This window comes from Elgaria multicarinata, chromosome 7, assembly GCF_023053635.1.
Source record: "Elgaria multicarinata webbii isolate HBS135686 ecotype San Diego chromosome 7, rElgMul1.1.pri, whole genome shotgun sequence".
Taxonomy (NCBI): Eukaryota; Metazoa; Chordata; class Lepidosauria; order Squamata; family Anguidae; genus Elgaria; species Elgaria multicarinata.
The window spans coordinates 84,637,021-84,690,000 of record NC_086177.1 but is presented as its reverse complement, the minus strand read 5'-3'; the positions used below and the strand labels follow the sequence as shown (position 1 = coordinate 84,690,000).

General features: G+C 42.6%; 1 protein-coding gene across 1 annotated transcript; it reads left to right on the top strand.

Moving 5' to 3' along the window:
* The first annotated feature begins 26,518 nt into the window (after positions 1-26,518).
* GEM (GTP binding protein overexpressed in skeletal muscle) lies at positions 26,519-40,897 on the top strand. The gene is made up of 5 exons (XM_063129888.1): positions 26,519-26,634; positions 28,823-29,168; positions 36,613-36,689; positions 37,889-38,093; positions 39,694-40,897. The coding sequence occupies exons 2-5, from the start codon at positions 28,838-28,840 to the stop codon at positions 39,969-39,971; spliced, it is 891 nt and encodes a 296-aa protein (XP_062985958.1). The 5' UTR covers positions 26,519-26,634; positions 28,823-28,837; the 3' UTR covers positions 39,972-40,897.
* Positions 40,898-52,980: the final 12,083 nt, after the last annotated feature.

Sequence of the window (52,980 nt, the reverse complement as noted above, 5' to 3'; positions counted from 1 at the left end):
ACCATGCTAGCTGCCTCTCCAAGGTCACCAAGGTGACCTCAGAGAGGGAGGAAATGGGGCAGTTCTATGGGCAAGGAGGGGACTGGGGAAGTGGGGAGATGAGCTACCCCCAGCCCTCTCAGCCTCCTTCCCTTCCTCTCTTTAGAACCCCAGGTAGATGGGCAAAAATGCCCCATCTGATTAAAAATCAGGGCAGCAGGAATGCAGAGATGAAACTCATGGCTTATGGCCATCCCTACAAGTTTGCGCCCTAAGATTATTTGGGAGGGGGGGTGCTTAAACCTCCTCAGGACTGCCAGTTTTATCTAGCCAAAGCATTTCCCACCTGCTTTCCCCTTAGCCAGGCTCTTTTCTGGTTTTGGAACTCATCTGGCAAAAACAACAACCAGCCAACCTTTTAAAATAACTGGGCAGGTGGAGATTTGCAGAGAAAATCCAGTGGGTGATAGAAGGCTTAAGTAGCCCCGCCCCATTGGTATTTCCCCCATGGGAGGGTCCATCCCCACACTTGTTTGACAGCTCAGCCTTGTAATGTCTAGGGGTGGATGGATCTGTCAATTTCGTTTTCTTTCAGTTTCTTATTTTACCTGTCTTGAGTTTGGTTGGTCCAGAATTTTGAGACTTTTTTCAATATTAAGGAGACATAAGATCATTTCTTGCTACAGCTTTATGTCCACCCCCACCCCCGCCTTGCCTGTTATCTAATAAAAGCTGTAAATCTTCCCTACTTGTGTGGCTTTGTCTCTGTATCCAAGAACCTCTTGCCCTTGGCAAGACAGCTGCGTACCTTAAAATGCATTTTTCTTGTTTCAAAATGCACACTTTTCCTGGTTTTTTTTTTTTTTAAAGGACACCCATGTTCAAGAACGAGGTGAATTTAACTCTGGGGTGAAAATGAAGAACTTCAACGAACTCGAACATCTCTTGTTCTCTCATTCCTTAATACATGTATTTTTGCAACCAATTTCGCCTAATATACATATTTTTGCATGCATGTTTTCTAATACGCACTTCTGACCTTTATTTTCACTAATAGCTTTTTTTGTGTTCGTGCACTTTTCCCCAGTACATGCTTTTTTGCACACATTTTTTAAATTGGAAAACTCCACTGCAAAATTTGAAAATCTGTGAATTGTGATGGGTAATTGTGTTTCAGTTTGCATAGTGATTTGAAAAAGCAAAATTAGGGAAGTTTGCATTAAAATGGGAACCAAACAAATTCCTCCCATCCCAAGTAATGTCTAGTTCCACCTAGAGGCTGAAACAATAATTTGTATGTTTGACTTGTAACCCATCTTTCTACCAAAAGTGCCACTCAGTATTGGCCACAACAGGCTTATTTATAGTTTGCCACAATGTTGAAGGCCTCAAGTGGTTGACATCAACAAGATGCGAAAAATACTCCAAGATTATTTTCCATCCTAGGACAATCTATGCTGTCACTTCGGGATTTGAAATTTGCAGCAAAGGTTGCTGAAGTCACCATGGAGATTTGGATGCAGGAAGATTCAACTTTTTTAAAAAACAAACAAACACGCATGTTCAGCAAACCTAAACCAAGTATATCCTACCCAGCAGACATATTTGCATCAAGAAGCCTTTATTTATTTATTTCATTTATATCCCACCTTTTTTCCTCCAAGGAACCCAAGGCGGCATACATAATCCTCTTCCTCTCCATTTTATCCTCACAACAACAACCCTGTGAGGTGGGTTGGGCTGAGAGTCTGTGACTGGCCCAAAGGCACCCAGTGGGTTTCCATGGCCGAGTGGGGACTAGAACCCGGATCTCCCGACTCCCAGTCCAACACCCTAGCCACTACACCACACTGGCCATGTCTGCATGACGCACGCCACCATTTCCCCATGAGTGTGATGTTGCCAAAGGTTATGATAAACATAGCTTTACAACGCAGAGCAACAATGACTACTGGGTCCCAATGCTTTTAATCACATGCTAGGCAGTGTTTATACCAACTTTAGAGAAAGCCTTCAGCAACACTTTCCACAGCTTTTGTGGCTTGGTTTAATAGACTTTTATCTTACTAATGTCCACAAACAATGCCTTTCCAGTTTATTTAACCTTAGCCATTTGATTCATTTATATAACCCAGGAAAAACAGCAAGCAGAATGAGTACCATAAATTATATAGAGCATTCTGTTGTTTGGCACAGCAACACCATATATGTACATTTCCTTTCCACATACTATATAAAACTAATGGGTTTAATTGGAAAGGATCACTTATACCACTGAACTAATAAAAATTCAAATGGGAATAGGAATGTGCTTGGTGTACATATATGTAAAATTAATTTAGATCAGTTTTAGCTACTTCTACATGAAAATGCAGAAAGTTAGGCTGTAATCCTATGTAGGCTTACTTGAGAGTAAGCACCAATGAACACAATGGGGCATAATTTTGAATAAACATGCATAGCTCTGTCAAATAGTCACTGGCATATTGTCGGTATTTATATTAAAAAGAGGTTGCTCTCAGTTGTTGACGAGGAGTTGGGTGTATCGGTTTCCAGATCCGGCTCTCAAAAGGCTGAAACAATTTTGTTTCCTCCCCTCCAGAGTGACCTGATGGTGGCAGCAGCAGCTTATGCTACGTTATTTGGTTTTATCAAGGCTGCACAACAAAACCCGTATGAAAACATTTCAATTTTCATCTGAGTTAAACATTTACATTCAGTGTTGCAGCACTTAGTTTGATATTCTGGGCTCTCTTTCACCTCTCTCTCTTTTGCTCCTTTTATTCTCTGTTATCTTTTAAGAACAGAAGAATTCCTTATTGGGTGTGACCAACGCCCATCTATTCCATCATTCGGTTTCCAAGAGGGGCTACCCAGCTGCCTGTGAAATTTCACAAGCAAAGTGTGATCATGATGGGTGTTCCCTGCGTTTGCCATGCACATCCTGCCGCATCAGGTATTCAGTGGTAGCTGATACCCCAGAACAGAGAGGGTTCGTTTAGTTCTCATGCCTAGTGATGGGGACACCCTCCACCTGTCTCGATTTAGAATTGGGCTTGACAAATCAGGCCGTTTCTCTCCAGTCAGAAAATAGCTGCTCTTTTCTTTTCTGAGCCCAATTCTGAATTCAGAAATTGTGATTCACCTGTTGATGAACATCAGAGTGCAATAACTCCCCCAATTACATCATCATCATCATCATCATCATCATCATCATCATCATCACCATCATCTAAATATATTTATTTGTTACCTGCCTCTCCCTCTGGATCGAGGCGGGGTACACCACAGATAAAATCACCATAAAATACATACAACTAATTCAAACATTTAAAACCGGTGAATCATTAAAAGCAGCACACCATTAAAAAAGGGAACTTCTCCAGTTCCCATGAACCTCTAGAAAAGGGGTGGGTAAAGTGTTGTCCAGAGGCCCCATGAGCCCCCCATTGCATTTTTTTTAAAAAAAAAACCCACCCAGGATGGCCCCTTTGACCCTATTTTTGACACTTTAAGTGTTCTGTAGCTACTATGGGGCACCCAAAGGGTCACAATTAGCTTGCAAGTAAGTTAGTGGGCCTATTCAGGCAACACGCTAAGCCATGGCTAGGCTGCTGTTTTGCACCAAATGGTTGGTGAGTGTGTTTCGTGGTTATGTAGCCACCATGGTTAGGAATGGTTCACTAAATCATGGATCTCGTGACATGCTAAGCCAAAGTGTTTAGCTCAAAATGCTTAACCACCATGGCTTAGCGTGTCAGCTGAACAGGGTCAATTTAATTTGTTTGGCACTCCAGATGCCATTCTTCATTTTTATTTTTTATGTTTTTGGCATGAAGAGGAGGTATGGCTCACCAGGGGGCAAAAATGTCCTCCCAAATTTGCCCACCCCTAGAATGTACCATGACACCCTCTTTCAGTTCCCCCAAAGAGACTAGTTGACAACAACAAGGTTTCTCTCTATTAAGGCCTCTGCTTTCCATTGTTTCGTTTCATTTCATTCATTCATGGCATTTATACCCCTGCCTTTCCATCAAAATGTTCAAGGCATCTCTAATTTATTTATTAACAGCATTGATAGGATGCTATACAACAACATCATCAGGGCAGTCTGGGACAGTCGGTTCTTTGCCGAAGTAGGTGCCGCTCACCATGGATGGAAACCAAATATTATGAGCCACTGGAGTTCAAATCCCAAGTTTAGACATTACCAACTTTGGTGGCCTCATTGTTCATCATTGAAAGTGTTTTCATGAAAGCTCATGAGACTTGCACCCGTGCGATCCATGAATCATTCCTCTTCTTTGCAAAGCAGAAATGACCAACAGATAGCCTGTCGTCTGGATGTGAATTCCAAAGCAAATTTCCCGCCCTGGGGCAGCCTTATCCAAACGTTTTTCAATGGAATCAGTTACCTAGGGAGGTTGTGGGCTCTCCCACACTAGAGGCCTTCAAGAGGCAGCTGGACAACCATCTGTCAGGGATGCTTTAGGGTGGATTCCTGCATTGAGCAGGGGGTTGGACTCGATGGCCTTGTAGGCCCCTTCCAACTCTGCTATTCTATGATTCTATGATATGATTCATAAGAAATAGAAATGTCATACTTCAATGCCACATGTCTTTTTCTTTGGGGATTATGCATGTTGGGTGTCAAGGTTCACGTTTGTATGTAATGCTATGCTTCAGCACATAGGCCCATACAATCTCCCATACTTTAAAGCAGGAGTGCTCAGGTTTCAGGCTTTTGGGATCTCCTTTGTTTTATACCTGAACTCTGAGATCTACCAACCAGAGGCAGAAACTAAACGGTGGCTCAGGAATGATAGAGTCAACTATCTGCTGCAAGAGTGCACAACCACTTTGCAGGTCTGCTGGAATGCTGGAGAGCACACATGTGCATGCATAGACATGCACGTGGACTTGCACTCATTCACACACATATACACTTGGGGTCGCTGGGGAATGGAGGCAGCAGGCTTTTCCCTGGCCTAGACACCCTGACCAGATCGCAGCTTTACCACCGTTGCTGGCAGATTGTATCAGCGCACCAAAATCAGACAAAAGACAGCTGCACTGGTTGTGTTCCCCACACGTTTTGGCATGAGTCATTATCATGAGAACTGGGGAATATACAATATTAAATACATGGCAAACAATATAGAAAATTCACACCAATACATTTAATATACAATTTCACATATTTCCCCCCAAATGCTATGAATTAGCTAATTAAAAGCTTATACCAAACTATCCTAAAAGTGCCATTTAAATTCTCTATACATTAATTCATGCTTTCTACACCCCTGATCTTCTGTAAACTGGCCTGCGAGTTACCAGAAATCAGTAATTCTAACACAACACTGTAAAACTGGCCAGCAGACCTGAACAAAGAACTGGTCAAAGCAACCAGTTAGTATTCCTATTTTACAGATGAGGAATACTGAGGCTGAGCGATGAAGCAATCACCACAAGACCACCCATGACAGAGACTTCCCCCCCCCCTTGCAATTTTCCTTGCTCTCATTAAAGTAGTGGAAGGCAGAAACACTTGGAGATCTACTGCAAATCACACCCAGAGATATACCAGTAGATTCCAATCTACCTTCTACCTGCTCTTTCTTTAAACCCCTTCTTTTCTATTCACTCATGCACCTTAAATTTCCTCGAAGGGACACATTTATACTGTTGTCTGTCTGTCTTTCTAATGTTACAGCAGTCAGAACATACTATTTTCCCCTAGTGTGTGTGTTTCTCCAGGTTACTCTCTTTTCTTATTTTATACCATATGAAACGTAATATATCTGTGTTATAACAATTTCCATGCAGGCTAGGAAAATTAAACCTTTGCACATTAACAGCTCAGTTTGTTTAGAAAACCTTGTCTAACTAATGGATGGAAAGAGAGATTGTGCATATTCAAATCTAAATTGTGTATATCTCTTGTTCCATTCACTTACCAGAAGTTATCACTGGCCAAACACAATCTTACTTGCTTCACAGCAGGGAGCGTCATTGTTATTTGCCAGTATAGAAACGTTTCAAGTATTGACCAAGAACGCAATCTTTCGGGAAGAACTAGAGAGTCTATACTTTGTTTACAAGAACACCACCGCCAGTGCTGGCTTCAAGTTTTTGAGTATTCTTGGGTAAGACTCCCTCAATGGGCTGACGCCCTCATTGAGCCTACGTTCTCACCATCATGGTCGCCTGCTGCTATAGCTCCTCCTGCTTTCTTGTCACAGCTATTGCTTGCTTACTTGACAGGCAGAAAGCCAGTCAACAAGTAGGCAGTGGACCTGCTGCTCCTCACCACCACGGTTGTCTGGGCCAGAGCAAAAGGTAGGTGAAGAAGCAGGATGCAATGGTGAAGGGGAGGAGCAGTTCCAGGAGGCTCTTGTCAGCCTTCCTCCATTGACGTCAGTTCTGTCCCCCCAACCACCATCATCAATAACCAGTGACTGATAACCCATGCCTTGCCATTGGCATGCTGTGGTCTTTCTTGTAGCCAGTAATGCCCAACCAGAGGTTGCTAAATGTTCCTGCTTAAACAAGAATGGTTACGCTATTGCATCTGGATGAATAATGTTCCCTTTCAAGACTTCCAAGCTTTTGAAAGCTTAATTATTACAATGGTTTTATTGGATGTTATCATGTCTAGCCTTGCTCCCCCTAGTTTGGAAGAAGGTGTTTCAGGTAATCAATCAGAATCAGACTCTGAAGTAGAGGAGTTGGTCCCAGACACAGGCCAGCCTGTACCAGTGGGCGGAGAAAGCTCTCACGAGCTCTTCACCAGCTGGTGGTGAGCTCTCTCCAGACCTTATCTCGTCAAGGGCATATAATAGTCAGTGGGAAGCCAACATTCTTCTGAAGGAGAGAGCACCGACAGGTTAGCTAATCCTAGAGTATGCGCAGGCTAAAATGGGCGGAGTGAAAGGAAGGCCCGGCTCACATCATGTCAGAAGCTGCCTCAGAACTAGTCTCTCTGAAGTTAACACATCTTGGGAAAAGGCTTTCCATTCTTCTTGAACAGACAGTTGTCTCACTTAGTTTGCATAGTTTTGCCTAGGGGAAAGTTCCTAGAGATTAGACTCTCTTCAGGAGGGAAGAGATGTTTATTGCTTAAATAAAGCATTGTGGATTACTTAGGAGGCCTCGTTATTGTCTCCCAAGAAAGCAGGAGGTTTTTTGAGAAACACGTCAGATGTTGTAATTCAAACATATACTGGTTTGACCCTCTGAACTGCTATCTAGAAAAATTGCCTCTGTGAGCTGGTGCTATCCCTGGTTTAGGAATGGTGCTCTCAGTACCACTATAACATGGCAATTCCAAACAGAAATCCTTTCCACGCTTGAGAAACGCAGTTGGGTCTGCCTTTGCAACTGCACTGAGACAATGCAGTAAGTATAAATATATCCCAATATATGGCAGCTTGTTGTAACCAGCCACTGTGGTGCTGTGGTTAGAGCAGCCTCCCCCAACCTTGTGCCCTTCAGATGTATTCAACTGCAACTCCCATTCTCAGCCAGCATTTCCAGTTTTAGATTTGCATATGAATAAGATCTGCTGAAATATGGAGAATGCCTTACTGGAAGAGGCAAGAGGTTTATCCAATGGTTCCCAACCCTGGGTCCCAGATATTGTTGGACTACAAATCCCATCATCCCTGATCTGAAAGTATTATGTATCATTATTTATTAGTAGAAGGGAATGCTAAAGGAATCTGCATCTGAAATACCGCATGGAATAAGAGTCAGGCATAACTGCAAATCTTGTGTTTGCAGTACATGGAACTTGCTGCAATACATGAGGATGCTCAAACTGCACAGATCTGGCAGGGTAGGATGCGGGGGACTGAGAGTTCCTACTGAATGAGGTTGGATATAATCTTCCCAGAACTGTGTAACTCGTTCAGGAGGAGCATTGAACACTTAATTTGAGGCTCATGTTTCAGCTTGTTTTTCCAGCCTCTGATGCCAACCGTCCAGTATTTATGGCTTGTGGGATTACTGAAATAAACATTCCTGCGAGATAGCAACCAATGAGACCCCATTCCGTAGGCTATAGTAAATCTGAAGATGGATTTCCGCAAACACTTCCAGAAAAGGAAGGTGGATTGCTGCTGTCAAAATACCGTTGACTCCTTCCGAGCGCCTGGCGTCTTTCTTTTGGTGCTAAAGTATTGGGGGGAAAGGTGGGCGTTCTGTATACTCAAAGATGCAGTGCAAGTGTATATGGACTTTGCAACTGTGATTACCAAAGAAGAAAGTGGACAACTTAAATTTTGATTGCCCATGCTGGCTGGGGATGCTGGGAGTTGTAGTTCAACTCTACCATTCTACAATTCTATGACATTCAGAGGACACCAGGTTGGGAAAGCTTGATCTAGTCCAACCCTTTGCTGTTGCAAGAAATCCACTGCTGTAGCATTGATGATAGGTGTTGATGATCCACCCTCTTAGAATCATAGAATAGCAGAGTTGGAAGGAGCCTACAAGGCCATCGAGTCCAACCCCCTGCTCAACCCCCTAAAGCATCCCTGACAGATGGTTGTCCAGCTGCATCTTGAAGGCCTCTAGTGTGGGAGAGCCCACAACCTCCCTAGGTAACTGATTCCATTGTTGTACTACTCTAACAGTCAGGAAGTTTTTCCTGATGTCCAGCTGGAATCTGGCTTCCTTTAACTTGAGCCCGTTATTCCGTGTCCTGCACTCTGGGAGGATCGAGAAGAGATCCTGGCCCTCCTCTGTGTGACAACCTTTGAAGTATTTGAAGAGTGCTATCATGTCTCCCTTCCATCTTCTCTTCTCCAGGCTAAACATGCCCAGTTCTTTCAGTCTCTCTTCATAGGGCTTTGTTTCCAGACTCCTGGTCATCCTGGTTGCCTTCCTCTGAACATGCTCCAGCTTGTCTGCGTCCTTCTTGAATTGTGGAGCCCAGAACTGGACGCAATACTCTAGATGAGGCCTAACCAGGGCTGAATAGAGAGGAACCAGTACCTCACGCGATTTGGAAGCCATACTTCTGTTAATGCAGCTCAAAATAGCATTTGCCTTTTTTGCAGCCATATTGCACTGTTGGCTCATATTCAGCTTGTGATCAACAACATTTCCAAGATCCTTCTAGTTTGTAGTATTGCTGAGCCAAGTATCCCCATCTTGTAACTGTGCATTTGGTTTCTATTTCCTAGATTTAGAACTTGGCATTTATCCCTATTAAATTTCATTCTGTTGTTTTCAGCCCAGCACTCCAGCCTATCAAGATCACTTTGAAGTTTGTTTCTGTCTTCCAGGGTATTAGCTATTCTACCCAATTTTGTGTCATCTGCAAATTTGATAAGCATTCCCTGCACCTCCTCGTCCAAATCATTAATAAAAACGTTGAAGAGCACTGGGCCCAGGACTGATCCCTGCGGTACCCCACTCATTGCCTCTCCCCAGTTTGAGAAGGTTCCATTGATAAGTACTCTTTGAGTCCGATTCTGTAGCCAACTGTGAATCCACCTAATAGTTGTTCCATCTAGCCCACTTTTAGCTAGTTTGTTAATCAGAATGTCATGTGGTACTTTGTCAAAAGCTTTGCTGAAGTCAAGATATATGACATCCACAGCATTCCCACAGTCCACAAGTGAGGTTACCCTATCAAAAAATGAGTTCAAATTAGTCTGACAGGATTTGTTCTTGACAAATCCATGTTGGCTTCTAGTAATCACTGCATTGATTTCAGTGTGTTTACAGTTTGACTTCTTTATAATCTGCTCCAGAATTTTCCCAGGGATGGATGTCAGACTGACTGGTCTGTAGTTCCCAGGTTCTTCCTTTTTGCCCTTTTTGAAGATAGGGACAACGTTAGCCCTCCTCCAGTCGTCTGGCACATCACCCATCTTCCATGATTTTGCAAAGATAATTGACAAAGGTTCTGAGAGTTCTTCCGGTAGCTCCTTCATTACTCTAGGATGCCGTTCATCGGGCCCTGGAGATTTGAACTAATTCAAGGAAATTAGGTTTTAAATTCTTTAAAACCTCTAAACAAGAGAATTCACCACCTTCAGAGGCAATTTGTTCCACTGTTGAACAGTTCATGTCATCAGGAAGTTCTTAATGTTTAGTTGAAAAAACTTTGCTTGTAATTTGTACCGGCTGGTTCAGGTTCTACCTTCTGGAACAACAGAGGACACATTTGCTCCATCATCTATGGGACAGCTTTTCCAATGTTTGAAGATGGCTATCATATAGCCTTTTAGGGAGCAATCCTATGGTCCCTACACATTGTCAGAGGGGCCATAAGATACTGGGGTTCCCCCCTCCAAGGTCAGAGACAGCAGTCTGAGTTTGGAAGAGGAAGTTGGAGACCTGCCCCCCCTAACACCTTGCAACCAGTGTGGAAAGAACCATGCTCTGGGGTCAGAAAAGGGGGAAGGGGGGAAAGGGGTGTTTCAGGGGGCAGAAAGGGGAAGAGGCTGGCCAGGAAGCACCATTGCCTAATGGGCAAGGAAGCCCATCTAGCAAAAAATACAAGGTGGACAGATGGGGAGGCGAAGATCACCTCCGCCATTCGTCCCACCCTGCATTGGTTGATAGGAAACCTGCAGTAGCTTCTGATGGGAGTGCAATCAATAGGATTGTGCCCTTAATTGCTCTTCTCCTGGCTAAATACACCCAACTACTTCAGCCTTTCCCCACAGGACCCTCACCATCTTTGTCGCCTTCTTCAGGAGATGTTCTAGTTGCAATGTCTTGTATAACTTGTGTGATGGATTTCTGAGTACAAGGAAACACCAGCGACATAGTGTGCCCCACTCCTTTTTGCTCTTCCCTTCCTGTGGCCTTTTCCACTGCCACCAACGCTGCCTTCACTAGGCCAGCCTTAAAATTCCCTGTGTTTCAGGGATCTACCTTAAGCAGTGTGTGTGTGTGGGGGGGGGGAGGCATTGGTTTTAGATGCTCTGTGTGTGTGTGTGTGTGTGTGTGTGTGTGTGTGTGTGTGTGTGTGAATTTAAAAAGAAAAGAGATTGCAAAGTTTCAAACAACAAAGTTTACACTTTTATTGTAGAAAAAATGTTAATAGGAAAAGGTTTTAAAATCTGAATGGATATACACACAACCCTTACAAAACCATAAAAGCAATAAAATAACTAGGGATAAATAAATAAATAAATGCATCCAGCTAACCTAATTAGACTGTGCCCCTATTTTATCCAGTTCCCTGAGTCAATTAAAATCTTACTGTCATAGGTCCAGCACTCTCGCAAACAGTCCTCCAGTTCCAGCAGTTCTGATTCTTTATTTCATCTAGGACTCCGGTATTCTTTCCTTCTCATTCTCAGTTTTTCTTTGAATCTCTGTCCCTATGCTTTTACACCTCAAAATTAGGTTTTTCTGTCCCAAGTTCCCAATCAGGAGGTTAATTCCCTCCCCCACTTTTGCAACCCAAATTTCTGTCTCTTAAGTTCTTACTCTGACTGTCTGTTGAACCTCCTGCAAAGTCTTTCACCCACCCACCTCTCTTTCCTCTGACCTTCAGTTGAACCCCCTGGAATTCCTGAGCAAACATCCTGACTGCTATAATCTAAACTTTTGATCTCTAAACTGTTAACTGATTGACTGAAGTTGAGCAGTGTGTGCACACACCCACACCCATAATATCCACAAAACAAACTAAATAGAAAAATGGAGGACAGTTCTCTGTGTTAAAGACTGTTTGCACTCCTCAGTGATTGTGTGTGTGTGTGTGTGTGTGTGTGTGTGAGAGAGAGAGAGAGAGAGAGAGAGAGTCTGTGAATGGCTGTGTATGTGCAATGTTTGTTTCCTTGTGTATGTGGTATGGGTGGGTATATGTGTATATGAATGTGTTTGTGAGAGAGTGTTGTGGTCCCATCCACCAGCCTTGCCCACTTATGCAGTCCCCAAAGAATTCTGTGGGGGCCAAAAAGCTCCCAAACCCAAAAAGTCTCCCTACAGAAAGTTTGCTTTTACATGGTAGATGAGAGATTCTACAACCACATCCTCCAACCACTGCCATCTGACGTGGTACAGTCCTACCTGCTTTCTTCTGCATGTTTGAATCTTCCCTTGGTGACAAGACATGGAATGAGATGCACAGTGTACAAATTTTTCATGAAGATTGGATCACATGAAGCTTCTTAGTGACAAGAATAATAGCCATTAATCAGGGCTACCCAACAGCTTAACTAGGCTAAGGTATTTTCTCAGCTTAGCCAGGGATGTCCCTGATTATAAATATCTGGAGTTCATGTTAGCTACGAGGCAAAAAGATTACTGCTGAGACTGACCTTCTACCACGAGGAGATATTGACAGGAGCTTCCAAGAAAAATACATAGAGAGCAAGTCAACAATGAATGGTTAAAAATAAAACTTCTTATCCCAGCAGTTCTGTATAACTGGCAGCACCCTTAGAACCCCAGGGTTTGTGAGTTTATCGCAGTTTCAGATGTATGCACAACCAACCAGGGAACATGTGTGCAAGCCCCGTGAATGGAGTCAGATTTAAATTGCACCAAAATATTGATACATTTATCATGGATTTGGGAGAGAACTTGAGACAGTATTTAAGGGAAAGGGAGGAGAGTGGCGAGTAGTTGTATGCTACTTTTCATCTCTTATCATTCCTTCTAATAGCAAACCCAGGTGGTGAGTGGCAAGAGTATTGTAGCCAAATCACAGCCACTGAGAAAAAAACTGGGGAGGCATTGGCATGTTCAGGAAACCCTAAGCTTCATAGAAGTACAGAGAAATCCTTTAAAATACAAATTCTAAAGAAGCACTTACCACCCAAACAGGACTCCTGCCTAAGTTAGGGGGCGGAGCTTCACAAGCTTTTGTCAGCTCAGCCCCATGGACTCCGTTGTGTCTTCTACCAACTGGCCCCACTCAGAGTGCAATGAGCTAGACCAGCTGGTGTAATTCTCCGTTAAAAATTTTTTTGCCCAAATTTGGCTGAAAATTATGCAAATCTGCATAATTTACAGGTGAAATGTATGCAAATCCCTATTTGTACAAATTAAGCCCAAACCCAAAAAATCTGTAAACCCGTGCAACTTGGGTTGCAAAAGCAAACCGGAGTCAGGCATGCCTCAGAAGTCCAGCAAGCCGAAAAGGACTGGATTTCTCAGTGACGGACATCCCTAACCCCTGTATCTAACTGCTTCCAGTGCCCCACATGTATGCCAGGGGTTTAATGGACAAATTCATAGAGGAGTCACATGACCCCCATCAGGTGATGCCTCTATCTGGGACATCCGGGGATGGGGTGGGGCTTCTGACAGATGCGGGGCTAAACTCCCTTTGAATAAGGGGGAGGGCTTCGAGTTTGATGTGAGGTAGCCTTTCCAAGGTTCCCTTGACCTCTTCTCTCTGTCTCCCATTGCAGGCTCTCCTTGTTCCATATGCAGACAGAGACGAGGAAGGAGGATGGAGATGTTCCCTAGAATGGGATGAAGGGAGGGGCATTGGCTGCGAATGCTTCCTCCCCTGAAGCTCTAGGAATGGCTGTCCTCACTCAGTTTCAGGCCCAGGGGAAGTGGTGTGCACACAGTGTTCACTGTTTGTTCTGGATTACTCTGAGCAAGGCAGGATCCTCATCGGAGAAGGCAGGAGGTAAGGCTGGAGGCAGGGATAGGCCTTTGGAGAACACTGTGGATGAAGTGGTGGCTAGAGAGTTCTCCCAGAAGGAGCTGTTCTTATGATGAAGGATTGCAGTCAACTGATGCATTGAGATGGTTGGCAAAGCCTCTTCAGTTTCAGCTTGCCTCTCACTTCCACATCTGCCTTTCCAGACAATATACCTCCTTCCAGTCAAAGAAGAGAGGCCCAGGCAGTCTGAGCCATCCCAGTCACTGCTTTCCCGCTGTGATTGCTTCCTCCCCTGAAGCTCTAGGGATGGGTTTCCTCACTCGGTGTCTGAACTAGGGAAGCGTTGTACACATCGTATCCACATCAGGGAAGGTTGGAGGCAGGGCAGGACCTTGGAGAGCACAGTGCGTGAAGAGCTGACCAGATGTTTCTCCCATAAGGAGCTGTTATTCAGGTCTGCAATCCACATAGGCCTTAAAAGACCTGGCTGTGCCTGGTCTTTCAGTGGCTCCCCCCATGTTGCTTACTAATTGGAGTTCTTCAAGGGCCACTGTCAAGTTCCGTAGTCCTATGCTCTTGGTAGCTGAGGAATAGGGGGAGATGGAGGTATAGAAGGGGGTGCTAAGGATGCCTGCTGAGGTGATATTATGTGTTTGAGTCATTTTCAGGGTCCTCTGGCGCCTCAGATGTAGGGGACAAGATGCCTTCCCCAACTCACCTAACATGGTCTAGGCTTTGACTGAAGTCATCTGTGAAATTTTATAGAATCATAGAATAGTAGAATTGGAAGGGGCCTATAAGGCCATCGAGACCAACCCCCTGCTCAATGCAGGAATCCACCTTAAAGCATCCCTGACAGATGGCCGTCCAGCTACCTCTTGAACGCTTCTAGTGTGGGAGAGCCCACAACCTCTCTAGGTAACTGATTCCATTGTCGTACTGCTCTAACAATCAGGAAGTTTTTCCTGATGTCCAGCTGGAATCTGGCTTGCTGTAACTTGAGCCCATTATTCTGTGTCCTGTACTCTGAGATGATCAAGAAGAGAAACTGGCCTCCTCTGTGTGAGTGCGATCTTGTCTCCCCTCAGTCTTCTCTTCTCCAGGCTAAACATGCCCAGATCTTTCAGTCTCTCCTCATAGGGCTTTGTTTCCAGACCCCTGTACACCCTCGTTGCCCTCCACACTCCAGTTTGTCTGCGTCCTTCTTGAAGTTTGGTGCCCAGAACTGGATGCAGTACGCGAAATGAAGCCTAACCAGTGCCGAATAGTGGGAAACCCATAACTCACATGATTTGGAAGCTATACTTCTATTAATGAAGTACGAAATAGCATTTGCTTTTTTTGCAGCCACATCACACCGTTGGCTCATATTCAGCTTGTGATGTACAACAATTCCAAGATCCTTCTCGCTTGTAGTATTGCTGAGCCAAGTATTCCCCATCTTGTAACTGTGCCTTTAGTTTCTTTTTCCTAGGTATAGAACTTGGCATTTATCCCTATTGAATTTCATTCTGCTGTTTTCAGCCCAGCACTCCAGCCTATCAAGATCACTTTGAAGTTTGTTTCTCTCTTCCAGGGTATTAGCTATCCCATCCAATTTTGTGTCATCTGCAAATTTCTAGTTGAGTTAATGTGCCTGGACATGCATGGAGGCTCCCATGAGCACTCTTCTAGACCGTAACCTTTCCAAAAGTTCAGTAGTTGTTGCACAGTTGTAATTTCCCACTTGTCTTTTGACGAATCAAACAGGTACCCTGGCAGGTGAGGTGGAAGATCAAAGGAAACCGTGCTTTAGATTTTTAGCCCAATTCCACAAGGGCTGCCAGTTCAAGTTGCTCTGATAGGGAATGCAGCTGGCCCACAGGGATGCAAAGTCTTGGGACAAGGTCAATGGGGCAGACAGAGCGGTGATGAGGGGCAGGCTTTCTTCTTCCACCAGTCTGAATATGTCTTAATGGTGAGCATATTTGTTGGGAAGTTGTGGTTCTAACTCAGGGGAGACAGTTGTTGCTGACTGGATCACATGACCCTGGAAGCAGGCATTTGAACAGTAGGCTGAACCGAATCCAATAGACTGACCACACTCTAATGCAGAGCTTTCCAAACTTTTCATGTTGGTGACACACTTTTTAGACATGCATCATTTCACGACACAGTAATTCAGTTTTACTAGCAAACTGGAGGTTAAACTAACCCCTTATAAGAGATATGGACACATACATAAATTGTAATAACGAAATGTATGGGGACACAACATATCTCATGAAAACCTTTCATTTATATTTTTAAAAATATATGATTTGTAAGATAATAACATACATTTCCAAGATTGTTGTCATTTATGAGTAACACAATGTAAATATGAATTTATTTTTTATTAATAACACCAATAACTACTTACTATTTTAATGAAATGTATGAGGTTGATGGGATGAACACAGCTTTTGAATATTTGGTGGAATATTAGATAAAGACGCTCGCATTTAGTCATCAAGCATTTTTAAACTTCCACATTTCATTGTCTTTAAGTTTGTCATCGTTGAAAAGGATATTTCACAAATGTATATAGTAGAAAAACGCAGGATTTTTTTTAATGCTTTTTTTACCTATGTTTGAAACGCGAATCCAAAAGCTAAGTCACCCTCTTCATACATCATTAACAGACTTCAATCATTTTTTATTTCAGCTAATTCTTCTACAATAAGTGAAAAGTTCCTTGTTGCAGTTGAAAGAAATGGATTTCTGATCCAATCATAGTCTTGGATTTCAACATTTGGGAAGTAATGATGAACTTTCTCTCTGAGCAATATTAAATGGTCAACAATTAGCGAGCTGATATCACATTTTAGCTTGCACTCAGCAGTTTTGGAAAACGTTTCAAAATTTCCTTCTTTCACTTTCCTTTTCCAAATTTCTATTTTGTCTCTCATAGCACAAATTTTATCTACCGTTGTTAAGATATTTTCTCCTTTTCCTTGCATATTGGTGTTTATTTTATTCAAATGTTCAAATATGTCAGCAAGATATGCCAATTTTGTGCACCAAAGTTTGCTTTGAATTAGATCGCAGAATTCATTTTGCTGATTTTCCTCAAAAAGTTTAAGCATCCTTTCCCTCAATTCATATACGCGACAAAGCACTCAACCTCTTGAGAACCAACGAATCTCTGTGTGTAGTAGCTTTTTAAACCTTGTCCCCATTTCTTCGCAAATATGAGCAAATAAGAGGTCTACTTTTAATGTAATTGACCATTTGAATCACTTTGTCCATAACTTTTCTTAATTCTTTTCCAATGGTTTGCATGACTAGAGCTTCACGATGTAAAAAGTAATGAGTAATTATAATATTTTCATTCTCTTTCTTTGCTAAAGCTATAAAACCTTTTGTTGAACCAACCATTGAGGGTGCGCCATCTGTGCATATTCCTACACAATTTAACCATTGCAAATTATTTTCCTTCATTAAGCAATCTAAAGCTTTAAATATATCTTCACCTCTAGTTCTCATTGGAAGTTCTAGCCAACACAAGAATTGCTCAATAATTCTGTCAGTATGAATGAAACGTATAAAAACCAATAATTGTGCTAATCCACTGACATCTGTTGATTCGTCTAATTGCAATGTAAAGATCGTATTATCATCTTGAAAAATATCTTTCATTTGCAGCTTAATGTTATCAGACATGTCTTGAATATGTTTTCCAATCGTGTTATCTGCCAAAGGGATTTTATTAACTTCTATCTCAAATTCGGGTCCAAACATTGTTCAAACAATAGCACAGCAAGATTCCTTTATGGTGGTTTTGGCAATAGTGTGTGGGTCCTTGTTTTTGGCAATTATTTGAGCAACCAAGTAACTTGTCTTTTGAGCTTACTCTGATGTCTTCATTCTCTTTGTGAATGATGCAGACTGCTTCTTTATAGATTTTGAAAGCTCAATAAAGTGTTCTACTGGTTTTTCTGACAGATGACTGTGTTTTGAGGTAAAACGATGCTTTAATTTGTTTGGTACCTTACTTTCATTTGCAAGTATCATATTATGCCAGTCCTTTTACAACTTCATTGGCTGCCAGTCCGGGTCTGGGCCCGATTCAAAGTGCTGGTATTGACATTTAAAGCCCTAAACGGTTTGGGGCCAGGTTATTTGAAGGAACGCCTCCTCCCATATGTACCTGCCCGGACCTTAAGATCATCTTCAGGGGCCCTTCTCCGTGAGCCCCTGCCGAAGGAAGTGAGGCAGGTGGCTACTAGGAGGAGGGCTTTCTCCGCTGTGGCACCCCGGTTGTGGAATGAGCTCCCCAGAGAGGTCCACCTGGCGCCTACACTCACTCCTTTCGTCGCCAGCTGAAGACCTTTTTATTCTCCCAGTATTTTAACACTTAATTTTAACTTAAATTTAAATTTTACTGTTTTAACTCTGTATTTTAATTTTATACCAATTTTGCTGCGTGGTTTTTATTCTGGTTGTGCTTTTTATATTGTATTGTGTATTTGTGCTTTTAACCTGTTGATTGTCTTACTATGGTTTTAATTTTTGTGAACTGCCCAGAGAGCTTCGGCTATTGGGCGGTATAGAAATGTAATAAATAAATAAATAAATAAATAAATAAATAAATAAGTATATCCCCACAAACTAAACACTGGGGACAAGGATTGTTTCCATTACCAGAAAATATGAACCCCAGTTTCATATAATCTTTATTGTATAAATGAGGCTTGGAAATTTTTCCTTCACACTTCTTACGTATTATTACAGACCGTTCAACAGTTGATTTTTGCGTAGTTTCCTCTGTAGCCACTACATTTTGTTCATCGCAAATGTCATCTTCACCAGCTTTTCTTTTCTTAATTAGAAACTTATCCATTTTCTAATTAAGTATAAAAATGTAATAAATAAATAAATAAAATAAAATAAATTTTGGGGGTAATTCAACTGCAATTTAATGAATAAATCTGTGCGAATGTATTATAAAGTTTTAACAGTAACTAAACATGAAAATAACAGCACCAGCACTCCACTCCTGCAGTGATAAAATGAGAGAACAATCCTGCATTGCACACACCTACGGACAGTGCAGACTAGGTGGCTTTTCGTTGAGCAGCAGTGCGTAACTTTTCACATTGACCTAATTTTGTCGAGATGCGATTGAGACGGTGTTCTATCAAAAAACTGGACCCATGGAATTTCTCGAACGTGTCACTTCAGGTTGGGCCACGTCACCAGAAGTGATGCAGAATCAGCTGTTTCAACCCGATTACGCATACTGCGCATGAGCAGTACTTGTATGATTCCTCGACCATAGTGTGCATACACGGATATGACGGAAGGGGAATATACTAGTGCACCATACTAATCGGCACCTTTGCTGCGTAAAAATGCATGCAAGTTGGTATTGCTTATTTCACAGAGGTGGGGTCCCACATGTGAGGGCAAACAGCGTAGAGGAAATGCTGGTTTCTGGAAGCGGGGAGGTCACCGGGGCCCTTCCCCTTCCAGAAATGCCACCGGAAGCACTATATCGCATCATGCAAGCGGTAGAGGCATGTGCAGATTGGAACCAGCAGGGCTAGCTGCATGTGGAAGGGCCAGATTGGATAATGTCTTTTGCCCCTTCATACCTGGAGCTAGCCCTGATAAACCACTTTGAGCTCTTTGGAATATGTGCTGGAGATGATGCTGTAATTCATGTATTCATCTTAACTGCTTGGAAAAGAAAAGATCTTCAGGAAATGGCTTCTTATGGCCTGGCAGGGATCAGGCGCGGGGGCAGTTGGGTGTCATAGACGTGGGGTTGTAACTAGGAGACCAAAATATTTTCCCTTCCTTGTGAAACAGGATCAGTCAGTGGCGGTGGAGTGGTTTTTTTGTTTTTGTTTTTTTAAGTATATATTATCTCTTTTGATCATAACGATGGATGAGCTTCTCTGGGCTGTGTCTGCAGCCAGCTTTCTTTTGCTTTTATGACTTGACAGAGTTGTTTAAAATGAATCAAACTCTGTTTCCAAAGTGTTTGCTGTTACTATGTGTGGGAGTGCTTTTTCTTCTATAATTCTTGCTTTAAAACCAACTAGATTGCATACTGTTTAAAGTTGGGATTTGCAGCAAATTGAAACTATTTTGAACTTATCTGCTTCAGAAAGAACTGGTAAATATATTGAGAGGTTGTTTTTAAGGTCCCCAATAATGCTGGCGATCTTCACACCTTAATATCTGGCTGTTTTGGAACTCAGTTCTCAATACAGCTTCTTCTATGCCTTTTTTCTTGCCCAAGATAAAATACTGTATTAATGACTCTTTGAACCAGAGAGGTGGCTAACAAGGCGGATGAACTTTTACTCTGGTTAATCATTTCTAATAAGCATCTAAAACCTTTTGTTTTCCCACCTGAGATGGTGCTTCAGGCATTCTGAAGACAATGGCCTTAGCTAGACCTAAGGGATGACCCCGGGACGATCCCGGGATATAGGCCTGGTCTAGCCATGGCCAATGTTTTTATTATACTTAAGGCATGTGTTTTAATTTCTTCTTCTTGTCATGATGATGTGTCTCCAAAATCAATTGCCACGTCACTCAAGGGAGTGGGGTGTAAAAGGAGGAGAGTGCAGTGCACTGTGTGTGTTTCTCTCCATAGGCACACAGGCTGCTCTCATTTGTTCTTTGCTGGGCTGCTGATTTCTGCCTCCTTTGGCACCACTGAAGTAGGAACACGGCCAAAAGTACTGAAGATGCTGGCATTTATTGATTGTGTCCTTCATGAAAGTACTGGCTGTGTTCACCCCTCTTGTTCAGGAAAACAGATTCCTGGATTTCTGCACATACTGCATAGATGGGATTATAATAAAGTCTGTGTGAATTCTATCAGTGGACAAAACAAAGTCCACAACTTAAACAAAGAAACTGAGTATTCTGCCAGCAGGCCATCACAATTCCGCAACTAATTCTGTTGCCTGGGAGTGCAGACTCAGGCCTCATCCATCCACCAGAGAACCAAGGGCCCCTGGGAGGCTGCAGAAAGAATATCATGGCAAAGGGGAGCCAGGCTGGCCCAATATATCAGCCAGAGAATGAGCAGCTGGAGGGAGCTTGTTCCATTCTTTCCTCCCATAAAGAACACTTTTTAGAGCTTTGAAAACAAGAACTAGTGACTGAGTTTTGCTTCCTCCCTCCCAATCCGTTTTTCTTTTGTCCTTTAGATTGTAAGTCTGAGTGAAGATCATAAGTTTGCTGCCCCCAACTAGGGATGTTGCAGGAGTTCGAGTTGAGTGGTTGGAGTCTATGGAATTCCCCTCTGCTAGGTATCTAAGACCCTGCGTGCCGAGCTAACCAGCACTTATCAGGCCTGTCCGTGAGCGCCAATGGTCTGCAAGTGCCTGGCGGCACTCCATCATCCTAGGGAGCTGCCATTTTGCACAGAAATGGCAGCTCAGGTATTTGCAGAAATTAATGTTGCGTAAATGACCCCTTTACGGCCACCATTTACACAACATTAATTTCTGTAGGGTGACCATATGGAAAGGAGGACAGGGCTCCTGTATCTTAAACAGTTGCATAGACAGGGGAATTTCAGAAGGTGTCATTTGTATATATGGGGAACCTGGTGAAATTCCCTCTTCATCACAACAGTTAAAGTGCAGGAGCTATGCTAGAGTGACCAGATTTAAAAGAGGGCTGCAGCTTTAACTGGTGTGATGAAGAGGAAATTTCACCAGGTTCTGCATATATATAAATGACAGCTGCGGAAATTCCCTTTTCAATATAACTGTTAAAGATATAGGAGCCCTGTCCTCCTTTCCATATGGTCACCCTAATTTCTGGAAATGCTGGAGCTGCCATTTCTGTGGGAAAAAGTGGCTCACTAGGAGGACGGGTGGCCCCGCAGGACTTGCCAGGTGCTTGCCAGGCCGTCCTGTAGCTCATGTGGTGTAACTTGCATGGGTGATTGGTGACGGCAGCTTAGAGCTTCATCCCACGTACCTGTTTCCCTCAAATTATCCCCTACAGCACTAAGCTGTCGCTGTTGTTGTTATTGTTGCTACCGGGCGGCTAGATCCTTTGCATACCAGGAAATGGGTTTAAGGGGGGAAATGTAAAAAAAAATCATAAAAAATCAACGGATGACCCAATCTGATTCAAATTTGGTATGCTTAAAGCGCTCCTTAATATCTATTACTGTGCCAATTTTGATGTCTTTATCTTTAAAGGTTACACAGATGTAAGCATTTGTTTAATTTTTCTTCAAATCCTGCTCCTGCACCCCAGTGGCCACTCGGAAAACAACAAATGATACACTCGAAAACTAGTAGCAAAATACGGAAGGGCTTTTGCCTTTGAAGCACAATTAAAGTTGCCAGAGAAAACTACCAGTATGTCAAGGGCAGATATGGAAAGATATATTTAGATAATTGCAACTAAATCCTAAAACCCTGATGAACTTCTGTGGATAAATATAAAGTTAGTGTCGTGATTCCAAGCTCAGCTTTATTCAGCAAACAAACATCTCTTCACACCTGAAGGAAGTGAAAATGCAAGGAGCTTTCCTCTAAGCTTAATTAGGCTAACTAAGCTAAGCAGTTGCCCTTTCAACTAAAAGGGAGAGTTTCCCACGCAGTCCAAGAGCCACTTTAGCTCAGGGAGGGCCTTTCAGGAGAAGTCTTTGGTGAGTGGCTAGCCTGGCAGTCTGCCTTGCACCTGCTCGCAACTCCACCCACTTGACCCGGCAGCAGATCTGGGATCTGCTGCTGGGTCTGGGATCCGGGTCTGGGATCTGTCAACTCTGAAGCCCTCTCCCCCTCCGACAGTAGCTGAGTTCCCAGGGACCGGAGGAAGATGGGAGCTCATTCATTAGCATTCTCTCCGATAAGCTCCTACCAAGATTCCTCCTTGATTCCTGAAGAGTCTTGGAGGATCTCCTCCCCCCTTCCTATCTTAGCTGGTAAATTTCTAATCCTGCTTCTTCTTCATATTCTAATTGACCTCCTAAACCCTTTCCCCCACACTAGGGAGAACAAGCCTGATCCTGACAGTTAGTAATAACCCCTGTGATTCCTGTTAAGTGTAGTTAGATTTCCTATGTAATGTATATGTTTTGTTAATTGAAAAAGTTGCAATATTTTTTAATATACTCATGAAATTGAAAACATGATTTAAAACTCAATCAAATTATTATTATTTTTTAAAAAGATGGACGGACCTGTTCTGCTCTATGCAGGTGCCACCTTCTCTTCCTTAAAACAAACCAACCAGGTAAATTAGTGAAGAGCCCAGTGTGAACGCTCACTCTTGCAGTAAAAATGTAGGTCCTGTGCAGGCATGGGAGAGATGGACCGTTCCGCCTTCATGCCCTGCCTTGGTGCTTGTTTCTTCACTAGCTGCATGGGGGAATGTACTGACCATGTACACCCAGCCCACATGTTTAGGGTGACCATATGGAAAGGAGAACAGGGCTCCTGTATGTTGTATAGAAAAGGGAATTTCTGCAGGTGTCATTTGTATGCATGCAGCACCTGATGAAATTCCCTCCTCATCACAACAGTTAAAGCTGCAAGAGCCCTGCCTTCTTTACCTAGAGTGATCTGTTACAAAAGAGGCCAGGGTGCTGCATGCACACTGTACAAATTTCTTCTAAACAAATGTTATCTCGAAATTTACCAATGTCATGCTGACCTATCTGAAGAATGGAACAAATATAAAACAAAGCATTTAGGAGGTTTTGCAGTTTTGTGAGTAGGCATAGAGTACAGCTGAACTGCACATTTAAAGAGATTTACATTTGAGAAATGGCCTGACCTAGAAACCTGAGATTTAGTCTACAGATATCCCACTTTCTCCTAGCTCTAGATTTGCAGAACATTCCCCATATTTGCTTAGCATCGACCTGGACATATATTTCTTTCTTATTGCATCATATGACCATTTTCAGCCATTTTATTAGTAACAGGTGATTATTCTATTTGTAGGGCAGACATGTGTCCTCTTTTATACAGTCCTCCATTTGAAGGGCTGCCAGAGGTAGGGTGACCATATGGAAAGGAGGACAGGGCTCCTGTATCTTTAACAGTTGCACAGGATAGTGACTTTCAGCAGGCATCAGTTGTATGCAGGCAGCACCTGGTGAAATTCCCTCTTCATCACAACATTTAAAGCTGCAGGAGCCCTGCCCAAGTGGCCAGGAACTCATGGGAGAATTCCTATCATAACATCAGTTTTAAGAATATTGTTCACATAGCTACACAGGCAGGGAGGAGGACAAGCAGCATACTGAGAATGTGTGCCCAGGTGCATATCCTTACAGTCCTGAGCTCTTTTAGCACACAGGGAACTGCTTTATATTGAGTCAGCCCATTCGTGCATGCAGCTCAGTATTGTCTTCACTGATGGGCTGCAACTCTCCTCTGCCTAAGTCTTTCCCAGCACTCCTTTGAGATGCCTGGGATCAAACCTGACCTTCTGAAGGCAAAGCATGCGCTCTTCCACTGAGTTATGGAAAGGTGGACGGAAATAAAAGCAAGCAGGGTGGAATGGGGGAGTATGCAGAGGTGCTTTTGAGCTGACCCAGATCTGATAAGAACATAAGAAGAGCTGTGCTGGATCAGACCAAGGGTCCATCTAGTCCAGTACTCTGTTCACACAGTGGCCAACCAGCCATCAGCCAGGGATGAACAAGCAGGACATGATTACAAAGTTAGCCAAGAATCAAGGCCATGGCTAGCCCAGGCCTATATCCCGGATCATCCTGGGATCATCCCTGTGCGTCCACATGAAGCACAGGGGATCCCGGAAGCAGAGAGGGATGATCCCTCCCTTGGCCCGGGATTTCACCCTACCCTTTCCCCCTACTTTTTCCACGGTCTTGGGATGACCCTGAGACTGCAGAACGTGTGGACATGTGTGGTGGGTTGTCCTGGGTCCTTGCAAGTAACCGCAAGGAGCCGTGACCTGGTCACAGAGCTCCTCAGGAGCTTTGTGCCCATTGGGGGTGGGGTGGGGGAGGGCGAGGTGTTTTTTTTTTAAAAAATTACCTTGTGTTCAAGCGCTACTGCGCTAATTTCCCTTTAAAAAAAACACCAAAATGGCGACCGTGATGTTGTGTGCTGCGTGTAGACCAGGGCGACAATCTCGCAAACATAAAATTGTGAGATCATCATGGAACAACCCCCTTGTCTAGCTATAGCCCAAGTGTCCTTTCAATAATATCCCATCTTAGCACAGTCTCAGTGTTCAACAACGTGTGTGTGTGTGTGTGTGTGTGTGTGTGTGTGTGTGTGTGTGTGTAATGTGCAGCACTGCATGGCTGAATATTAGACAAAGTAAGTGGATTCACAGCAAATTTATCTTTGCAATCAGTAGAATAATACCGTTTTGATCGAATTGAGATTTCGGGATCATGGTGACACATTTGTAGCTTGTTCTTTAAGCTTGTATGTGAGCTTTGCCAATATGGATCAGTGGACTTGAAACTAGGAGATTGGTGCGCAACTCCGCTCATCTACACTTTTATTCCAACTTGCTCCTCTGAATCCCACAGACCTGTCTGCGAGCAGCTTTCTCCAAGCACACCCATTTTTTGTGGTTTAGTTGAACCCCTGGTGGCAAAAGGAGAGAGGGTCTTTCCTGCCAGCCAGCATTTGGACGAGATGCTGCAGTTGCCTTGAACTCTCTGGCAACTACAAAGTTATAGTGGTTTTATATCAGTTTAACTGACATGGCTTCCCCCCAAAGGATCCTGGGAACTGTAGTTTGATGAGGATGCTAAGAATTCTTTGGTAGAGGCCCCTAGCCCCACACTTGAAATAATAGGGAATGACTGTTACACCAGTTAAAATCCATACTTGAAGACCAGTTTTCCCCAACCTGGTGCACTCTTATTTGTTTTGGAGTGTCGAGGGGAAAAAATTGTGTTGCCTTAGTGTTGCTTCCCCTGCTCCGCTTCTGTCCCATGATACTTCCTCTATCTTCACACAGGGGAAGAAAGAGGAAGCAAACAATGACGATGTGGGTGTTTTTGAACACTCTGCTTTTCCTGCACACAGCAGAAAATGGTGGTACATTTCACATAATTTTTTTTTTAAAAAAAATCGGATTTATCGGGATCTATTTTGTGATGGAAAGAAGGCCAGAAGGAGCAGGAGACACATGGGAGGCAGATGTCGTTGTCAAAAGGACCAGTGAACATCCGTAAGTGGGCAGTGATGAGCGTGTGATAAAATGCTCATCTGAGAACAGAGCTCCCAGGATTCCTGACCATTGGTGATGCTGGTGGGTAGGGCTGATGGGAGTTGAAGTTCCAAACTTCTAGAGGACATCAGGTTGTTGGTGTCTGGTGTAGATATACCCTCAATCTGTGTAGAAATCTTAGCACAGTTTCCCACCGTAATGTGCAGATATTAATGCTGACGAAAGGTTGGCATATTCTGCACATTTTATTCTCATAGGTAGCATCCTTCTTTTCAACTAAGGGGAAAGAAGGTTGACAAAATAGCATTTTAGAGAGAGTGATTTCTTGTGTAGCATGACCTTTCGGTCAATTAAGATGTTTGCGACATTTCCTGCATTAACTAACCCAAAGTGATTTTAAAGGACCAGTCATTTCAAGCAGCATTTTAGCACAGAGCAGCAAGGAATGATTGATATGTTTCCTAACTTTTCGGCATTTCTCTTGTGAAACTGATTCTGCACTTCAATTACTGGCATTATGAAGAAAGAAAGAAAGAAAGAAAGATAGATAGAAAGATAGATAGATGCCTGGTAACACTCTCTCTCTCTCTCTCTCTCTCTCTCTCTCTCTCTCTCTCTCTCACTCCGTCTCTTCTGCATGCCTGCATTTGTCCAGCTGGGGGACGGCTGTTGGGCGGAGAGGCCAACAACGTCACGGAAAAGCCCTGTCTCTGATCAGATGGGCTTAATATAAACCAGGTTTGCTGAGAAAGAATGAGAGAGGCGGACCCTGAACAGCAGAACGATTTTCTGTGAAGACGAGGTCGGGATTCAACCCTCTCTGAGAACTAGGCAGTGAGATCAAGGGAGTCAACTGTGGTTGGAACAGGCAGTTTTAAAAAAGCAACAAGGTAGTGTTGGTTTAATGAGCATGAATTTGAATGCATTTTTTTTTAGCACCGTATCCATGTAAGTTGATAGGCAAAAGCCAAATGTTTGAAAGAAAGTCTGAAATTTGCACCGGACCTAACTTTATTTCTTTGTTAGATATTAAGTAACAGCATAATTAGAAGTGCAAAGCAATAAGCAGCAAGATGTTATGAAACGAATTAAATCAAAAGGAAGTCAGCATTTTATTCTGTCCCTTTTTAATAAGGTGGTAAATGTGAACTAGAACTATGATGTAGTGTAAAATGCATGCATGTGTGTGATGAGTTGGGTATCCTTCTTGCTTGCACACGTTGATGTGGCTAGAGTAAACAAGGAACAGTCTTGCTTTAGGCAACCTATGGCATCTTTGTCTCTGGCGTTCCTTTGCATCTTTCTACATCTCTCCCCTCAAAAGCAGGCAACGTCGCTGGTGATTCTGCAGGGAGCTGTGAAAGGCATGAGAGAGAATTTGTATTGGAAATGCTATAGAGTGGAATTTCCTGTTTTGCTACAGATGTTTGTTCCAAAATTGGTCCGAAGCCCCTGTACCCCTCCGTAAAGTTCTCAGAGAGTTTGTCAAGTGCAGAGTTTTCAAAGACAGCTGAACTTGCAAATAACTTGTTAACTTTGAAAATGGCCTTCGGCTGAGCTCCCTCTTTGGTAAATGCTCTGTTTGTTAGCTAAAGAGAGGTGATGTGAACTGAGAAAGCTCACGCTTAAGCTTGAATAAGCAAAATGTCTAAACAGCTGTCATAGTCGGAGCTGGAGAACATCAAAGTAGCTTTCCTAAAAAAGGGTAGCTGCAGAGGACATTGGCCCTCAGGAATTACCTCACAGCATCGCCTCCCACCAGGGCTGAGTAGTCCTTCCCGCAAAGTGTAATTAAGAACCATCTTTAGACAGCGGGGAAAGTACCCAGCTCTCCTGAGCTGAATGTGGGCCTTTCTAATTGATTGGTCTTCTCCCGTTATAAACAAACAGCCATTTCTTATTTGGGGTGTTTCCTCCTCCATATTATAGCACTTTATCCCATAACTGATCCTTTAAGAGGCAGGTTTTTTTTAAAAAAAAAATGGTATGCAATGCCATCTAAAACTATGGGAACTAAAACTAATGGAAAAACAACAATTCTCCATGCTGTAAATAATGTCTTGACACCACAGCGTAATGCAAGTAAAATGTCTAAAAGCTATCTGTGAAAAATGGCCTAAAGACACTGCTTTGACTGGCATAAAACCAAGTTTCTTGATTGCTTCAGACAGCTTATTTCAGATGTGATAACTATGACAGCTGACCGGTACACTCATGCAGAGTATTGCTCGCTCATAAACCACATGTTCAGGCAGAGGAAGGGAAATGATTCACTTTTTGAATTGCTTCTAGTCCATATGAGCAAGCTGGACTGGCACAGGCATAGGGTGACCGCCAGGCCTGCACAAATTGTGGCTCAAACCCTTCTGAATAAGAAGTTATTTCCTTAAGGACGTATTTCCTTTTTGTGGAATGTCTACCTGCAGTGGCTGCTTCTAGTATCCCATTGGGAAGGGTGCAGGTGTCAGGAACTCCTGGCCCCAGGACTCTTCCAGATAAGGCATACTAGATCAGGTATAAAGCAGTTCATAATCTAATTGTCAGGGAAGGCTGGTGGCTCTGATTTCAATGGGGCTTGGGTTTTCATCAGAACCAGCCAGAACTCTAAAGGAGCTCTTTTAAGTGCTGAACCTAATTTGAAAGGAAGGTTCAGGATCTTGGATGGTTCCTTGAGAGTTCTGGCTGGTTCTGACAAACCCAGAATGGATTCACAGCCCCACTGAAATCCGAGACACCAGCCTCCATTGCTAATTGGTGTAGTGTGTGGTGTAGTGTGGTGTACAGCCAGTGTGGTGCAGTGGCTAAAGTGTCGGACTGGGAGTCGGGAGATCCGAGTTCTAGTCTCCACTCGGCCATGGAAACCCACTGGGTGACTGGGCCGGTCACAGACTCTCAGCCCAACTTACCTCACGTGGTTGTTGTTGTGAGGATAGAAATGGAGAGGAGGAGGAGAATTATGCACACCGCCTTGGGTTCCTTTGAGGAAAAAAGGCGGGATATAAATGCAAATAAATAAATAAATAAATAAATAAATAAGCAACACTTGTGATTTCACTGTTGTTGTTGTTTTTCAACCAGGGGGAAAATAAAGGCATGACTCTGAACAATGTCACGATGCGTCGCAACAGTGGTGTCTCGCAACCAGTGCAGCAGCGCTGGAGCATCCCGGCAGATGGGAGGCATCTGGTGGTCCAGAAAGACCCCCACGAGTGCTACCGCCATAAAAGATACACCATCAACCCTGAAGAGTATTACCGAAGGAGCTGGTCGTCCGAGTCTTCCGATTCCGTCATCTCCTCCGAGTCTGGAAATGGCTACTACCGAGTGGTCCTTATCGGGGAACAAGGAGTTGGCAAGACGACCATCGCCAACGTCTTCGCAGGGGTGCACGACAGCATGGACAGTGATTGCGAAGTGCTGGGAGGTAGGTCCTGATGGGTGATGCTGCCAAGGTTTATTTAAAGCCTCTCGAGTGAGCAGAGATTAAGAGAAGTAACTGAACTGGGAGCTCCCGACATTGACGTGGGGTCTCCCTTGGCTCTTATCCTCCAAGCTGATTTCAGCACGTGGGTACTTATCACCTAAGGGTGACCGCTGCGGTAGGAGATGGTGTAGATCCGATCTTTGGCTGTCACAGAGTTAAATCTGCCAAAATACAAACAAAGGAAGGAAGTACTCTTTCGCTTTCTTTTTTTGCCTATTTGTTTAAGTGAAATTTTGCTTATTTATTGATTATGTTTTTTTAATCCTGCCCTTCCTTCTAGTTCCTTAGGGCAGCCTGCCCTAAGGATGGTGACCCACTGGTTATAGAATGCCTGTGGTGTGGGTGTTATGGCTCTCCCAGTACTTCCTGCTTAGATGCAATGTGTATTTCAGTGTACTGGGCCTGTTCAGACCACATGCTAAGCCATGGTAAGGTTGTTAACCCTTTTACTGCAAATGAGCGTGTTTAAACCATGGTTATTTAGCCACCATGGTTTGGAATGGTTCACATGACACACTAAGCCATAACGTTTAGCTCAAAGTGCTTAACCACCCTGGCTGAGTATGTCATCTGAACAGGGTCATTGTCAGTTACAGAGCAGACAAGCTTAAACAATAATTTTTTAGGGCACAATCCTATGCATATTTAGATAGCAAAAAAGCCCTACAACACCCAGCATTCCCCAGCCAACATGGCATCCTGGAGAATGCTGGGAACTGTAGGACCTTTTTTTCTGTCCATACATGCATAAGATTGTGCCCTTAATGAGGTTTCAAAGCATACAAGTGACAGAACAGAGTGATATGCAAAGTAGGATCATCATGTCCCAAAACAATAGTTACTGGCTTAGGAAATAGATTCTTATGACAAAAGTAACGTTCTTCTGATTTACTATTACTCTAACCTGAAATAAGGAAGAAAGAGGCATAACAGGATCAAACGAGACCATAAACGGCAATAAAAGATTATTAAAAGCTAACGCTAAATTAACGACCTTGTTGTGACATTCCGATCAACATTATGCTACAAATGAGCGAGTTAGCAAAATGAAAAGGTTACATTAAAAGAGGTTTGCAACAACAGTTTGCAACTGTTTGGCCTTTGAAACAAGGCCAAACAGTGATCATTCTGATCATTTTGAATAACTCCGGCCATTCGTATGGATGTTTACTTGGATGTAAAGTCCCTCTCTGTTCAATAGGACTTATTCCCAAGCAAGTGTGTAGGATTAAAGACCTGGACTATAATCCTAAATATGCTTACTCAGGAGGGAGTAAGCCCCACTGAACGTAGAGGGACTTTACATCCAAGTAAACATGCATACAAATGGCCGGAGTTATTCAAAATGATTAGAATGATCACTGTTTGGCCTTGTTTCAAAGTTGTCCTTAAGAACATAAAAAGAGCCATGCTGGATCAGACCAGCATTCGTTTCGCACAGAAGCCAACCAGCTGCCTGCGAGAAACCCACAAGCAGGACATGAGTGCAACAGCACCCTCTCGCCCATGTTCCCCAGCAACTGGTGTACATAAGCAAACTGCCTTTGATACTGGAAGTAACATATAGCCAACAAGACTAGATAAAAGACAAGACTTTTATCTGTCCTGAATCTCCCACCAATCAGCTTCATGGGATGACCTTATTGGGTTCTAGCATTACGAGAGAGAGAAATGTCTCCCTGTCTATCCACATTCTCCACACCATGTACGACTGTGTACACCTGTATCGTGTCTTTCCTTACTCACCCTTTCCCCAAGCTAAACAATCCCAGCTGTTTTGAATCCGCTCTGGGTTTCAGTCCAGCCCCGTGATCACTTTGGTTTCACTTTTCTGCATTTTTCCAGCTCTAGAATATCTCTTTTGAAAGGAACACAGTATTCCAACTCTAATAGCACATAAATTTGTATAAGGGCAGTATGATATTGGGAGTTCAGGTTCAAGCTCTGAACAGTTGTTTTTGCTAGCTTTCTTGTAGTTGGAAAGTTAGTTCGCTAGCTTTTCTGCTGGTTTTTATTGGCAATATCTCTATTTATTTTTTATCGTAAATGTCCATTCTGTATGGTTTTTATCTTGTATGTGGCATTGAAAGTGTTCAATTTTTAAAAGCGCCCTAAAAATAGTTTTAAATAAAATAAAATAAGACCGGGTGATAAACTATTGCCTTGGACAATGTTTATAGTCCCAATTCCCAAACGGATGATTCAGAATTTAGAACAACCTCTCCCAACCTGGTGCCCCCCAGATGTGGGTTGCAGTCCAACACATCTGGAGACTACCAGGTTGGGGAAGGCTGGTTTAGAAAGTGAAACCACCGTCACCACCTAAAATAAGCCACATTTGGTTCATTTCTATAGAGTCCCTCACAGCCGCACTCACGACGATCAACAGCTTGCAACACAAAGAAGTTAATAGCAGGGCCTCAACATTTAGTTGACTACTTGGTTATATCAGCAGTAGGCAACCTGCTATCGTTCAGATGTTTTGGACTACAACTCCCATCTGCCCCAGCCAGCATTGCCAATGGTCAGAGATTATGGGAGTTGCAGTCCGAAACACCTGGAAGGCCCCGGGTTGCCTATCCCTGGGTTAGATTGGTCCATCATGTAAAAGATACCCCAATTAATCAGCCAGCAGGCTTTCAAGTATTTGTTGATTATTTTTGTAACAAAATGAACTGAACCCCCACCCCGCTGTAAATGGCAGGTGCTAGCTGAGAAATAGCATTCTTCCTCTCCTCTTGCACTCTCTGCACCATCTGAAAATAGTGAAACAAATGCTTTGTCTCCTCAGGAAGATTGTTTTCCCATATATAACTCTACACAGAGATTTAATCAATTCAGGGTGCAATCCTATGCATGTTTAGGCAGGAAAAAGTCCTAGAACTCCCAACATGCCCCAAGGCTGGCTGAGGCATGCTGACAGTTCTAGGACTTTTTCCTGTCTAAACATGCATAGGATTGCACCCTGAATTAATCAGCTGAATCCCATATGATTAACTGAGCAACATTTCTTCAACTGAGTGACTGTCCTCATTCAGCGGTCTTAACATGAGCATGGAGACGCCAGTTTCACATTCAGTTTACAAACCACTGTGAAACCCATGGCTTATTCCAGGGTTTCAGGTTGGTTTGTAACCCAGCCACCCCTCCCAGCCACCCACCTTGCTGGGTTTGGATGTTACAACTTATGTACTGGCTGAACTGTATGCCTGATGCAACACCATTTAAGTCCACCCCACCACCACTAGGGGGAGGAGTGCCATTATCTCTTGAGAGCTGATTTTTAGCTGTTTGAGGCCCGCCCCTTTGAAATCCATTATAACATAAAAACACGGAGCATAAAAAAGTGAACCAACACTGCACACCACCATGGTGTCAACTTCATGTAGCTCTCAGTTTTTAAAGTTGTTCCACTCTTGGACTTGTGTTGACGAATTACTTCTTGAGCATTGGCTCAAATGATCTGTTGGTTTATTCATTGAAATTCAGATTCCATCTCTCAACTAGGTAGTCGGGGCATTTTTTATACCCAATGAAGAAACAACAAAACATTAAAAAAAACACCTCAGCTAAGGAAAAAGCGTCACTGCCAAGAGTTTGCTTTTCTTTCACCTTCAACCTAATGAGATGAAAAGCTGGAAATCCTATTCTACAGGTCATGTGAGTTGTTGCTACTTGCTAAGGGCCTTCCCCAGCATATCTTACTACTGATTAATATTCGAGCCTTGACTTTTATTTATTCTAGGAGCTAATAGGCCTTAGCCTATCATTGACCCTGTTCAGACAACACGCTAAGCTGCGGTGGTTAAGGACTTTGAGCTAAACATTATGGCTTAGCATGTTGTGTGAACCATTCTTAACCGTGGTGGCTACATAACCATGATTTAAACACACTCACTAACCATTTGCTACAAAAGGCTTAGTGGCCTAACCATGGCTTAGCATGTTGTCTGAACAGGCCCTTGGTTTCCTATGAGCCTTTCTACACGAGGCATTTATTGGGCGCTCTTGGTAGTTTGCAGGTTCTTTACATGACATCATCATCCCCCAGAGCCTCCCCCATTCTTTGCAACCAGTATCACAGGGTTTTTTTTTCCCCTAATGAGAAAAGTCTGGTATATCCTGAATGGTGGCATGAAACCCTTGTGTATTTCCACAATTCTGGTATACAACATCACCACTGAATAGTTGTGCAATGGAACATATACAAAGGCAAAGAAAGACACACACCTGTCCCAGAAAAAAAAAGTATAAAGGAGCCATATGTGGTAGGAGGGCAGTGGGGTGGAAGGGAAAAGGAGAGGCTCAGGATGTTAGGAGGAGATAGGTGATTCTCCATATTACAGTGATATTGTGAGCAATTGAGTAATCTACTGTGATCTATTATATAGATGATTCCTCTTCCTCATACAGTGATTCCAGTCTTTAGTGAGAGAGTGCCATTGCTGATGTTGACCAAACAGAACCATCCAAAATAGCAGGGTTGGGGGAACCCCAAAGTTTACAAAGTGCAAATCAACCAATCAATAAATAATGATTAGGGTAGGAAACAGTCTAATGAGGACTGAGCATGCTCAGTGATCATGAAATGCTGACTGATTGGGAAAACCAGGTGGGGGGATGGATGGAATGGAGTGAATGGATCAGAGATCAGCACCCCACACTCAAAGCCGTCTCTATCAATAGGCAGAGCAAGGAGTTGGAGGACACCTGCCCTGTCTCCTTTAAGCTAGACTGATGCCTTCAGATGTGATAGAGGATGTTGTCCAATCACCCCTGCTGAAGAGATATTCAGCTGCTTTTGAACATGGAAAGGGCTGCCATCCCATCTTGGTCTTTGCCTCAGGCTGTAAAATGTCTTGGGTCTGCCCTGTCCACACTGCAAAATTTTGCTGCTTTCTTCTGCAAAATGGCCATAGTATCTATCATCTAATAATATTAATGGAATGTCTCCTCTTTTATCGATACATAACAGCAGAAATCGAATAGGGACACATTTATGTCCCATCTTTCTTCTATCATAAAACTCAAGGTGGTGTTCTGTAAATTTGTAAATACTCCTCTGGAATCTAATTTCAAAAAGGATCCTATCCTGCCAAATCGTAATCTGGAAAGCCATGCCAGAAACATGGAACATGGCAGAAATATTTTATTTATTTTTTTACTGTACTTTTAAACCACCCAATAACCAAAGTTCTTTATTTGGTAACACAAAGAATTAAAACAGGTTCTTGGGTGTCTCCCATCCAGGCCCTGAGCAGATTCAGACTTAGCTTTACCATGTAAACTACATCATACGATATCAGACCAGGACCTGGATACAATAATAGAGAGAAATTCACGTGCTCGATTTATGAATGATATATCTGTGTTAAAATCCTTGCAGAAAAAAACTGCATATGACCATAGGCCTCAAATTTCCATTTTAATTTTTTGGCAGAGGGTGAGATATTTCATTATTGCTGCATTTAACTTTAGGATATATTTAAAAGGTTTAGCCTTCATTGTGTCTCTTTCTGTAGGAAATGGAACACATTGCTTCCTAGCTTACAAAAAGAAAAGAAAAAAGAAAAGGAAATTTAAATTGAAGAAATAATAATTTATCAAAACATTAAAAAAAAGTAGCCCAGGGGCCTCTAAAATTCTCTAAATTATTTGTTGATTTAGAATGTAATCTTTACGTTAAAGAAATTCAAACTGCATCACAGACAATAGAAACTTGCAGGAAATGCATTGCTTTATCTAGTATTTTCACACATTCATCATATTTAGCTGGAAGCATTTGTGTACGTAAAGGAGTGTGATTATCAATTTAACGCTCTGTACTGTAACTGCCAGTATCCTTCTGAAAAAGGCCAGTCTCCCATGCCTCTGCACACTTTTGCCCTGGGATAAAACTGCTTGATTTGAGTTGCTTGCAGCAGCAATGCCTGTTCACCCATAAACTGAGTGAAAACAAATATTTTCCATTACTAAGCCTAGCTGGAGTCTGTAGGTCTGTCTGCAGCTCCCATGGGGTCAAATGTTCAGTATTTGGCTTATTTCCTCCAGTGGGTCTTCTTCTTCCTCTGCTCTTCATACCCTTCTTAGGATAAAGTTATCCAAATCAACCAAAAAACTGCATGTCATCATTTGCTTTATAAGCCTCATTGTTTTTATCTATCAGGGAAATTATATATATTTTTTGCCAAACCTTGCTATCAGAATGACAAATACAACGTGATTTTCTTCGGGACATTTTTTCCTTTCTGAGAAGAAAGCAAACACATTCCTCATTGTTGTTTGCAGGGAGAGTTAGGAGTGCAAAGCGAGATGCAGCAGAAGGAATAGACAGAAAAATATCCTAGGTTGGCAGTACTGCAATGCTGGTGTACATGGACTGGGTTTATTATATCTGAGCTTATCTCAAGAGTGAACTTGGTTCTGAAATGGAAACAGTAACAAAAATATATCTTGAGATATTTTTCTTCCCTGTGTTAGAATCATAGGAGGTTCGAATCATAGGAGGTTCAAATCATAGCTAATATCATTCCTTCTATCAGAGCAAATTTATTTATAATATAGCGTTTTTATCCTGCCCTTCAGCCAAAAAGACTCCCAAGATGGCTTACAAAGATATATCTTAAAACACTCCCTGCCACAGGCTTATAATTTTTTTAAAAAAAATGACACAAAAAGAAAGGGGATTGTGAGGGAGGAGGAAAAGAAAGAAAGAAAGGAAAAAGCAAATTTAGGCACTACATTTTTAGTTGCAAAGTTCAGCAGGTCATGGACACACTGGAAGGGCTGCCACTTCCAGTGTGTCCATGGTACACAGGAATATTTAAGGTCTGGTTTCATGGAACACTTTCCAATAGGCAGAAGGGAAAGGTATACTTTATGTGATGAAGAGTTCTGTGAAACTCAAAAGCCTGCATACTTCCTAGCCTTATTCATCATTCATAAAAGGGACAGGGCCACCCTTACCTCCAATGTTCCTGAACTCCCCATGTTGAGTTGGGGCTTCCTGAAGGCACAAAAGGTTTGAGCCCTGTGCCAACTTCCCCATTCAGCACAGGGAGGTTGGGACTTAGGGGCTGGAGTGTGAGAAGACTTTGGGGGCAGGTCTGGTGTGCGTGGCCCAGACTCTCTTACCTGGAATTCATATGCCCTGTTCAGGCATAACACCTGAATTGGGCTTCATACCAACGTAAGTTGGTTTAAGAAAAAAGACTGTTGCCTTTGCTTTGGGCCAATTGGGCAATCACTATCAATGGAACTATCATACAGTCATAGGATTGTTCGGGATCCATTTAATTTCTGTTTCTTCCAACGTTAGCCGCTTGAGTCCATGGTATCAAGATTTTTCTTTTCTTTTACTGACACTGTTTCCTTCCCTTTCTAGAAGACACCTATGAACGAACCTTGCTGGTAGATGGTGAAAGTGCAACGATCATGCTTCTTGACATGTGGGAAAACAAGGTAAGTGCGGAAGGTCATTTTGCCATGCAGAAGGTTATGAAACTTTGCTTTGGAAATCTGACTTTCATGGCTATATATGCCCTAAATCTTAAGGAGGGTGTGTGTGGTATGTGTGTGTGTGTGTGTGTGTTTGGGGGGTGGGGGTGGAGAGAAATAGTTAGACAAGGTGAAGCATAAAGTTCAGTAGTTTTATACTTTTTAAATTATTATTATTAAAGAAGCCCTTAAATTCAATAACATATGTAGTTTGGAAAAAGTTTCAAGGGGCCTCGGGGCTGTCAGGAGCCTCTTGTAGAAAGCTCTTACTTTGTGCAGGGAAAGGTTGCAGAAAAGCCTCCAGTGGGCTGGACATAGGGCTGGCATCAAGGTTGTGCACCTGCCAACAACCCACAACTCACCAGGGTCCTAAGATCGCTCTGGACTTGCTCTTCACCACTGCATCCTGCTTCTTCACCATTGCAATTTATTTATTTATTTATTATTTATTGCATTTTTATACCGCCCAATAACCGAAGCTCTCTGGGCAGTTTACAAAAATTAAAACCATAAAAACCATTCAAAATATAAAGCAAACAGTATAAAAGCATAATATAAAATACAGTATAAAAACACAACCAGGATAAAATCAAGCAGCAATGCAGAAATTAATACAGATTTAAAATACAATTTTTAAACAGCAAAGTTAAAATTAAGTTGCTAAGCTGTTAAAATGCTGAGAAAAGAAAAAGGTCTTCTTCACCTGGCATCTAAAAGAGGATAGTGTAGGTGCCAGGCGAACCTCCTTTAGGGAGCTCATTCCACAGCCGGAGTGCCACAGCAGAGAAGGCCCTCCTCCTGGACATTCCTGGATCAACACAGCCAGCCAATGTATGTTTGGATTTAGGGAAAACAGGGTCTTGGAGATCAAAGGCACAGTTCACATGTAGGTTTGACTTCCGAATTAACTACTGGCTATACTCTTTCTATAATTTATTTATTTATTTATTTATTTATTACATTTCTATACCTCCCAATAGCCGGAGCTCTCTGGGCGGTTCACAAAAATTACCATGAACTACACACCCCAAACAATGAATGCATTTCTTGACTACGGTACTGTGTGTTCCAGCTATATAATCTTTTCTCCTTTACATACTGGGCTTCCAAATAAGAAATCTAGAATTTGCTGACCTTGAATGTAATGTCTTTTATTCGAATAGGGCAAAAATGGATGGCTCCAAGATCACTGCATGCAAGTCGGAGATGCGTATTTGATTGTCTATTCCATCACGGACCGCGCAAGCTTTGAGAGAGCTTCTGAGCTCAGAATACAGCTCCGTAGAGCCCGCCAGGCAGAAGACATCCCTATTATTTTAGTGGGCAACAAAAGCGACCTAGTTAGGTGCCGTGAAGTCTCTGTTTCAGGTATGAGCCATGAGATTGTGATTGGTGCTGCTGTTGATTCTGCGTCTACCATTTTGATTTTGACCTTAACCCTGCTTCAAGCGTTAGTGATCCTGGGCAACTCTACACTGCAAATGATGCCCTGTTTAACTCTGCCTTTCTCCCAAGAAACTGTGGGACATGCCGGCCCAGGATCTGCACTGGCTCTGGTGGCATAACTGAGACAGGCTTCCTTCAGTATGCCAACCTCCCCCACCCCCATCCCGCCACACACACATTTTCAAAGTTAGTAGTATGATCAGTGCTATGACTCCTCTTGCCAAAATCAATGGTGTACATCCACCTAAAAGATCTTCATTGTAACACTCCAATTTCTCTTTGCTTTATATATTATTTTAACTTTGGCTGTTTTGAAAGAGCTAAAACGCAATCTGCACATTGTGAAGAATGCCATAAAAATGGCAATTGTCGTTTTAAAGCAATTTATTAGCATACTTTTAAAATAGGAATTTCGGCATCTTGGCACAGAGCACTCCTGAGTTTGGAGAAAAAGTAAACATTGCAGGGAGAGAGGATGGAAGTATTACAAAAATTTAGCAATGGAATAAGTTGCTTAAGGAGGATGTAGAATCTCTATGCTTGGAAGCTTTCACACACAAAAACTGAAACAGGCTGCTTGTGTTCTGTGTTCACTTCATGCCAGGGTGGAATTTTGTCTTGTTCATTCAACATCCTGAAATTCTGCACATTCGTTTATTGTTTTTGTTTTATTCCTTAAGGATATGAAGATAGGCTTGAAAATTTGAGGGCAATGCCTTGTAAAATCTCAGAAGCCAAAAGCAGGGGGAAGAGACTAGGATTCAATGCCTTCCATAACTCCTTGTCCAGCCCCATGAATTAGCAGAAGCAGACTAAATTATACAAACCAAGGAAATGTATTTTAATACAATCAGTTGACATAATTTATTATGGTGCTGAACTTTGATCACCTTTAAACACAATCCTGAGTATATGGTATAAAGCAGCCTTCTCCAGCCTGGCCAATGGCCCTGTTGACTGAGGATGATAGGAACTGTAGTCTCTCCAGAGGGCACCAGGTTGGGGAAGGCTGGTATACAGCCTTGCACGGGAGTGGAGTAGGTGATTTACTGTGTTGTTACTCCTTGTTTCAATGAGCGCCAACAGATGGGTGGATTGACACATTTCCCTACCATCACTATGGCCTCCTACTGCTGTCCCACAACAGCAACAATCTCTTTATATAGGGAGAGAAAGAGGAAGCAGCAACAACCATGTGGCCCATTCAGGGGCCATTTTTATTGCGCTACTTTTCCTGCACACAACAGGAAATGGCGGCACATTCCGTTTTGTTTTTTTAAAAAAGACAGATTATAAGGGGTTTATTTTGCGACTGAAAAATGAGCGGGAGGTGTGTGGAAGGCAGACGTTGTCGTCTAAAGGACACACGAACATCCGTAAGTGGGCGGTAGCGAGCATGCGATAAAATGCTTGTCTGATGATGCTCTATGAATCTCTAACTAATTTGCCCTTCATTTGTTTTCTAAAGCACATGCAAGCATCCCGATACTATGCTGACATATACCCTTCAACTATTTTGCAGAGGGCAGAGCTTGTGCAGTCGTCTTTGATTGTAAGTTCATTGAGACCTCGGCGGCTGTCCAGCATAACGTGAAGGAGTTGTTTGAAGGCATCGTGCGCCAAGTGCGGCTAAGAAGAGACAGCAAAGAGAAGAATGAAAAGAGGCTGGCTTATCAGAAGAGGCGAGAGAGCATCCCTAAGAAAGCCAGGCGATTCTGGGGCAAAATCGTAGCCAAGAAGAACAAGAACATGGCCTTCAAGCTCAAGTCCAAGTCTTGTCATGACCTCTCAGTTCTCTAGGCACTTTGGGCCAACCCAGACATTGTCTCTCCTGAACATTATTCAACTCCATTTTGAACAATAAGTCAATCTATATTAGATTGGTCCACAAGAAATGTAAATCTAATGAATTCACAGTTGGGATTATTGTGATGAAATGTGCCAGCAATAAGGTCAGCCTAATGCATGCATGGAAGAAGAAACACCATTTATACATTTGTTTTATAGTTTAAGTGTGTGAGTGTGTTGGGTGGAGGAAAGAACTTTTGTCTTATACACAAGAACATTCCAAACTTGCCTGAGATGTGGCCAAGAAAACACGAACGGTTTCCCTTGTTGCCTTTTTGGATAATGGCCTAAGAATCAGAAAGCATCATTTGGAAAATGGATGACTTCTTTTCATGATTATTTCTTGCTAGTTCTGTAAGCCAATGGAAAGGGAAAGGGGCACTGGCAGAGATGCCTTCTCCCTGATCAGCCAGTTGATTTTCTTAAGTGCCCACGGTTGAAGACCTTTGTTGTTACAATATCATTTATCCCAGTGGCTAGAAAGATATCAGTTGCATTCAGATGACGTTTGGTTAAATGGGAGCGTTATTGAATGAGGGTTACACTGCCATGGAACAATATGGAGGATAAGTGCGAAGTTCAGTAATGAGAAGATCTGAATACACAAGATTAGAATATTGGGAGCTTTAACCACTTAACTGTAGAATAAGCATTGAAGCATTTCCTTGTTTATATCCAGAGCCATTCAAATCTCTTAAAGGTACAGGGTTGGACCTAGACTTGCACACAGCAGAATTCAGCTGGTACTAAAGAAAGGGGTAAAGTAGCAATTTTCACTTATTCCTCCTTTCCTCTACAGCGCTCTGTGCCTCCTGAAAATTGTTGCCTTGTCCCCTTCCTCTAGTGCAGGTCTGGGCAACAAGCAGCCCCCCACTGCACACCCCTGCTACACACCGCTGCCTGCCAATTGTAAAAAAAAAAATGGGGGAAATTAAAAACAAATTGGCATCTAGAGCGGCTATTTTGAAGCCATTTTGACCATTAGTGCTCTGTAGTTACCCTGGGGCACCAAAAGAGTCAAAGATAGCTTGAAAACAAGCTAATTTTGACCCTTTTGGTGGCTGCTCTGTAGCCACTCCGGATGCCAGTTCTCATTATTTTATTTTACTTTTTCTGCACTGTGGGGGAGAGGTGTAGCCCATGGGGAGCAGGGTTTGGGGTGCAAAAATGGTCCCTGGAGCTCCCAAAGTTGCCCACCCGTCTTCCCTCTGTAAACAAAGGGGCAAGATGGGATCTGACCCAAAATTACAGGAGAAACCTGTAAAACAACTTTCTATTATAAACCGAATTGTTTACAATAATGGAAAAAGTAGAAAACGTACAAGATGCAATCAAGTACAAGATGCCAATTTTCTATGGGGGTGGGGATTTCCTTTTATAATAAATTACAAAGAGATTTTTGTGCTCAAATCTAGTGTTTGTAATATGCCATTACTGTTTGTATTTATTATCTTTCAACTATTAATTGTATTTTAAAGGGTAAAGTGTAGCAATGGGAGGGATGGGGGAAGAAGTAGTTTTGAAATATATTTATTAAGGGATTTCTTAAGAACAACGTTAATTTTATTACTATTTTCTATATGATATCTTTTGGATTAAGCAACCTTTTATTTACATGGCTGGTAATAAATCAATAAAAGGTTTTGTTGCCTTTGAACCTACGAAGGAATCTGAAACATTTGCTCTTGTATTACAATTTAGCTCATACAAGAAAATATTTTGGTTTGGAGTTACGTGCAAAGAAAATACCAATCATGCTAGCCTGATCTACCTAAAGTAACTTAAGTTTTGTCTTGTTAGAAATGTGTGAATTGTCCCCATCATAAGTCATAATTTGCTTGCCAAATTGCAAATCCAACATAAGAACATAAGAAGAGGCCTGCTGGATCAGACCAAAGGCCTATCTAGTCCTTTGGAATGTGGACACCATTTTGTTCACACAGAGGCTAACCAGGTGCCTGTGGAAACCTAACAGGTAAGTCATGACTGCAAAAATAGCCCCCCGCCCCACCCCGCTCATGTTCTCCAATAGCTGGTATACAGAAGCATGCTGCCTCCAATATGGGAGGTAATATATATAGGGTGACCTTAAGGAAAGGAGGACACGGCTTATGTATCTTTAACAGTTGCATAGAAGAAGGAATTTCAGCAGATGTCATCTGTACGCATGTAGCACCTGGTGAAATTCCCTCTTCATCACAACATTTAAAACTGCAGGAGCCCTGCCCTCTTTTGTATTTGGTCAAGAGGGCAGGGCTCCTGGAGCTGTAATTGTTGTGATGAAGAGGGAATTTCACCAGAGGCTGCATGCATACAAATGACACCTGCTGAAATTCCCTTTTCTATGCAACTGTGAAACATACAGGAGCCCTGTCCTCCTTTCCATATGGTCACCCTAAATATATAGCCATCAGGACGTGTAGCCACTGATAGCCTTATTTATCCTCCATTAATTTGTCCAGTCTTCTCTTTAAAGCCATCTAAGCTGGTGTCCATCTTGTAGTTGCGAATCTCATCATTTGTGAGAAGGAATTATAAAGGAAAGATCAATGTTCATATTAGTGGCATGGAAATGGTCATATGCCGCTTGAATTAGCACTGTAATCACTGTGTAAATATTGAGGTTGTGAGATAATTCCTGTTTTGCTAGGTAATAATGTTTGTATTATGTGAGGGAGATGAAAAAAACAAACAAACCCCTCTCTCTGCACATTCTCCAAACCATATGCAATTGTATACAGGTCTTTCATATCCTCCCTTAGTTTCTCCCTTTTTTCTAGAGCCACACTGCCTGCGGGTGATGAAAGTAACAGTCCCATCTGGAGGGGAGACCAGGTTTTCCTCATATAGAAACCACTCGAAACCCTTTGTTATGCTTGTCCCTTTCTGCACTTTTTCTAGTTCTATCTTTTTGGAGATGGGCCAATCAGAAATGCGCACAATATTCCAAATGTGTCTGCTTCATCGATTCTTATAAAGGCATACTGTTTAGCCTCAACACATGACGGCACAGGGCATTTTATTGGAGTGACTATCCGAATCAATGGAAATATTAAACTACCAGATCAAATATATTGGCTTTATCTTCGATATTATGAATTACATATGGCAATATGGTCCAGGAATTGATGAATGTGACCGAGGGCAGGAAAATGTAGTTCTAGGATGGGAAACTGCTCATTTATTTATTTATTTATTTATTTATTTATTTATTTATTTATTTATTTATTACATTTCTATACCGCCCAATAGCTGAAGCTCTCTGGGCAGTTCACAAAAATCAAAGCATTTCTTGCTTTGAATGCTCAAATGCTGGCAGGTAGGATGTCACAAACCATAGAGTTTAGCAGCGCTACAAAAGCTGAAAGAAAGTTCAGTTGTAAACAAGTCACTGTGTGTAGAGAAAAATCAGTGCTCATATCAGTTGCAGGAAAGTGACCACATGCTGCTTGAATTAGCAGTGTAATCACTGGGTAAACATTGAGGTTGTGAGATAATCCCAGTTTTGCTGGGCAATTTTTCTTTTGGGTGCAAATTTTAGAAAGCTCTCATGGCTAGGGTGACCATATGAAAAGGAGGTCAGGGCTCCTGTATCTTTAACAGTTGCATAGAAAGGGGAATTTCAGCAGGAGTCATTTATATATATGGAGGACCTGGTGAAATTCCCTCTTCATCACAACAGTTAAAGCTGCAGGAGCTATACTAGAGTGACCAGATTTAAAAGAGGGCAGGGCTCCTGCAGCTTTAACTGTTGTGATGAAGAGGGAATTTCACCAGGTTCCCCATATATACAAATGACACCTGCTGAAATTCCCTGTTCAATGCCACTGTTAAAGATACAGGAGCCCTGTCCTCCTTTTCATATGGTCACCCTACTCATGGTAATGGAGAGATGTACATGTTAGTGGTATCTCTAAGGGATTATCTTTAAGGGAGGAGATACATGTGATGGTTATAGCTCCCTGTTTTCAAACAGTTTGCATCTAACAATTATAGAACAGGATGGTAGGGGTGGAAACTAGCAGACAGGAGGGTGTGTGGAACCATTCCTCTACCTACTGTTTCCCCCTGCAACCTCCCTCCCCCACATAGCTGCTTTTCTAATGACAGCACTATGATGGTCGGAGCTTTTCTACATGAGGTGTTTTTTGTACACTCAGCATTCCTTACTCACAGTTATTTACAGGTTTTTTAGACAACATCTTGACCCTCTAACTTTGCCTCTGTTTTTTAAGAGCACTCCCCTCCTCAGTTTTTTTAGAGCAGGGAAAATGGAATATTATTTCTGAAAGTGAAAGAAAATGTATCTTCCTACTCATGTAATTGTGTTATTCCACTCTAGCACAGCAGCATCTAGAGGTTATGTTGTGGAAAAGCAGAAAAGGAAAAGTCCTTTGTGTGAGTGCCAGTCTCAATTCTATGACGAAACTGATAGTAGATACAATGGATTAACAGTCTCATGCAGAAAAGCTCTTACACACCACCCAAAAAGAGAAAATGCATTTTTTAAAAAAAGATTTACATCAAATTTTCATGTCCCCATTTATATGTAGAGCTGTAAATCTAGAAATAATTACTAATTTAAAACTAATTAAATAGAAATACCATAGATAGTGGGAAATACTGGAACAAGGTGAAGTGTGGGTCTACTCCGTCTGCTGTCCAGGTGTTGGGCAACTTTAAGGCCTCAATTGCTTGCCCTTCTTAAGGGTCTTTCTCTTCAGGAGCCCTCAATCTGGAAGTGCCCTTTGTTTGAAGACATGGAACCTCATCAAACAACCATGGTACATTTATCACACACTCGTTACTGGCCACTCACATTTTTCCATGGGTCCTTCTGCTGATGCTGTCCGCCTCCTGTGAGTCTTCGGCCCCTTCTGCTCATTTTGCTGTAGTGAAATGTCCTGCTATTTCCTGCTGTGTGCAGGAGAAGCAGCGGGATAAAAATGCCCACTGAATGGACCATGTGGTCATTGTTTACTTCCTGTTTATTCCCTGCGTAAACAAAGAGGAAATATTGTAGGACAGAAGGGTGGTGGTGGGGAATGATGGTAAAGAAACACAATTTCTTCCCCCTCCCCTCTGTCTGATGACGCTCATGGTTAGGTGCCATCACACAGCCCTAAGGACACGAAATCTACAAAAGAATCTGGAGGCCTATCAAGCAACCAATGAATCTAAAGAGGCAGAGGAGCTTGCTGGACTGGGTCAGCAGTGCAAGTGATTCAGCCTAACACAATGAAAAAACCCACCCATATAAACATCAGAGTTTCTATGACATACACTAATAAGATAATTGCAATGTCATCTATCGAGATCTGGCAGAGGTAGTGGAATCTGTGAGTCACAGGCTGGCCTGAATGACGGCAACAATGCTGACATCCATGGAGCTTCAGCATAATAAAGCAAACAGAGAGGCATACAAGTTTGCCGTCATGTGAAACTACGAGTGCTGTAAGATAAGAACTCTCTTTCAAAAGGAAGGATTATCGCCAGTACAAAGGAGAAAGCCACTGGAAAATGTCATCTCAGTTGGTAGAAAAAGCAAGCAGAATGTTAACAATTGGGGAGAAAATAAAGATATATATCATAACTGTTGGTTAATCCATAGTACATCCAGGCCCAATCCAACTGAAGTGTGCCATGTTTGAGATGGTTTCCAGATGGATGCTCTTTAATTTATTTGTTATTTTATTTAAAACATCTCTAGGCTACCTTTCAAGCCAGAAGCTTGAAAGGGAGCACACAACCAAAAAAATCCCAGATAGAGGGAAAAAAATAGCAAAAATTCATAAAGGCAACACATACAAGCAATAAAACATCTGGCCTAGACAATAGTAAAATCAACAACACCATTGTAGCTACAAGCCAGAATTGTCCAATATAACAATATCAGGAGAGGGCCAGAGAAAACAAGTAAGTTTTCAGGGCAGTACAGAAATGTATCTCTATGTTGTTATATTTGTGCTATAGGAGAGACTCATCGTTGGAAAATATAGAAATTAGTATTCACGATGGAGAATGATAATAGTATTTATAGAATGTAATAGTGCTTAAAGTACTTCATTGGTATAATCATTAACTATTATAAAAGTAGTGTAATTAAGGCTATTTGCGAAAATTGAGTTAAGCGATATCAGGTTGGCTACAGATTTACGTTCATGAGCTCTGCTCTCCTTCTGTGACAAAAGTGCCTTCGATTCAGGGAGCAACTACTTTGGATCCTATCCACAATGGAAATAAAGCATAAGGCTGGTTCCCAATTTAGTTACAATTGGAGTAGACCCATTGAAATAAATGGGACTTAGTAACTAATTTAAGTCCCATTGAACGTAAGAAGTTCCATGCTGGATCTGACCAAGGGTCCATCTAGTCCAGCACTCTGTTCACACAGTGGCCAACCAACTGTTGGCCAGGGACCAACAAAGCAGGACATGGTGTAACAGCACCCTCCCACCCATGTTCCCCAGCAACTAGTGCACACAGGCTTACTGCCTCGAATACTGGAGACAGCAGTGGTTTCAATGGATCTTCTCAAGCTTTGACTACATCAGGAACCAACTGATTGATTACTTTTATTAACACACATTTTTTATTAGGAAAAATGAAATGAAAGCTTAAAAGATATTGGGGGTGAGAAACACAAACAACAGTGGTTAAAAAATGATGGAGTAGGGTGACCATATGGAAAGAAGGACAGGGCTCCTGTATCTTTAACAGTTGGATAGAAAAGGGAATTTCAGCAGGTGTTACTTGTATACATGCAGCACCTGGTGAAATTCCATCTTCATCACAACAGTTAAAGCTGCAGGAGCCCTGCCCTCAAGAGGGAATGAAGAGGGAATTTCACCAGGTGCTGCATGCATACAAATGACACCTGCTCACTGCTGTCTGTCTTATATAACTCAAAGAAACAGACTGAACAAACTTTGTCTGAAGCTGTAAACTGTACCTGCATTTGATGTGCAAGAACATGTGAGTAAAGCTGTTTTCTTTCCTTCACAAAAAGAAAGGTGTGGTCTCTTCTTTTTTTAGCCTTGTGTGTGCATGTGGGCTGGTAAACGCTCATTCTGCTTTGCCTCTCTCTGCTAACTGCCTTTTTAACAAGAGGCAGCAATACCATAAAATTCCCATCAGTTCTCACAGTAGCTAGGTTGAAAATGTTTTTCCCCCAGCAACAATATATTGTTGTGAGCTTGATATTGAATGGGTATTTAAGACCCATTAGCTTTTCAAAAGTCCTAGAAAAGATGTATATTGAGATTGAGAGAGATGGATCAACACTGCTGCCTGCATTTTTGGACTCTCTTTGGTGGCGTGGCTAAGGAGTTCCTCTGCCAACCCCTGCGCTATCCCTGGTGTGCGGTGCTGGCAAGTTGTTCTAATGAGGGGAGGCAGCATAGGCTTTCCAGCAGCCATTAGACTCGCTGGTCCTGCCCCCTCCCGTAGCTTCCGGTGACCAAGTAGGAGGCTGCCTTCTGCCCTGGAACACCCCCAGGGTAGGTCCGAGGACAGACCAGGGTAGGTCTGAGGACAGACCAGAGAGAGGACAGACCAGAGAAAGACCAGGCTGACCTTGTTCTGGCTGGAAAAGTTGGGTTAAGTTCCCAACTTTTCAGCCTCGCATCTTCACCTCTACGCCCTGGGGTGTCTTCAAATCTGCGGCTGTGTCATCTAACCAACACAGCGCGAATTCAGAGCTAGCCTGTGGCAAAAACGATGTCAAGATAGCCCCCTGGCTTCATTCACAGCATTTTTATGGGAGGTCCAAACACCATTGTCTCCCACTTGTAACCCTCCCATGTTTTCCCATCACTTCTTCTATCTTCTTTCTTACCGCAATAAAGGAGAAAACGAAGGAATTGTTGCACAGTTGACTTCTGTGTGGTGATGCTAAGAACCCTCCATCTGGAAGCACTCAATATTATAAGAACTGCATTCTGGATAACAAGTTAGATTTTAAAACAGGATCGGCCATAGAGTTCACTTTGCTTATGCAGATTCATTTGGAAGTCATCTCTTGTAACTATCAAGGAAAAATCACAACAAAAGAAGTCTCGCTTATTTCATGCTCCGGACTTCAGTTTCTTATGTCTTTTTAAGAATTATACATAACTGCGAAGCCAGGTATATTGCATGCTGCTATTTCCTAAGCTATAATTTGAGAGGATGGGTCAGGGGATGGGGGTCCCCAGGAGCTGTAAGATCAAAGGATGCGCTGTTTCTCTTGCCTAATCCATCCCTGTGCCTGTCTAGGATTTTCCACATTCAAAACTAATTTTAAAATCCTCCTTCTGGCATTTATGTAGTCATTGGCACTGTTTCCCTAGAGCAGACACACAGAGAGGCTTTCATGGCACAGACTGCATGATGGGAAGACAGTTCTACTTTTCCTCTGTGATTTGCTTTTTCTTTGTGATTTGATATGAAAACGTGCCTCTGGGACCTAGGAGGCTGCCTGCCTTCATACCACATCAGGCTACTTATCTACTCTGACCGGAAGCAGCTCTTGAGGCTGACATCTTTCTTGTCACCTACCTGATCTTTTTAAATGGCGATGCCAGGGATTGATCCTGCGACCTTCAACAGGCAAAGGTCCATTCCCTCCCTGAGGCATCTTCTGTGTCACTCCCCATTGGGCACATTGCACTAAGCTGTGTGTGAGGTGTCACTTTGGACCTAGCACAAAGTGAAAGCATGCTGCCTCCGAGAGGTTTGTCTGCAGAGGCCCCTCGGGAATTTGTTCGCTTCGTGCTGGATCAAAAGTGTCACCTCACAGGCTGCTTCGTATAAAGGGCTGCTTTTTCCTACATCATGGTAGTGATGCCTTTAGGCTGTCATTTCGCTTTGTTCTGAGTCTGAGAGGAGCTCTGGTTTGGTCAAGTACCTGACTGTGAATTGTATGTATGTCAGTGATCCAAACTAAAATCCAGTTGAGAAATGAAATAAGTGTTGTTCTATCCCTTCCCAATACACTGCAGTATTTTGTTCTTTAAGTAGTCGTGTCTCCCGTAAGAAAATCGAAATTGGACAGTACCACACCTGGGGTTGGATCCAAGATATGCAAGAGGAAGGGCTCAGCTGGTGCAAGTTCCCTCCGCCCAATTTGGGGGATCCCCTCCTCCCCATACACAACACAGCTCACCCATTTTAGCAGTGTTTCTGAACTCTGTGTAGCATTTTCAGGTGGGTAGAGGGGCTGCTATGGGAAGCAGAAGAGAGGGAAGCATTTCTTTCAGTACAGGTGATCCAGCTTAAATCTGGACCCAACTCACAGTAATTTGCAACAGTATTAATTGGGATGGCCCTATTTTGTAGGCTTGAACGGAGCCTAGCTAGCACATGATGGCCTGTGTGTGTCAGAATATGAATGTAATGTGTATTGTAGAATTCTTTATGTTTCATGGGAGTGCTATTATTAATTATCTGACTGTAAGTAATCAGTAATAGATGTGAGTTGTAAGATAACTGTGAGTGACATAATGTATTCTTAGGAAAGAAGGTTGCCACAAATAGGTAGGTCAAATGCTGGAAGCAGCACATAGCTTAATTTAGCAGGGATACCTTTATCTGGGCATTACTGGTGTCAGTGGCAAACCTGGTTACATTGATAAGAATTGCTTTCTCTGTGTTGTTATAGACTCCGGAGAAATTGGTTTGTGTGCATGTGTGTGTGCATGAAAGAGAGAAGAGGGTTAATGTGATATGTAGAGCAATTCTATGTAGGTCTATTAAGAAGTAAGTCTCACTGACTGAATTCAAGGGTACTCACTCCCATGTAAATATGCATAGGATTGAAGCCCTAAGGAAAGGGGACAGATGTGTCTCTCTCTGTAAATGTCTTGTTGTGTGAGCTTGTGTGTCTTTGTGTGTGAATGCCTTGTGATTTTTCTCTGTGTATATGTGCATGAATGCCTGTGTGTGTGTGTGTGTGTACTCTTCTGTGTGTGCTTTTATGTCTGGGCTGTATAGTCTGATTTTTCTCTCAACCCCCCCCCCCCCAACACACTTGGCACTCATGATTTCAAAGGCAGTTTATTCAGTTCCTTTCTCTGTGCAATGTGGGTTGCTGTTGGAATGGGAGGGGGAGTGGCTTCAGAGTAGTCCTGTTGTGTGGATTATTGTTAATAGTGTTGTTGTTACAGCATGCAAAAGGATGGATTTTGAATGTTCTGAAAACTTGCTTCCCTGTCTGACTGTAGTTTACATCAGCATTGCAAGCAGTCTATAGTTGTTAAAGCCATATAGTTGGGAGGGAGAATAGTGTACAGCATCACTGCAGTGTAGTCCAAAGTTGTTATTGAGTTGGCTAGTGGGTTGGGTCGTTTTTATTTGTTTTTATGGGAAATGCAGTGAGCAACAGCAGGGGTGGATATCGGACTGTGACATATTCCATGGAAAGAAGGATATTTATCTTCATTTCCTCCATTAAAAGTCCTTCTGACCTCACTGTTTATAACACCCCCACCCCAACACCGTATGTACAATATAAAAATTCAACATCCCTGTAGTGTCCCATAGTCCATGAAAGCTTATGCCAGATAAATTTCCAAGTAGTGTACAGGATGCTTCCCATCTCTAGTGCACATGCATGTAAATAATGTATGTGCACACAGTAATACAATGCACAGATGGCCATTTTACATGGTAGGGATTCCAAAGACTCTCCAGATGCTATCCATCCAAGAGCTCTTAAAGACTTCAAATGTGAAATTGCAGACCTTCTAACGAAAGTATGTAACATGTCCCTAAGATTAGCTTGTTTACTAGAAGACTGGAGAATAGCCAATGTAGTGGATTTTTTTTTAAAAGGGGGAGATCCAGGGGGATTTGGGAAAGTACAGGCCAGTTAGCTTAACGTCTGTTTTTGGTAAATTGGTGGAAACCATTATTAAAGATAAAATTATCGTGCATGTAGAAAGACAAGTCCTGCTGAAAAGGAATGAATAAGACTTCTACAAAGGTAAGTCCCATCTCACTAACCTTTTAGAGGTGTTTTTTTAGAGTGTCAATAGAAATGTGGACACATTTGGGCTCATCTACACCAAGCAGGATATCCCACTATGAAAGCAGTATGAAAACGGCACTGACGACTGTAGGGATCCATTTTTGTTGTTTATTCGTTCAGTCGTTTCCGACTCTTCGTGACTTCATGGACCAGCCCACGCCAGAGCTTTCTGTCGGCTGTCGCCACCCCCAGCTTCCCCAAGGTCAAGTCTGTCACCTCCAGAATATCATCCATCCATCTTGCCCTTGGTCGGCCCCTCTTCCTTTTGCCTTCCACTTTCCCTAGCATCAGCCTCTTCTCCAGGGTATCCTGTCTTCTCATTATGTGGCCAAAGTACTTCAGTTTTGCCTTTAATACCATACCCTCAAGTGAGCAGTCTGGCTTTATTTCCTGGAGTATGGACTGGTTTGATCTTCTTGCAGTCCAAGGCACTCTCAGAATTTTCCTCCAACACCGCAGTTCAAAAGCATCTATCTCCCTTCGCTCAGCCTTCCTTATGGTCCAGCTCTCGCAGCCATAGCTTACTACGGGGAATACCATTGCTTTAACTATGCGGACCTTTGTTGTCAGTGTGGTGTCTCTGCTCTTAACTATTTTATCAAGATTTGTCATTGCTCTCCTCCCAAGAAGTAAACGTCTTCTGATTTCCTGGCTGCAGTCAGCGTCTGCAGTAATCTTTGCGCCCAGAAATGCAAAGTCTGTCACTGCCTCCACGTTTTCTCCCTCTATTTGCCAGTTATCAATCAAGCTAGTTGCCATAATCTTGGTTTTTTTGAGGTTTAACTGCAACCCGGCTTTTGCACTTTCTTCTTTCACCTTTGTCATAAGGCTCCTCAGCTCTTCCTCGCTTTCAGCCATCAAACTGGTGTCATCTGCATATCTGAGGTTGTTAATGTTTCTTCCTGCAATTTTAACTCCAGCCTTGGATTCGTCAAGCCCAGCACGTCGCATGATGTGTTCTGCATACAAGTTGAATAGGTAAGGTGAGAGTATACACCCCTGCCGTACTCCTTTCCCAATCTTAAACCAGTCCGTTGTTCCGTGGTCTGTTCTTACTGTTGCTACTTGTTCATTATACAGATTCCTCAGGAGGCAGACAAGATGACTTGGTATCCCCATACCACCAAGAACTTGCCACAGTTTGTTATGATCCACACAGTCAAAGGCTTTAGAATAGTCGATAAAACAGAAATAGATGTTTTTCTGGAACTCCCTGGCTTTCTCCATTATCCAGCGGATATTGGCAATTTGGTCTCTAGTTCCTCTGCCTTTTCTAAACCCAGCTTGTACATCTGGCAATTCTCGCTCCATGAATTGCTGGAGTCTGCCTTGCAGGATCTTGAGCATTACCTTGCTGGCATGTGAAATAAGTGCCACTGTACGATAGCTGGAACATTCTTTAGTGTTTCCCTTTTTTGGTATGGGGATATAAGTTGATTTTTTTCCATTCTGATGGCCATTTTTGTGTTTTCCAGATTTGCTGGCATATGGCATGCATCACCTTGACAGCATCATCTTGCAATATTTTAAACAGTTCAGCTGGAATACTGTCATCTCCTGCTGCCTTGTTATTAGCAATGCTTCTTAAGGCCCATTCGACCTCACTCTTCAGGATGTCTGGCTCTAACTCACTGACCACACCGTCTGAGCTATCCCCGATATTATTATCCTTCCTAGATCACAAACTTCTTATTGCACAATTTAGAATCAAACTAAAGAGAATAGGGAAGACCCACAGATCAGTTAGATATGAGCTCACTAATATTCCTAATGAATATGCAGTGGAAGTGAAGAACAGATTTAAGGGACTAGGTTTAGTAGATAGGGTCCCGGAAGAACTATGGACAGAAGTTCGCAACATTGTCCAAGAGGTGGCAACAAAAAATGTCCCAAAGAAAAAGAAAACCAAGAAGGCAAGATGGCTGTCTGCTGAGACACTGGAAGTAGCCCAAG

Excerpts from the sequence above, each read along its gene's own strand:
- GEM (XM_063129888.1), top strand. The coding sequence starts at position 28,838 with ATGACTCTGAACAATGTCACGATGCGTCGCAACAGTGGTGTCTCGCAA. Across the intron at positions 29,169-36,612 it reads TGATTGCGAAGTGCTGGGAG|AAGACACCTATGAACGAACC; the intron begins GTAGGTCCTGAT and ends TTCCCTTTCTAG. Across the intron at positions 38,094-39,693 it reads CCGTGAAGTCTCTGTTTCAG|AGGGCAGAGCTTGTGCAGTC; the intron begins GTATGAGCCATG and ends ACTATTTTGCAG.